Source organism: Mizuhopecten yessoensis, unplaced genomic scaffold (genome assembly GCF_002113885.1).
Source record: "Mizuhopecten yessoensis strain PY_sf001 unplaced genomic scaffold, ASM211388v2 scaffold7521, whole genome shotgun sequence".
Classification (NCBI taxonomy): Eukaryota; Metazoa; Mollusca; class Bivalvia; order Pectinida; family Pectinidae; genus Mizuhopecten; species Mizuhopecten yessoensis.
The window spans coordinates 514,551-582,551 of record NW_018407089.1 but is presented as its reverse complement, the minus strand read 5'-3'; the positions used below and the strand labels follow the sequence as shown (position 1 = coordinate 582,551).

The 68,001-nt window shown below is 35.6% G+C and overlaps 3 protein-coding genes and 1 pseudogene across 4 annotated transcripts in view; 1 reads left to right on the top strand and 3 right to left on the bottom strand.

Moving 5' to 3' along the window:
• Positions 1 to 4,281, bottom strand: part of LOC110453843 — a 14,215-nt pseudogene extending 9,934 nt beyond the window's left edge.
• Positions 4,282 to 13,377: 9,096 nt separating this feature from the next.
• Positions 13,378 to 27,844, bottom strand: LOC110453841 (heat shock 70 kDa protein 12A-like). 2 transcript variants are annotated; one of them, XM_021503014.1, is made up of 5 exons: positions 27,685 to 27,844; positions 21,872 to 22,181; positions 16,944 to 17,159; positions 16,608 to 16,767; positions 13,378 to 16,393 (listed from the first exon to the last, which is right to left on the bottom strand). In XM_021503014.1, exons 2-5 carry the CDS (start codon positions 22,178 to 22,180, stop codon positions 15,327 to 15,329), a joined length of 1,752 nt encoding a protein of 583 aa, XP_021358689.1. In that variant the 5' UTR covers position 22,181; positions 27,685 to 27,844; the 3' UTR covers positions 13,378 to 15,326. The 2 variants fall into 2 exon arrangements, with proteins under 2 accessions (XP_021358689.1, XP_021358688.1); XM_021503013.1 differs by lacking the exon at positions 27,685 to 27,844 and adding an exon at positions 25,345 to 25,376.
• A 3,006-nt stretch (positions 27,845 to 30,850) lies between these two features.
• Positions 30,851 to 33,070, bottom strand: LOC110453830 (RNA-binding protein cabeza-like). Its single transcript, XM_021503003.1, has 4 exons — positions 32,950 to 33,070; positions 32,389 to 32,580; positions 31,590 to 31,676; positions 30,851 to 31,004 (listed from the first exon to the last, which is right to left on the bottom strand). The coding sequence occupies exons 1-4, from the start codon at positions 33,068 to 33,070 to the stop codon at positions 30,967 to 30,969; spliced, it is 438 nt and encodes a 145-aa protein (XP_021358678.1). The 3' UTR covers positions 30,851 to 30,966.
• A 14,865-nt stretch (positions 33,071 to 47,935) lies between these two features.
• LOC110453829 overlaps positions 47,936 to 68,001 on the top strand; it is a 34,761-nt gene continuing 14,695 nt past the window's right edge. The window contains exons 1-14 of the mRNA XM_021503002.1: positions 47,936 to 48,158; positions 51,436 to 51,558; positions 51,873 to 52,058; positions 55,702 to 55,780; positions 57,142 to 57,224; positions 58,425 to 58,610; positions 59,100 to 59,318; positions 60,883 to 61,002; positions 61,918 to 62,079; positions 62,941 to 63,048; positions 63,579 to 63,803; positions 64,836 to 64,955; positions 66,086 to 66,250; positions 66,773 to 66,894. Of these exons, the coding sequence (XP_021358677.1) occupies positions 47,936 to 48,158; positions 51,436 to 51,558; positions 51,873 to 52,058; positions 55,702 to 55,780; positions 57,142 to 57,224; positions 58,425 to 58,610; positions 59,100 to 59,318; positions 60,883 to 61,002; positions 61,918 to 62,079; positions 62,941 to 63,048; positions 63,579 to 63,803; positions 64,836 to 64,955; positions 66,086 to 66,250; positions 66,773 to 66,894 (2,121 nt within the window). The remainder of the gene's footprint in view (positions 48,159 to 51,435; positions 51,559 to 51,872; positions 52,059 to 55,701; positions 55,781 to 57,141; positions 57,225 to 58,424; positions 58,611 to 59,099; positions 59,319 to 60,882; positions 61,003 to 61,917; positions 62,080 to 62,940; positions 63,049 to 63,578; positions 63,804 to 64,835; positions 64,956 to 66,085; positions 66,251 to 66,772; positions 66,895 to 68,001) is intronic.

Here is a 68,001-nt window from a genome sequence, read left to right as displayed (position 1 = left end):
CCCCAATTGCATGATCGTAAGAGGCGACTAAATTTGGGACCTTATCTCTTCTCTCCTTTCTAAATAACTTTCTTCTTCCTAATGTCTCCCTTGACAATGCCTCACTTTTGGCCATTTGTTGAGCGTTCGCCCCTGTGAGGAAGGCTTTGGGTTCTGTCCCCTGGCCGAGACATACCAAAGTCTTTAAAAATGGCAGTTTCTACTCCTGCTTAACGCTCAGCAAATTAGGAGTGGGACGACTGGTTCGCCCGTTGTCAGTATAATGTGACCGGGTGGGGCGTCCTGCTGGGTGTCTTCGGCAGTATGTTTCAGTGAGGTAGCACTATAAAGTCGGCATCAGTTCCGCGCTATTACAAGAAGACAAACACGAACATATCGCAGCCTCCCAGAATACATACACATACACTACACGCATGCATCTTGCACGCAGGGGAGGCCGTCCTTAAATGACCTTGGCTGTTGAAAGGACGTTAAACAAAATCAAACAAACAAACAAACAAACAAGCATACGACACATGTGAAATTGTTCATTTTATTTCGGATCTAAATAGATGTCTTTACACGGATGGAATGAACGTTTCAGTAATAAATGGAGGTAAGAACAAGGAATGTTTACTTTTTACTTTTTACTTTATTCAAAAAACACATTTCATCGGTCGTTTCTGTTCTGTTGCCTGCTAGCCTTATCAGCGGGATTTCGCTAAGGGCGAGCTTGACGCCATATTGTTTTGGTTAGAAACAGGGCGTGGCTTAAGTGCGATGGGAGGAGCTTAACACGATTGAACATGCTTCTATCGCATATTAGAACATGGTCGGTATCCAATCAAAACACGCGTTGCACACGAATCGTGTTAGAATGTATTATAGCAAATGAATTCAACTTTACTTTCCAGAGACAGACACTAAGACAGGTTATCTGATAAAACAGATAAAGATTGTTTCATTATGTTATCGAACATGACCGGACACAAATCCGGGCTTGCAGCTCTGTTGAAAAAGGAGTTGAATCCAGAGATGATTAATATCCACTGTTTCATCCACCGATTGTAATTTCAATTCAGAGATGTAATGAAAATGTACACACTATATGACAAAACAATAACATTGCTGATTGGTATTTATTACCACTATACCAAGCAGTATACAAACAAAAGTGGCCGGAAGAAGGCAATAGCATGGTTCGGTGGTGTAATGCCATGCAAAGTAACAGGAAAACGCTAGTTGGCACATCTCTCCAGAGGAATTGCAACCTTTATCAGAACTTTCAGGGCATACGAGGCTCACCCTGCCACACAGTCGCACGACAAAGCCAAGGCTGAAGGCATCCCGAAGATCATGACCAACAAGGATGTTCTCGCTTTCATTCTCTTTATTCAGGTTCATTTTTATTTTCAATTATGCTTAAAATGATAACATTATGTTATGATTTACATTACCAGGAAAGTTCAACATACCGGTAGAAATAAATATTAACCCGATACATTTCAATAAAAAACCTGTTTTGCTTAAATATATACAGCTGTATATTTAGCATGAAATATGGATTTTAATACCAAGTCGTCAAGTATAGTATTACTTTTTTCAGGAGATATTGAAACCTCTGATGCAGTTGTCGCTGAAACTCCAGACTGCAGATACAACCATAGGAGACGCCAGTGTGTGGGTGGCAGTGACAATATATGTCATTAAAGGGTACAAAGAAAGGTAATATTAGTACTCTGAACTTATGTACTTTACTTCTTTCTTAATAAGAGGATCAATTTGAATTTTCTCAACCAAAAGTTCCAAAAAATAATTCAGCAAAATGTCATATTTATATAAATATCGTGTTTTAGAAATATGGAGCAATTGGCTGATGTCTTGGCTTCATGCCTCTACCAGCGGAACTACTTAAAAGGCAGGACTCCAACTATGTCCGATAGGAAACCATTTAAAACGATTCGAGTCTGCGGTAGAGACCGTCACAAACAGTGCATCAAAAATTATTCACCTACAAAAATGGCCAATTGCAAGCAGTCCTGATGTGAAAGGTTAAAACAAAAAGATAATGTTGCGGTTTATTCTTGTTTACTTTATATTAACAAAATAATGTTTCAACTTACACCGGATATTATTAATTTTGCATTTCCGTTTTGTTTACTAATCATATTTCACTATTAGGGCTGTTCCAGTAAAACATCTACATCATCCAATGACTCCAGATTGTGTTTAGGAATTCCATAGAATTAAAATTATTTCATTTTTTTTGTCACAGAAGCTTTTGAAACCCCACCATAGATAAAGTGATTTATAGTTAGTTATACTATGATTACATGTATACATGTACCGGTTATATTTATTGCCTGGAAAAGTCCTTAAAATTCATTTCTGTTATTTGTATTTTAATTCTTCCTTTTTTTGCATTCTAGGAATTTCTTTAAGATCATTCAAAGGAGAAAAACTGCTTTTGGAGAAGGGGGCTGGGGTGTTGGAAGAGGAGAGTGCTGGGGTGAAAGAGAGTGCTAATGTGGAAGAGGAGGGTGCTAGGGTGTTGGAGAAGGCGTGTGCTGGGGTTGACGAGGACCTCATTCATAAACTTAATACTTTCTTTGAAAAATACGATAAGGAGGTTGATTTCAGTGAGGACTCCCAAAGCGAGGATGATACCTGGGACAAAGTGTTTGATAAAAATCACAGTTTTTTTTGTTTGTTTGTGATTTTTGTTCAATATTGGTGTAAAATATAGCTTATTATAGGTATGTCTTATGAACATAATTTGGAATGGTAAAATGAATTATTCTGGTAAAATTCGGTCCTGTAAATCTTTGACTTTCACCAGATCTGTCCTGTAAAAATACATATTGCATGGACTGCCTTTTGAAGGTCATTCTTTTGAACAAACTTGGTAGCCCTTCATCCCAGCATACATGTAATTAAGCCAAATATCATCAATTTGGAAAATAAATAGCACAGGAACACTGCGATTGCGGATGAAGTGATTAAAAAGGACAACTTACATGATTTTTGTACAAATCCATTTTGAAGCGACGAAAGAAATACCAGTCTCTGTTGTTATCATCCATTGCCAGCTCATTATAAAAATCTTCAGCCGCATACCCAAAGGAATGAAATGTCTCGTCTGGCTTAAACAGAACGCAGGTGGATGTTTTTTGAGACGTGAGTCCGACAGATACCGCAGTCCATGACATTACATTTATAATCAGGGGATCGGTTTTGAAATCATGTCGAGTGGAATAGGCGTAACCACTGTATGTAGTTCCAAAATCAATGGCGGCACCCAACAGGAAACTGTCCTTAAGTTCCATACTGAAATTCGTTCGGTTTAATTAGTCATGTCACCTATTATATCATGCATGGATCTTCCAGCTCGTAAAATAACAAAACAGAAGGCAAAATACCTTGTATGGTTTGCACGTTTTGGCCCCAAAATTCCAAATATTCAAAACGTTCATCTTTATAATCACCGTTTCTCTAATTTAAAAGATATCGAATATTTCATGAAAAGAAAGATGTTTTTAAATTGTTGTCTCGGTAACGACTTAAAATTTACAGAAATTTTCTAAAAAAAAAAAAATCTTATTATTATCATTATTTGACAAAATAATGAATTTATTTTTGTCATAATTGTGTATAGTTTTTCTCTTAAAAGCAATAAAACATGTTAAAAACAACTTGTTTTCAAAGTGAAGGAAAGGCTGAAGTAATACATCTTTTTTTCAAAAGAAAGATAGGTAAAACAATTGACGAAATTGTATACATATACGCAAGTGGTTATCATGGCAACCATAATTAGTTGTTTTTTTCAAAGTATTATTGAAAAAATATTTAAAACTATAAAAACAATGTATATGAATTTCAATGGAACTGTAGGGCAACAAACTCCCAAACCAGACAAAGTCATTTTTATACTGCATTAATACGTGAAAATTAACGATAATTAATCCAATAACTGTTTTCGTCCATGTTTTCGAAATACAAAAGTGATATCGTTATGTAAGTTCCAGAAACCTTATTCCCGATCTCTTTACATCAGTCGCACTGGCTTATACAAACTGTCTTGCTCTTATGGACATATATTGTCTGATGTATAGGCAATCACATGTAGCTTTTTTCTAAACTATATTTGCAACGCAATAACCGATATGATGTGATGTTCTGAACATTTTAACATATATTTACTAACCTGATCTTACCTTCAGTCTCACCGTGTGGAGGACATGTGTAGTCATATCACAGCTGATGTAGGATCTGTCCACAACGTTGTACCTGCTACGATATATATATATATATATATATGTCCATCAGTGATAAGTGCAGTGAGGTTTTCTTTAGTTTAATTTTGTTTAACGTCCTATGTACAGCTAATGTCATTTAAGTACGTGCCTCCATATGTGTAGTGTATGCGTGCTAACGTGTGTGTACGCAAGAGAAAGAGTATGTTGGTCGAGTACGGTTCATAACAAGCGTAATTTTATGTATGGTTTAAAACTACCTGAAAATCATATCATGCATACGTTAACTATGTGGAGAAATTGTTAACATTATATTTATTTATATATAGTCACAGGATCTTATCATATGTTACGAACAATAGTGCATTAAATTAGTTGGAATTTATTTTTTCATCAATTTTAAATACGATTTGACGTTGATCATATTATACCTGATTTGATATCCGAGTTTGTAGAATTGATGAACTGAAAGATACATAGCCCAAAAGTCTATTTTATAATCTAGTATGTATATATCTGGCAAATGAAGTTCATACACATAAGGGGGAAGATACGTCGTCCAGAGCAATTTATATATGAAACCCTAATTGACAGTAGCCGTTACATGTAACAGGATGTTAAAACAAAATAAAACAAACCAAAAATAAACGTCAGAGTAGCAGCTCAGGACGTAAGACGTTTGATTATTTTATTATTGTCCTATTAACAGTTGATTATCATTTAATGACGTGCCTCCATGTGTGGACAAATATGTGTGTATGGCTTAAATAGAACGCAGGTGGATGTTTTCTGAGACACAAGTCCTCCTGATCCCGCATTCCAGGTCATCATGTTAATTTTCAGAGGATCGGTCTGGAATTCTTTTAGAGTGGAATAGGCATAACCAGTGTACGTAGTTCCAAAATCAATGGCGGCAACCAACAGGAAATTGTCCTTAAGCTCCATACTGAAATAGCATTCGAGCTAATTAGCCGTACATCATGCAAATGTCAAAGTATGATTCCCCATTTTTTATCCCAAATCTACCATATTAGAGATCCTTATCTTTGAACCAAGTTTTCTTTATTTTCTAATAATTCTCTCAATACTGTAATGGAACGATTTTTTCATTATGGTTGCCATGGTAACCAGTTTAGTCAATTTGCCATATTTCTGTGTACCTCTTGAACACTACAGAGCTCATATTTAAACAAATTATATACCATAAGAGATTATAAAATAGTATCAAAGAATATTCAAAGATAAAAAATAAATAAATACTGTACATTTTAAATTCTAATGATAATGTGGGCAAAAAAGCCGTAACCTGGATTTCCTTTGTACATATTTTGGAATTAACAATAATTCACCAAACCATAAAGTTGTGCATGCTTTGGCAATTAACAGTAAATGCAAGGATTTTTTTTTAAAATCTTTCTCATTACTGCGTGACAGTCGCTACCAGAGACTAGCACCCCTGCAAGTTGGATATCGGGGAAAAGGATATAACTGCTCGTAAGTGACGGCTTATGAGGGAACCCTCTGCAGAACTTGGGATTTGTTTCAAGAATTTTATTGAATATTGCATCTTAAACAAAATTCATATAATGCCTATACAAGCCCTCTCCTATGGAATGGACAATGTATATTATAATATATTTATTATGAAATAATTTAAAAGGTTTTTTTATACAGCTAGAACAACTTGGGCTTTGCCATTTAAATGGTGTCACGAAACCGACCTAATTTATCTGCTGCAACCTTTGTTATATTGATCTGATTTCCTACAAGAGAGAGACCGGATCTGATGTCGACTTTATAGTGCTATCTCACTGAAATACCATGCCGGGGTTACCCAGCACATCATTCCGCACGATCATATTATAATGGCAATGGGTGAACCAGTTGTTGCAATTCCCCTTAAACTGAACATTGAGCAGAGAATAAACAACAGCCATTTTAAGGACTTTGGTATGTTCCGGCTTGGGATAGAACGCATTGCCTTCCTCATCTGGGTGAACGTGCCACAAGTGAGGTGTTGTCGAGCAAGGGATTAGGAAATAAAAAGTAGTTAGAAGTAGAATGAAATATTAACATCCCAAATATTGCAACGGGTGTAACTGATTTATTTTGGTCGCTTTCTTTTCGAGAAAAAAATACTGTTTCTACAATAGGATATGAGTTACCATGGCCACTTCAAATATTCAAATTGTCATGTCTTTTACCTTTAAGTTTGTTTGATGTTTTTATTTTTCATTTGGTTTTGTTGACAATTTGTTGGCCCTAATGACCTATCCTGTGTTGATTGGCCGTTAAGCATGTATTATAAAAACAACAACAATAATAATGTGTGTCCCAAAATAGAGGGCATAAAAGCAAATCCACAATTATGCAGGGGGTACCACATTTACCGCCTCTGATGATACGTGCAGTGGGCAACACCAAGCGTAATCTTGTCTTGATCCCCAACCTACAGGGGTAAAATCGCGGGGGGCAAGAAGGAGGTGTAACCTCATGGTTGGCAAAACCGGCGTCCCTGAGACTGGAGCTGGCATTCTTGTCCTAAAGGGAGAATCACCACTCTAGCGGGTGAACACACGGGCATATATTTACAATGCACGTAGCTGGTGGGATAAGTAATCGGATTGCCAAACTACTCGCAGGCTGCTTTGGTAGGGAAGAAAAACCCTGCGTGCTTGGCAGGTTCAATCCATAACGCCGGATGGATATCGTCCGACTGATCGACCACTCCGCATCCCGACGTATATGCCCGGTTCGCGGTCAGTGACAGAAATATGCAATAAAGCAGAACAGCATCAGGGTTTGGTTTGATTTTTTAAAACATATTATTAACAGCTAAGGTCACTTGAGGACGTTCCTCCATGAGAGTAATATATACGTCCTTGTATGTATGTGAGCTTGAGGCATGGTATGTTGATGTATTTGCCTTTTTACGATAGCGCGGATCTGGTACCGATATTTTGTGTGTTAAACCAGTTGTCAACATAACATACATCATAAGTGATAAAGCCTTGCCGAAAGCTCCAGACACAGTATTCCACCTGGTCACTTTAAACTGGCAACCGGTAAACCATTTGTCATCATAACCTACAGCAATAGTGAAAGACATACGGGTTAACACAGCGAACTATAAGACGAACAACTAAATAACAGAATTCTAATTAAACCGGAGTTGGTATTCACATGATATTACTTTTGTGGGATTGGAATACTTATCTTATGTAGCAGTATGTATTTTTATTACATACTTACTAATAAATACGGGTTTTTTGTATATGCGATACGATACAATTGCTCTAACCCATATCAGCCCTAGCCGTATCACACCCCAAAACCCGTATCAGCCCCCGCCGTATCACACCCCAAAACCTGTATCAGCCCGCAAAACCCATATCATTCCCCTTTTGGATTTTTTTTCGTTTTTCAATATTCCAAAAATAAAAATAAATCATAAGATAGTAGTTTTTATTAGTAAGTATGTAATAAACAGAATAAAACACGCCCTTTTCCATATCACACCCAGTATCAACCCTCGACCAATATCAGCCCTAGGGCTGATATTGCAGTCTCGGGTTGATACTGGATGTGATATGGAAAAAGGCATGTATTATTCTCTATATATGTCATACACAATATCAGTTATATTTATACATGACAATTTATAGATGGTAATAATTGATACATTGTTGGTCAACATTTCCAACACAAAATTGATAAACTTTCAGATCATGTAACCTCTTTTTTATCGACGTATTGGTAGCCAAAATGCAAGAAAACGAAAAGTAAAGAATTTATTTATATCTTTGAAGGGCGGTAATCATAACAATGTTCGTCTATCATTTGTATCTTAAAACTTCTCAATATGATGCTTTTAATTGTATTACATTTTCTTCAAATTCATGTATTTCAACATGGTATGTATTGATTAAGGTATACCTGCAATAGAAATATTTGTAAAATCTTATATGAAAACTAAGACCGTTTACTTTTTATGATATTCTAGCAATATATTAGTCAGTGCCGGAAGTTGTTACATGTAACACAAATATTATGCTTGTTTTAACAACATCTTGAACAAGATCAAGTATTGCAATGTAATCCATAATCGTAGACCGGTATTGATATCTTATTTTACGAAGCTGTACACTTATCTTGGTATATAGGTCACAGTGACATACTTTGGTCTTCACCTGCATATGAAGCAGTATGGAGGAGCAATGGTTGGTATTTTTGTACAATGAATCACCCATGTTCTACAAGTATCCAGATTAAAAGGAAACAACACCAAAATTAGCAAATACATAATGTAGAATACTGTATTGGCAAAACAAAAATTGCATTTTTATGGATCTACACAACAAAATCTAACTATTAACAAAGTCTATTGTTTGTAATCAGGACATGTGTAAATATTGTGAAAAATCCACCGAATAAAACAAGGCTAAAACGTGCGTATTTCTGTTACCATTTATGTGATATTTTATTGCAGATAGATTTTTAAAAATAAATAAAAACAGCAAAAAAACACAATAATCTTCAGGTGTCACATTTTCTGTTCAAAATCATTCGTCTTTGATCTGTTAACCATGGTAATCACAAGTCTGAAATCTGGGAACAGCACTTATTGAACAACCAGGTATATCTCAGACATGCTATTTATTTTGAATTGGTTAATCAATCAGGGCTTTTATCTGTTGAAGTGTTATTTGAGGTTTGTTTCATAGGACCTGATTATATTGTACTGAAATTCAATTTAAAACTCATCCGATAATTATTGAAAACGGCAAGACATTTCACTAGCTGTTTAAAACAGAGAAAAACCCAAATGATTGCTTCCGTCTTTGTGCCTGCGAAAGTGACTTACTTGACTTGACACCACTGTTATCTAATTATCGGATGCAAAGCATCGTTTTAAAATAACGATATTTTAATTTCGTAAACTTCGCACATCAAAGTAAATGAATGTTTCTTGTTACATATATTTACTTACCTGATCTTCCCAACAGTTTCGCCGTGTGGAGGACATGTGTAATCATATCACAGCTGATGTATAATCTATCCACAACGTTGTACCTGATGGACATATATATATATATATATGTCCATCAGTGATAAGTGAAGTGAGGTTTTGTTTGGTTAGATTTTGTATAACGTCCTATTTACAGCTAATGTCATTTAAGTACGTGCATATGTGTAGTGTATGCGTGCTAACGTGTGTGTACGCAAGAGACAGAGTATGTTGCTCTAGTGAGGTTCATAACAAGCATAGGTTTATGTATGGTTTGCTTCATGTAATAAAACGTTTGATTATTTTATTATTGTCCTATTAACAGTTGATTATCATTTAATGACGTGCCTCCATGTTTAGACAAAAATGTGTGTATGTGTGCTAATGTAGTAAGGACTAATCAAGACAATTACCTTGGGATTCATCAAACGAAGTTTTTTTTAATATTCCCTCGTTAGATAGAACATAAAAATAACCCGACCATGATTCTCCAGATACATTTCTTGCTTTAAATAAATTTAAATAGGTTAGGATATTCACTCGAGAAAAAAAACACCCAACAAATAGCTGTAAAGTCTACAGATATAAATGATACAATCATATACAGTTGTACTTGACCGACATGTTATTGTACATGATAGCAGACGCTTTTGTCGTTCGCTTATGTGTTTGACACGAGGAAAGATAAACAGCCGTTAAAGTGATGACACTGTAAACATTGTGCGATCTTGTTTATCAATGGTGTTATCATTCAGCACTGGACAACCGTAGTCACGGGTATGCCTGATTAATGGGCGAGCTTCGTTTATCTTTCAAATTATAACATTATAATTTATGGATTATGGTCCCAAAAAGGGTGACCTTATTTGGTTTGCGTTAGTTAATATGGTTTAACGTCCTATCAACAAGACAGCAATGTAGTGTATGGTTGCATGCATGCATGGAAATAACTACGTTGTTTTTGTTAAGGATTCCCCTAAGGAAAGTAAAGAAAACAAAATATAATTAACAACAGTGTTCTCATTTCAAAAAGCACTAGACTGGGATTCTTACCCAGAACATCAGGTACTTATACCGTCTCACTAACCGACTGTGATACGTAGTCAACGGAAGTGTTATACCCAACTTTGCTACAGTTTGTATCCTAACAGAAATTCAGGGAGATTACTGTATGTAGGTAAAGCCACAACTAAGTGGGACAGAGATCCTTACAGTAATATATACCGTGACATACAGTAGGACCTGTCTTATGTTTCCCTTCAAGGAGCTTAACAAATAAGGTAACATAATTTTTAACACTATACTGCGTAAATTAAAAGCTACACTAACAAATGACATCTGAATATTTTATGTAATCAATTTTCCTATATGTTGCTTTCACTTGAAATTAACGTGAAAGATCAGAGGTCAATATTATCATATGACTTAACACATATCTTGACGTTATCTTAGCACCATTCAGAGCATTTACATTACATAACCGTGTATAGTGAACGACCTCAATGCTACATTTAGTAGCCTTTTACGATACAAAGTTTAGCTCGGAATAATCATGTTTCAATTTAATGAGGCATTGCACTTGGGTGTACAGAGCCGAAAGTGGTATTCAACACCGCCTTCCCATCCTACATTTATCACTGAACCTTCATTAAGCTCTATATTAACGATTAAGAATTTATGATCCGGACAATTCATTTGACCTTTGAACTCAATGTGACCTTAAACTTTAACTGATTCAAAGTCCCCAGTTGCTACGCAACACTTCGCCTTGCCATCGTACATATTTCCCTACAATTCTATTTGGCTATCCTAAGTGTGTCAAAACATTTTGTCTTGACAAATATTTCAAAATGGTATCGATTCTATCACAGCCTGGACGGCTGGCTGAAACAATGTCGACTGTGTTCGTTTGTTTAAAGTTTAACGTGCTTGCAACTGCTTTGGTCATTTAAGGTCGGGTGGTCGACTGTGTTTTGGCATGCAGACTAAACAGGTTAACAAACAATTTGTTAACATTTTCGTGTTCGAATATATAACAACAGCGACTGAAAAAGACTATAGAAATGTTCGCAGAGTATTTAATATCGCGCAGTCTAAGATGACGAATATGGCATAAATAAATTCCCCGCGAATAATTCGAACTATACAGTACCTGTTCTCGGTATTACCAAGTGCTTATACACCTCTAACGTGTATAGCACTAGATCTATCACTGAAAGAGGTTGATTCAAGTATCATACTGTCGACGTTATTCAGAACGCATATCACGATCAATACAGACCATTTATATGGGATTATAGAAGGTGTACACGACATAAAATCAACAATGCCTTTTCCGATTTCGAGACAAGGCATGGTGTTAAATTGTACTGAAAAATGATTTTCATAAAGCTCAAATAACAGGTGTGGTTAGTAATAATGGTTTGGTGCGTTAATAGACAAAGAACGTGAAGTCATTAAAAGTTATAATATCGATTATTTTCTTTCTTTCTTTTAAATAGTTAAACATCTATGTATATTCAAGTTCAGAACAAAGTTGTATTTATTCAGGATATAACGCTAGTGAGGTAGATTGGTCTACTTACTTACCGTACGGCATACGTTAAGTGCATTCAGTTATCAATACTTGAAGTGTATTTTATACATGTTTTAACAGTTTAATTTAACTAATATATTACTTTGGTTCATTTCCCAATGTGACATGCAAGAGCAACTATAGTGCCTGCTCATACTTTATTTTCGCTTGTTGCTTTATTTTTTAGTTACAGCTTGCTGACCTATATACTTTTGTGTATTTAACGGTGTCAGATTTGGTAAAAGAAAGTCTACTCTTTTCGGTACACCTTTTTAGGACACTGGTTTTCATTGTTTCTTTGTTTTGTTTTGATGTCTACGTGGTAACTGTTGTTAAGTTATCGTGTGGTTGTTATTTTTCGCAAGTCCAGTGATTTTGATCCTATGTCGCATCACCATTCAATGAAGTGATCGAGCTCAACACCCATGAATGTGAGTTCATGAGTCTCGATGTCTTTACAGCATAACCCTCGGATGTTGTGTTACTGATCATAAAGAGGTTCCCCAACGAATGATTGTTTGGTCATCACCTTTATCTCTATTTTACTAATTTTCAAATCGTATAGAGACACAAAGTTTACAGAATGTTTTCTTTATAAAATTAGCTCATGAGAGTAAAATGAACATGATGACCGACAATCGCGAGTTTGGGAACTTCTGTTTGGCATAATATTCATACTATGCTTTCCATTGAAAATGCATTATTCCTGTTTCCGAACAAGTAAACGTATGCCATGATATCATTATTCAAAGAATGAAAAATATTATAACATTAAAAAAGTTACGCAATAGTGGGTAATCAAAACTGTTTTCCAAATACTTACGGGTATAATTAACGAGAAACAAAGAAACTATAGTAGTTCTAGGGGACATTCATGCACGTTTGCATCCTGTATACTGTGATTGATTTGATACGAAATTCAACTTTCTAAGAACACTGCCTTTGCACTGGAACTGTGAAATAAAAGTCTATCGATCTGTAACAAATAAACAAGTTTAAACATGACTTTCTTTAAATTTGTATTTTACCATGATTAATCAGTATTAGCGGCATCTTTCACTTGCAATGGATTTCTTCGGTATCGATTACTTCCTACATCCCGTGGTCTCTATCTGCTTAGTGTCGATATGATATTTGTGATATATACGACATACATGTCAATCTCTTTCAGTGATAATTCCGTATGAGAGTCCAAGAATTCCATCTGTATTGGCCTTTTAACACAATCATATTGATTCATAAGTATCTAACGATAATTGAAGCACGGTAAAACACTTGCCATTTAAACTTTCAACTTAAAGATCGTTTCAGAATCGGGGATTTCCTTTTGAATCTCTCTTCGGAGGACGTTGGAATCCTTATTTCATTCTCCTCTTTCCTTCAGGAGTGTCGTCTTTCCCGGCACTTACCTTCAAATGACCTAAGCGTTACCCCAATCAAGCAATTGTTTTCCGATATTGGCCTTCTATAATGACGAAATGATTTATTAACAATTATACTAGAGACCTTATTTCTGAAATGTTTTGCAGAGAAGGAAAATAGAAAAAGTTTGATGCTTGATCAAATTTCTAAGTTTATTAAAAGCATTCAATAAACATCATGGCGTCTACAGCTGTTTGCTAACATAACGTAATACTACTTATAAGCCTGATAGTTTTCTCTTGAAATATTGTTAAACATAAGTTATTTTCTCCCTTATTAGACTAAGATATCGATACTTCTGGTCAAGAACAGATATTTCTTTGTTACCCTAGGGCAAAAACACCGGGATTCCCCTGCCATAAAAAAATGTATAACGTCACGTCAAAATAGCAGATTACGAAAGATAATTTCGATTTGATGGAAAATATGAAATCAACGTTTGCATTTTATAAAAACAAACTCTTTTTATTCACGAGGGAAAAAAATAATTTCCCGCTTTAGGAATAGGACAGAAAAATCTCAATCCTTGGGGTAAGTTTCTTAAAAGTCTAGCTAGCCCTCATTAAAGATTTGAGCTAGACTTTTAAGAATCTTACCCCTAGGGCTGAGATTTTTCTGTCTTATCCCAAAGGTAAGGAAGGATTACATTTGTCATTTTCATCATCATAAAATATTGTTTGAGACCTTTTCTAGGCAAATGTTCTATATCTATTTGATATCAATGTCTATGATTACCAAGAAATTGTGAATGCACAGCATCAAAAGGAGAGAATGATGTCTTTACCAGGGGAATAAGTCTTACTTAATCCGTTTTATTGATTCATCTTCAATATACAAAATCCGTTTCATTGATTCATCTTCAATATACAAAATCCGTTTCATTGATTCATCTTCAATATACAAAATCCGTTTCATTGATTCATCTTCAATATACAAAATCCGTTTCATTGATTCATCTTCAATATACAAAATCCGTTTCATTGATTCATCTTCAATATACAAAATCCGTTTCATTGATTCATCTTCAATATACAAAATCCGTTTCATTGATTCATCTTCAATATACAAAATCCGTTTTCATTGATTCATCTTCGATATACATAATCTGTTTCATTGATTCATCTTGAATATACATAATCTGTTTCATTGATTCACCTTGAATATACATAATCTGTTTCATTGATTCATCTTCAATAATCAAGAGAATATCATAGCGTCAACAAAGCTATAGTTCGAACTCTAATAATATATAATTACGAAAATGATACAGAACGGCATAAGTCTTGTGCTTTATAGACGACATTTGCTATGATAATGTAGCTGAAATAATAGCATGTCCTTAAAGTAAGGACCAACATATTAACATCAAACAACAACACCCTACAAAGAAATTGAATGTTTAAAAAATATTATGCAACCGTTACCATTGGAAAATGTCTTTTTGATACTCAAGGTTGATTAAACAGCTCTCCAGAAAAGCTCTTAGCGATTACAGATGATAAAGTGGTTCATTTTACCTTAACTTTTTTATAACGACATCAATTAACAAAGCTAATTCAAATAATCATACTGAAAAGAGATCAACGTACAAATCAAATATTGGAATCATGATGATTTTACTATATGCATAACTATATACATAATTACATTTTCCCAAAACAAGCCAAACGAAGGTCCATGTTTGCCTGTCACTTCATATGTTAAATGATTTGGTTGTGCTATAACCAAAATACTACCAGGACAATATGAAAGAACAATAGTACGCGATTTGATTGTGTTATAACTAAAATACTATCAGGACGATATGATAGAAAAATAGTACGCGATTTGATTGTGTTATAAATGAAATACTATCAGGACAATATGATAGAAAAATAGTACGTGATTTGATTGTGTTATAACCAAAATACTATCAGGACAATATGATAGAAAAATAATACGTGATTTGATTGTGTTATAACAAAAATACTATCAGAACAATAGTACGTCTTTTGGAATCTTCAAACAAGTAAATAACTATGTTAAATGATAGGTTACTACTGTTAAGATGACATAAAACCCTTCCGTGCGAGTTGCAAAGAAAATTGTTTTAGCCAAGGAAGTCAACGCAAGCACTGATTTTACGTCCAGTGTGTATGTCTACAGCAGTGAGTTCAATCTCTGAGCCCCCGAAGTACATCGTTACGTTTGCTCCTCTGTATTCGCCTAACGATGTATCGGGCATTTGCAGTGTCATTTCTCCTATCTTCTGACAACTGTCGTCAGTAACATATTTAGGATTTTCAGCTGTTGAAGCATACATTATGAACGTAATATATTTAGCTCCTGAATATCCTACTGTAAATGATTTAGTTATTGAAGATATTCCAATCTTTACAGGCAATCCTTTTTTGGTCAATATGCTGAAACAATGTTCACATTGAATCTCCCCATCCTCATCAACGATCCGATATTTATCATACCCATCTTTCCTGAATGAAAAACGTGTATGTATCCCGTATGTGTATTTACATATCCGCTCTGACACTGTATCAGGACAGTGTCCGTTGATCACGGCTCCCTTCAGTACGGCCAGGCTCGCATCACTAGGGACGATCAGACGGATGTCTCCGGCGACGGTTCTGATGGCGTCCTGGAGAAGTGGACATTCGGAGTATCCACCCACCATCAGGATAGCCTCACAATCCTTAACCTCCGGTTTACTGAGGATATCGGACATGTGATCGGTGATGTGCTTTAACGATTGTTCAAACAAAGATAGTGTTTTCTTTTGAGAAAGACGCACTTTGTTCCGCTTCCATTCAACGTCTGTTGAACAGTGATTAATTTCAATAGCGTCAGCTATAGGTTTTCCTGGATTGTACGCTGTGAATGATTCAAGTAGCGAATGAGGAACAGTTAACGTTGTTTTCGTTCCAACATCCTTACCTGTATACGTCTTTTTTTTTACCTCGAAATTCCTGTGCAAGTCTATGACACTCGGTATATCATTAGCCCTGAAGTGTTCAAATGCAGCCTTGCCGACAATACTCTCCAGTAATTCCTCTAAGGCTTCGTCCACCTTGGTCCCTCCCCAGTCGCCGCCATTAGCTGCATGAATTTCTTTTAGAAATCCTCCCTCCAGCACTTCATGTACAGTGATATCAATGGTACCACCTAAGGATAAGTCAAGCAAAATATAAACTATTATGATTTAAACAGATAAAAAACTCGAAAGAAAATTAATGGTATATTATACAATCATATATCAAAGCAGGTATATGGAGAAATCTTGAAATCGAATTTTGTCACTTTTTACACCCTACTCGGTTAAGTAGGAGTTAAGAAGTATGTCATCCAATAACATTTTCTAATCTAAACTATATCTTACCCCCAGCATCGAAAACCATGTACTTTGATCCTGATCGGAATGTTTCAACTTTGTCTGTGCGGTCTCCTGAGAGAAGATGAACTGCGGGAAGGTGTTTACAAAGCATCGATGCAGTCTCGGGTTCTAACGCTAGGATTAACTGATTTCTCACAATTCCAGCCTGAATAAATACAGGAAAAGAATATCAAAATTTCAGCAAAACCACTGGAGCATCCATTCAACATTTAGTAAATGATGTAGTGTTTACAAAAGCAGTATATCGTTACGACAATTTTAGTTTTATATTTATATTTCTTTGTTTAATATACACGTGTCGCTATAAGAAACATTTTTTACCTTTTCGGCTGCCTCTCGCATCATCTGTTTGGCCGGGTCAGTCCATATAGCGGGAACAGTCACCACCCATCTGATTTCTGACTCCGGAACATCGACTGCACGATTTTTTATCGTGTCCATCAAGTGACCCTTCAGGTAGGCTATCACAGCTGATATTACCGTGACTGCAGACATTTCCTTTCCATCTGATGTTTTCAGCATCTGATCTCGGTTGATCTGAAATATATTTATATTGTAAATATTTTTCATACAAACGAAAGACATTTTCGTGTTGGCTAAAGGACAATGTAATCTAATAACAAGTGCTTTACTATAAATGGATCGTGACATGCTGCACAGTGAGATTAGCCCTCGCGTTTTTATAGATCAAAATGGGTATTGTATGAATTACCAACCGGAGAGGGCAAAGACCACCTCATCTCGGCGGTTTTCTCTACAACTTGGATACTATTCACCGATTTTGGGTTTTACAGATCTATTTTTTTTTGTCTTCGCAATGATTCAATTACTGTGCCACTTTGATCTTTGATCACCAAATTTGTTATTAACGGACTAACATCTATAAAATCAACAGGTAGTAGCAGTAAAACCGCTTTCGAGGCACGATCTGCCTTTCCATTTTCATGTATTCCCACATGTCCGGGAACCTTACATGATGTAATTTCACATTACTAACTCACTGAAATACCATACGGAAGGCAAAAATACTCCGCTCGGACACATCATACTGACAACGGGTTTACCAGGTGTTGCGATCGAATAAAATGCCAAACATAAAGCAGGTAATCGTAACTACTACATTGAATGACTGGTTTGTCCATTTCCCCAACAGCAAAACGATTTACAAATGAGAGTCATTACTAAGCAAAGAAACAAAAAATAAGACGGTAGGGTACAAAAACATATCGCTAATTCAGCAGGGATTTTTCAGTTGCATGGGTTGGATTCTCACATATGTCGCCACTTACGATTGTGCAGTGGGTGACAGCAAATCTATTTATTCTCAATCCCAGACCTGCAGGGATGATATGTTTTGCTTGACGAAAAAAATTGGTTTCATATGTAACTTCGTAATAAACAACATTTTTGCATGCGATCCATCATGGAGCTCATTAGAACAAATAATCCTACTTTGCATCTTGATTTCGTCATGCTCCCCATGATTTTGACATATGATTACAACCCTTTTTTTAAAGTCTTTGTCATAACCCTTTCCATGGCACTGGTTAAACTTATTCCCCTGGACGCTTTGTGTACACGGTAGAAGATTTTAAACTATTTTTTGTTTAAGATAAATGAAATTTCAGTAGGAAGAACTGACAGAACGCCAAAATCGTCAAAAAATTCTTCAAGATGATTTTTACAGTCACTATTTACTTGCAAGTCACAATTAATGTAAGTCAAGGTCTTTCATTTAAAATATTTTAAATGCCCTTTTGTTACAGAATGTTCCTGGCGAAATAACATGGACCTATGTATCTTGCTTATTTAAGGAGAGGTTGTTTAAATATTTCACAGCTGAATATCAATATGCAAACAAATAAAAAAAGGTCATTCATTAGAACATTAGAACTTGGTAGCCCTTCATTCCTATATGCGCCTTGACAACTGTTATCACCTTAGCCAATTTGAAGCCTTTTTGACATTTAATATAAGTCAAGGTCATTCATTTGAACAAACTTGATGGCCCTTCTTCCCAGCACGTTACAGGCCAAACATCATCAGCCTGAACATTTTAGTTGTTCAGCAGAAGTGGTTGGAATGTTTTTTTAAGACAATTGACCCCTTTGACCTTGAATATCAGTCCAAATCATTCATTTGAACAGACAGGGTACTTGTAGCACTTCACTTCAGCATGTCACAAGGCAAATAACAACATCCCAGGCCTTTTGGTTATTTAGAAGAAGTCGTGTAAGGGTTTTAAACATATTTGTCCCATGTGACCTTGAGTATATGTCTACGTCATTCATTTGAACAAACTTGTTAGCCCTTTATCCCGGCATAGTACTAACCAAATATCATCAGACTGGCAATTTCGGTCATTCATTTGAACAAAGGTGAAAGCCCTTTCTACAAGTATGCTACTGGCCAAATATCATCACTCTAGGCCTATTGGTTATTCAGAAGAGGTGGTTTGACCCATGTGACCTAGAACATGGGTCAAGGTAATCCATTTGAATAAACTTGGTAGCACTTCATTCCATCGTTCTATGATCAAATGTAAACATCCTTGGCCTTTTGGTTATACAGAAGAAGTCGTAAAGTTTTAAAACATATTTTACCCCTGTTACCTTGAATATAAGTCAAAGTAAGTCATTTGAACAAACTCTGTAGGTATATTCAAGCATGTTATTTTCAAAAGATCATAAGCCTTTGTGGCCTTTTTTGGATATTAAGAATAAGTTGTTCGATTGTTTTAGACATTTTTTTTTGATTCATTTTCAATTTTTTTACATGACATAATACAACACATATGGTACATGATTGTTGGTTAAGCTCTAAAAGCTTAAGATTTGTTGCTAATTAATTCACTATGAATAAATATTTATCAAGCATGTACCTATATACAGAGACAATAAAGAATTCACACATGGACACACCTACACAAAAGACAAAGGACAAGACATGTGGGACAAAGCAAAGACAGGGGAAACCTAGGTCAGAAAGATGTTAAATTTAATTTATTAAATTTTTAAATTTGCAACCAGTGATGTATTTGTGTGTTAATCTGTATTTTATTTTTAATGTTTATTTAAGATATTATAATTTTGTGAGCTTTTAATTCGAATTTGATAGGATTTTTTAGACCATTCAAATTGAGTTCTATTTCAAGGCATTTTGATTTATTTATGTATTGTTTTACCGTAAGTAATAACAAGTTATCTATGTTGAACTTTGTATATTTATTAATTTGCTTGCCAAAGATAAATCCTGTTTTTTTAAATCGAAGACCAAGATTTTTAGCAATAATAGTAATTCTTATATTTTCTATCATATTAGATACCTTTTCACAATCCCATAATATATGTGTTATTGTTTCTGGATGAGTTTTACAAAAAGTGCACATATTATTATCGAATTTACCAATTTGAAATGAAAATTTGGTTGTGGTTAGGATTCTATGATTTATTCTGAATCGTAACCATTGTAGTTTGGAACTGGTACAGGTATTGAAAGGATATTTGTATATATTGAAATTTTGATTCCATTTATTTTGGGCGGTGGGTTAAACTTCATTTTTTATTGATATGGTATACATTTCACGAGCTCCTTTCTCACATCTTAGGATTAACTTGAGATTTATGGGTATACTTGGTAGCATAATATTATTTTCTGAATCGAAAGCTTGGCGGTTTTTCCTTATAAACTTACCTATAGCATTTTCAGACTCTGATAACTTAAAAAATTAGAACGAATGTTCATTTTTTCACAAAATTCTTCTAAGCTGTATAAAGATCTATCTTTTTTAATAATGTTGTGGATAAAATGAACCCCCTTTTTGTACCATGTATTATTGAAGATAACTTTTCGATCTGTTTTTATTTCACTGTTAACCCATATTGGATTTTCACTAATATTTGTTTTGTATATTTTGCTTGCATTGATAGTTTTATACCAGGCATCTAAAACATCTTTCCAAAATACATTTTTACAATTTTTTGATATTTCTTTCAATTTCTCAATTTCAATATTTGCTAATTTCTGTATATCAAATAACGATTCCACAACAATACCCCAATTTCCTAGTTTACTATATATACTTCTGATCCAAGTTGCTTTAAGAAGAGTTATGAACCATTTTAGATGTATCATTTTAAGCCCCCCTTCTTCATAGTTTTTTTATAATTATATTCCGTTTTACCTGATCTGGTTTACCATTCCATAGAAAATTGTACAATGTATTGTTAATCTGTTTAATATGTAAGTCATCAGGATTGGGAAGCAATATAAACAAATGATTGAACTGAGATATTATTAGAGTTTTGATAACAACTATTTTATCTATTGGTGTAAGTATTATTTTGTTCCAGACAGATATTAAAGACTTCAGTTTTGCAAGATTTTTGTCAAAATTCAGTTTGATAATTCTGTGTAGGTCTACATCATATTCTATGCCTTATAGGGTGAAGCGTGTACTTCCCCATTTTAAGTCAAAATTTGTAATAAAAGTGTTTTCACTGTATTTTTTGCTGCCAATCCATACTACTTGGGTCTTGGAGAAGTTCATTTTTAGTCCAGAAATAATAGCAAAGTAGTTAAGAGCTTTTAATGTTTCATCTAAAGACTTGTTTGAACCGTCTAGAATAACAGATGTGTCATCAGCAAATTGTGATAAGAGGATAACCTTTTCCCTGATAAGTACTCCTTTGATATTTTTATTATTTTTCAAAATTATTGATAGAATTTCAGCACATAAAATGAAAATATATGAAGATATCGGGTCCCCCTGACGACAGCCCCGTTCTATATTGAAAAAAATTGATAGATTCCCCATAAACATGTATTTGACCCGATGACTTTGTACATGTAAATCATTCATTTGAACAAACTTGGTAGCCCTTCATCCCATCATATCATCAGCAAAATTTCAACATGCCTGGCTTTTTTGTTATTCAAAAGAAGTCACTTATAGGTTTTAAACCTATCTAACCAAAGTGACCTTGGATATGCGCGAAGGTCATCCATATAAACAAACTTAGTAGCCCTTCATCCCATCATATCAACAGCCAAATAACATCACATTAGGCCTCTTTGTTAGGTAGAAGAAGTTGTTTTAATTTAAAACTTGACACCACAACACGGAATAAAAAAAATAGACGTAGGTCCTAAAACTGTATAGTTACAAGTTAAAGACTTGTTTACTGTGGAAAATATATTTCACGGGGACACTGTGATTGCGGATGAAATGATTAAAAAGGACAACCTACATGCTTTTTGTACAAATCCATTTTGAAGCGGCGAAAGAAATACCAGCCTTTTTGGTCATCATCCAGTACCAGGTCATTATAAAAATCTTCAGCAGCATACCCAAAGGAATGAAATATCTTATCTGGCTTAAATAGAACACAGGTGGATGTTTTTTGAGACGCGAGTCCCCCAGATCCCGCATTCCATGTCATTAAATTTATAATCAAGGGATCGGTTTCGAAATCATGTCGAGTGGAGTAGGCGTAACCACTGTATGTAGTTCCGAAATCAATGGCGGCAACCAACAGGAAACTGTCCTTAAGTTCCATACTGAAATTGAATTCGGTTTAATTAGTCATGTCACCTATTATATCATGCAGGGATCTTCCAGCTCGTAAAATAACAAAACAGATTGCAAAAGACCATGTGTGGTTGGCACGGTTTGCCCCCTAAACCCACAATATTTAAAAGGTTCATATTTGCAATAACTGTTTCTCTATTTTAAAAAAAATCAATGTTTTCATGAAAAGAACGTTTTTTTTAGACATTCTCCGACGTATTGCATACTGTTTATATTTGCAAAATAATTGTTTAGTTTAAAATCGTTTATGCAAAATTCCCGGTAAATACCAATGTTTGGATAACATAGATAGTATGTCTCCCTATTTTAAAATTGAAATATATGTTGTCATATGTCGTTATGCGGTTACAATTAATGTTTCGACTTCTTCAGAACTACTGAGCTAATTGACGTGTGTTCCGTATGTTGCTCCGCCGAAGAGTTACTATGTTTCGAACTGATACAAAAAAAATAAGATGGCCTTCAGGGCCCCTGATTGACTGAGATATTTTCGATTTCTCAAGAGTGGTCAAAGTGGTTGGCTTCAGACTTTGTACAAATGTATGTAGCTACATTAATAGTTAACAGACAACAGGCTACTGATTTGAAAATGTTTGTCTATAAAGATATATTTTTTTATTATTTATATTTTAATGTAAATATATAGACAAATAGATATATTGAAACAACCATAAAACAGCTTTTATCAATTTTAACATTCATCCCAAATGATATGGGAAAACATTAGTATCTACAACATTTGTTCAAACCGTTCATCACCGAGATTGGAATCAACCTTATATAAGTAAAACAAATAAATATGCTGCATCTTTTTGCAATATTTTGTATATTTATATTTCTCTCTACTTCTAATCACCTATCGTTTCTTAGTGCCTTGCTGTGATATACCCACTTACACAGTTATGTAGGATCGTCTGTACATTTCTACAGTTTGATAAATGATTAGGTATTTTGTGCCGATCATCTTAAAAGTAGATAACTCATTGATATAACTAAAATGTACAAATCAACAGTATACACTGCACTGGTTATAAGTAGGTGATGATTGTCGTGCAATTTCGTTAAGACTTAGTATCTGGTAGTTTCATGATGTGATAAATGTGCTTATGGGTAAATTTGACACTAAAAGAGTAGAAATTATACAGAGGGGAAGTTAAGGAATCGCCCTATCAAATAAACAATACGATACATATCCGCGTGACCTCCGCTCCTAAAACACAAACAGAAACCTGCACGACGTATATATTAAATGATCTCAGACCAACCCTGGCAAAACGATTGATAGGTATGTTTAACTTTCTAGGGTTCGATATCCTATTAACAACCAAATTAATTTAAGGCCGTGCCTCTATCTGTATAATGTATGCGTGTCGTTTTGTATGTACTAGACACAGCGTATACTGTTATTGTCTTAATGTGATATATAGCAGATACACACAAATGGACAGACGCATATAACAAACATACACCAACACAGAAATGGACAGATACATATAACATACATAAATCTACACACAAATGGACAGACACATCTAACAGTCAAAACCTACACACAAAAGGACACGCATATAATAGACGTAAACCTACACACAAATAGACAGATACATATAACAGACATAAACCTACACACAAAGTGACAGATACATATAACAGACATAAACCTACACACAAAGTGACAGATACATATAACAGACATAAACCTACACACAAATGGACATATATATATAACAGACCTAAACCTGCACACAAATGGACAGACACATATAACATACATAAATCTACACACAAATGGATAAACACATATAACATACATAAACCTACACACAAATGGACAGACACATATACCATACATAAACCTACACACAAATGGACAGACACTATACAGACATAAAACTACAAACAAATAGACAGACATAAAACAGAGTTACATAAACCCAAACTAAAATTGACAGACACTTGGACAGATATAAACCTACACGCAAATGTACAGACACATATAACATACATAAACCTACACACAAATGGACAGACACATATACCATACATAAACCTACACACAAATGGACAGACACATATACCATACATAAACCTACACACAAATGGACAGACACTATACAGACATAAAACTACAAACAAATAGACAGACATAAAACAGAGTTACATAAACCCAAACTAAAATTGACAGACACTTGGACAGATATAAACCTACACGCAAATGTACAGACACATATAACATACATAAACCTACACACAAATGGACAGACACATATACCATACATAAACCTACACACAAATGGACAGACACATATACCATACATAAACCTACACACAAATGGACAGACACTATACAGACATAAAACTACAAACAAATAGACAGACATAAAACAGAGTTACATAAACCCAAACTAAAATTGACAGACACTTGGACAGATATAAACCTACACGCAAATGTACAGACACATATAACATACATAAACCTACACACAAATGGACAGACACATATACCATACATAAACCTACACACAAATGGACAGACACATATACCATACATAAACCTACACACAAATGGACAGACACTATACAGACATAAAACTACAAACAAATAGACAGACATAAAACAGAGTTACATAAACCCAAACTAAAATGGACAGACACTTGGACAGATATAAACCTACACGCAAATGTACAGACACATATAACAGACACAAACCTACGCACAAATGGACAGACCCATAGAACAGACATTAACCAGAACAAAAATGGGCACATATAACATTAAAAACAAAACACACAAATGGACATACATATATAACAGAAACAAACCTACACACAAATGGACAGATACATGTAATAGCAAAAACAAAACACACAAATGGACATACAGTACAACAGACATAAAACGACACAAACTTGGAGAAACGCATAAAACATACACAAACCTATCACATATAACAGTCGAAAACATACACACAAAATAACAGACACATAACAGACATACCCCGGCTCCTCATTTTTTACACACTTAATTAATGATAAATTTACACGTAAGTCGCTGTAATTACGGATGTTTGATAACTCCTACATTGCTTGAACAGACAGTGAATTATTCTCCTTGTCTTGTTCAAATCTTACCTTGACTTTGTTCTGGACTTTTTATGAATCATTGAAGATATGTATCCTTGTTCCAAACATTATTATACACTGTTGTATATACTGTACACATATATATCTCACAATGTGCGAGATGATAGGTGACGCTATGTTACTAACAAAACAATTGCATTATGTTATCAAAGCGGAAGAGGTCTATAAATACACCAGATTCATAGCAAACAGAACAAAAGTAGCATTACTGTTTATTGTATCATGGCATACTTCTTTTGATAAATCACATCGACTTCGAATCGGATTTTGACGACCTGGCAAGAAAAATGTGGTAAAACACGGCCAAAACGACGTATTCAGGTCGTCTTGTTTTGATTTATTTTGAGCCTTTTTTGCAAGCTTGATTTATGTATTTATTCTTTTACGAATTGACAAACAAACCGAAAGCGAAAGTAAAACGTGACAGGAATAAGTAAAAAATGTATATGTTAAGCACATATTCAACATTTGTTCAATTGAATAACACATTTCAATTATGACTCAAACAAGGGCTGTATTTCGTTGGTTTTACGTTATCCTCATTTATTTAAGCGTCCTATTAACAACTACGACAAGATGAAGACATACATCCATGTGTGTGAAGTATACGGTTTACAGGTGTATTTGACTCCTTGTGCAATTCCATTATGACGGGCACCCCTGCATGTCTGGGATAGATAAAATAATTCTGCTGCCGTTACCCGCTGTATGTATCGTAAAAAGGCGACATATGCTATACCCCTTTGCAAAATTTGTGATTTGCATTTGTGCCCACTACTTGGGAACAAAAAAGCGACCAACATAAACCTGCTGCACCGATATTTGGGATCAAACACGCATACAAAACACACATGGAGGCAATCTTATCTGTACAGTTGATACATGTGTATAAGAAGATCCGAGGTATTTAATGCTAGGCGGACGCGACGCTGGATTCGAATTTATGTAAAGGCGGCGGTGTAACAAGCGTTCGTCGGATTGGCCGGTATCGAAGGAACGGGCAATATCGGGTTATATGCGGAAAGATATGACACTTGATGTAAATATGTCCAGTAGTTTCGTCTGTACATTTATACAGTATGATAAATGCTTAAATAATGGTGAAGATTATGTTAACGGTAGATACCCCATTGATATAACTAAAATGTACAAATCAACCTTATACACTACAATGGTTATAAGGTAAGTGATAATTGTCATGTATTTTCGTTGAGACTGAGTATATGGTCAATTCATGACGTGGTCAATTTGTTTATTGGTAAATTTGGCGCTAAAAGAAGTGATTATATATTGGGCAGTTAATGAACCGCCGTATCAAATAAACCTTAAGATATAGATCCGCATGACATCCACCACTATATAACATACATAAACCTGCACACAAATTGTCACACTCATATAATAAACATAAACCTACACACATATGGAACGACACATTTAACATATATAAACCTACACACACATTGACAGATACATACTTAACAGACATCAGCCTACACACAAATGGACACACACATATAACATACATAAACATACATACAAATAGACAGAAATATAACATACTGAGACCTTAAAACAAATGGACAGACACATACAACATAAATAACCTTACACACACATGGACCGATACGTATAACATACATAAACCTACAAAAACATTGACAGACACATATAACAGACAAACACCTGCACACAAATGGACAGACACATATAACAAACATAAACCTACACACACAAATGGATAGACACATATAACATACATAAACCTGCACACAAATAGACAGATACATATAACAGACATAAACCTCTACACAAATGGACAGCCACATATAATAGACATAAACCTACACACAAATAGACAGATACATATAACAGACATACAAAAAAACGGAGTGTACTCTCATCATAAACCGCTAGAGTACACTCCGTTTTATTTGTGTTATAGCTCCATAACATGAAAAATATATTCAAGTTAATCCTGAAATAACAGACATAAACCTGCACACAAATCGACAGACATTTTCAACAGACATATACATATACACAAATGGACAGATACATATAACAGACATAAACCATACACATATAACAGACATAAATACACACACTAATGAACATATAATATATAACAGACATCAACCTTCACATAAATAAACAGAAACACAAATTTGACATACTCCGGCTACGCAGTAATTTACACATTAAACGATAAGGTTACACGCAAGGTAAATCGCTGTGCTAGTTTACTTCCTCAATGCTGATTTTCAATTTGTCTTACATAGCTTGAACAGATAGTGAATTAATCTCCTTGTCTTGTTCAAATCTTACCTTGACTTTGTTCTGGACTTTTGTTAATCCTTTGCGATTTGTACCGGTCGTCCAAACATCACTATACACTGGTGTATACACTGTACAAATGGATACCTCACAATATGCTGGTTTTCACGTGTCGCTCTGTTCCTAACAAAAGAATAACCGGTTGATGTAATCAGAGCGGAAGAAGTCTATAAATAAACAACAATCATAGCTAACAAAACGAAAGTAACTTTACTGTTTATTGTACAATGGCATTCTTTTGAAGTGTTTTGATGAATCCCATCGACTTTGAATATGATTTTGACAAAGTGACAAGAAAGATATCTGCTTAATACGGCCTTAACAACGTCTTTGAACAATTTTGACCACAAACGTTTGAAAGCTTGATTTATGTATTTTAAGTTCTACGTAGTGACAAACAAACCGAAAGCCAAAATAATACGTGACAGGAATACGTTGATATAAAGTATATCTTAAGCATGTAGTCTACATTTTTGTTTCAATTGAGTAACACATTTCAATTATGACTCAAACAAAGGCTGTGCTTCATTAATTTTAATTTGATTTCATCGTGTTAACCGTCCTGTTGACAGCTATGGTCATTTAAAGACATATGTAGGTGTAACTCCTTGTGTAATTCTATAATGATACTATAATATTATACGCATGTAATCTAAGTAAATATAGGTGCACAATCCGAGGTGTTTACATGCCTGGGACCTACTCGATTCGCGCTCACCAGGTAATGTACCAGTGTACCCACGACCGTCGGATCGACCGGTTTTACAAAAACGGACAATTGCCTAAGTGCGGCTATGGATGGTTGTTTATTTAATTATTTCACCACAAAAATAGACTTTATGCTCAATCGTAGCAACTGTAAACAAAACGCCGATAGGCCTTAACAGTCACCTGAGTTGTAATACAATTGTTATTTGTTGTTGTGATAGGACAAGACAATACAAATCAATAAAAATGAAATGTCCGTGTGAAGAGGGTGAGTGAAGCGTAGTAGGCTGTACAAACTGTACAAGTTTTTAACATAAAACCCAAAACAACACCAGAGTTTAGGTTCACCAACTATATTTTATAGTTTATAGTGTGGTTTGACAGCAATTATAAACAAAACAAACAAAAATCATTTAGCCGAGGTGTTAAGCCTGTAGAAATATGGAATATAACACAAATAGAAATGGTAATAAAATATACTCACTGAGAAAAATAAACTAAACAAAACGAGTTAAAGAAATTAAGCAAAACTGCGGAAATACATTATCATCTTGGGACGTTTCAATGGTAATTCCCCGTACAACTATTACTGACTTGTTAAAAGGCCCAATTTGACCAGTAATTACAAGAGCCTAGATTAACTGACACTGTACATACCTATTCAAATATCAATATACGAGACTGGCTTAGCTATCCACCCTCCCGCCTAAGGAAACACTACATAATAAACACTACTCTGTTTTAGTTTGACTGTGTACAGTCATGTATGTTATGAGTTCATTGCTAGTTTGTTCGATGTAAAAATCACCACATTCAGACCATGAATAACATTATGCAATAATTTGTTCAAAATGTGGTGTTTTTACATTGGTCAAACTATATGTATGCACAGTACGTCTTATATCGTTTTTTTGCAGGTAGGTTATCATTGTCATGTCTTTTCGTTAAGATTGGGTATTGTATAGCGTCATGACGTGATCAATGTGTTTATGGGTAAAGATTATGCTAGGTAAAAGCGGTATTTATATAAAGAAGTTGATTAATCTCCCCGTCGTATAAACCATGAAATATAGATCCGCGTTACCTCAAACCCTTTAAAACCAAAAGAAAGCTTCACAACTTACCTATTACATGATCTCAGATCAATTATACCAATAACTTTGGTAGGTCTGTATATTTGTTAAGGGTTAAATATCTTATGAACAACCAAGATTATTTAAGGACGTTCCTCCATGTGTATAATGTATGCGTGGCTTTTTTGTACGTGTGCTTGACATTGAGTATATTGTGTATTTGTCTTACTGTGATAGAGCGCATCTAATACCGACTTCATAGCGCTGCCATGGTGGTAAAAATCGATAGTCCATATTTTAAGTCTTTATTTAAATACATATTTATATCTGTGTAGGAAATAATGCAAGTCGAACATTAGGGTTTCCGTTGTAGTTGTTAATGTAAGATTTGTCTAATTTAAGCAAGCAGTCACACGGGTCTGTTTGAAGGACAAACATACAGGTACAACGTCCCTTATCGTGTCGTTTACAACAATTACTGGCTTGAGTAACCAAAAAACACCCACACAAAACTGACATACAGATACGTACAGAAATTCTGTAACACACCTTCAAACGGATGTCTATTGGGGGATTAAATGTCGTACTTCCTATAGGAAAATACTATAGGACATATGTTAATCAATACTCAGTTGTTTATGTCTTACCCTTTGTTGTTCCTTTGCAAATCACGGACATTTTCTATCCAAATATTTGTATTAACCGGGATTATTGCATTAACAATTTAAACTAAATTATTACTTTGCAAATATTAACAGTATGCAATACGTCGGAGAGGCGGGTCTGTCTCCCTAATTTAAAACTGAAATATCCATATTCAGTTAAACTTAAACGTTGCTACTATCTCTGTATCACTACCGTACCCCTTTATTTCGTTAGCCCACATGATTGCTCAAGTAAGCTATACATTCGACTTCACTTAAAGCTTGATACATATGTTCCTTATGAAGTCCCGACCAGAGTTCGCATTTCTCGTTTGGTCCGATAACCCAGAAGGACATCATGGCCTCGGATTGACGGAGACATTTTCAACTTCATTGCCAAATCAATTGAAATCGAACTTGGTGCAACTGTATATCTACATTTACGGCTATTTGTGAACAATCAACAGTTTTGAAAACGTTTGTGTTGATACCAGTATATTTTATTAATTGTATTTTGATACATTTTTTTATTATTTGATTTTAATATACATGTATAGATAAATAAACTTAACAATCACGTAAAGAAGTGTGTGCATTGGGTTTTGATACGGGGAAAATCAGTATAGCTTTTAATGTTTGCACAGTCTGCAGTGCTGAAAACGTATGTGTAGATGCAAATGTTTTATTATCGACATCTGAATGGACAACTTCAATTTTTGGTTCAAACCATTTGCCATGATTGGAATCAGCATTATGGAAGTTCCGCTGTTTTAAATAAAAACAATACAAACACTCTTTTATATAAAAACAACAGGCTTTATACGTATCATTTGTGCCCAATCGCACGTTTAGCCATGATACCGGGAACCACCATACTGGGGGAGAGCTGAAAAATAAATGAGATAAAATTACACTTAGTACGCGTAAGTCAAATTACAAGAAACAAGATATAATGCCGACTGTTACGGTAACGTTAAACCGGAAACAGGCAAACGAGGACTCTTAGTTATTTGACGTTTGACGGAAACGTCTGGATGCTTGCAGCAGTCGCAATTCGATGTGATAAGAATATGATGTGACGAAAATTGTATTCAGCCTCATGAATAAATATCATTTAGCGCAACTTCGCTGACAAAATAAAGAGAAAGTGAAATTGGAACAATTAATACTTCATGGACAAAGGTTGATGTCCATATGTTTTTATATAAACATCCCGACGAAACGGAGGTGACAGTCAGGTATATCATGCAAATATATACTAAATAAAATGTCCCTATTTTTCAATGTGGATACATACAATTCTCTCAGACAGTGGAGACAGTGGGGTACATAATGAAATATATACTAAACAAATGTCCCTCTGTTTCAATGTGGATTCGTACAGCTCTCACAAAGACAGCAACGACAGCGGGAAACACTATATAAATACATACTAAATTACACGTTTGTATGTTTCACTGTTCATATGTACAGTTCTCACATAGACAGCGACGACAGCGGGGTACGTCATATTTAATACAGGAGGGATCACAATCATGAGGTATCGGCGGGCACGAACCTGAAGCAATAGTAAGTTGACACAGAGATGAAATCATCCATTATTTAAACGACGATGAACGGTACTATTCTATAGGATTGCTTACATGTATGAATACACTGGCTACATAAGCAATTTGTGTATCGCAGCTTTTTATTTGGGTAAGTCGTCTTTGTATTCCTCGTACGGTATTGAATTATATAAATGTAATCGACATTTAGTTGAACCATTGACCTTTTCATATATGGCACTTATATTGAACAACATATTTAAAATCATATCATTATTATCATTATTATCATTAATGCTTAACGGCCCATCAACACAGCATAGGTTATTATGGCCAACAAATGGTCGACAAAAACGAACGCTGAATCAAATTTTAAAGGTGTGGAATAGGAGAAATAACAGAGAGGAAGAAAGGAAAGAAAAAAGAAAGGACAAAAGGAAAGGAAAAAGGACAGACACTATATCTACACTGTATACATGGGACTCTGAGGAAAGGTGCAGCGACTAGGGGTACATATTTAAAAGGAAATGTTTTTATATATAATTATACAACAACATGCAGCATGTTTTCTTAACACCAACAAGTATATACAATGAATATGTAAAGATCATGTCCAAGTTAATGTAATCAATATGATCCGCTCTAACGTTCATAACAGAATATAACTTTGGTAAATATGTTGTAGACTCTCAAATTATTTTGTTCAATAGCATCTAAATGTACCTTCCGCCATCCCTCCACTGCTGCCGCTGGAGTAATAGCCTCCTCCACCAGCCCCGTCCACTCCACCATTACTGGCGATACTCGTGTGTATCCCTCCGCCTCCATTTCCGCCACTGTAACTTCCTCCACCACCTCCGCCGGAAGAACTACCACTTGTTAAAACTCCCAACATAATGCCTCCGCTTGAATGGCCTGTAACACAAATTATGTAAATGGAATAAAACTTTTTTTATGTGTTTTTCAATATCTCAATTATGGATATAAATTGAGGATCATGTTTCTACGCTTGTTAGCATGTTAAATCGCCAAAACATCCGTAATTCTCAATGGTTTACACAAGTCCTATTACCACATTTGTTTTCTCAATTGATGTACTAAGACAGAAGCATTAATTCGAAGCTTGTTAAGTTACATGTACATACATTTCATTTAAAATGTTAAACGTAAAATATATTTGATATCCTTTCCGTAACTCCGACATTTCATGCTTTATACAGACTCTTAAAAATGCAAGAATAATGTACCAGCTTTCACTTTGTGAAAATATGATATAAGACAAACCTGTATTTGTGACTATCTGTGGACGCCCTTGGGTAACGTACACTGGTTTAGGTTTGGCTGCCACTGTACACTGGTTTAGGTTTGGCTGCCACTGTCTGTGTATAGATCGGTCTTTGTACATTTATTGGTTTAGGCTTGGCTGCCACTGTCTGTGTATAGATCGGTCTTTGTACATATATTGGTTTAGTTTGTGGTTGTGGTTTTGCAATATGCACTGGCTTATAAGTGTTAGTTTCGCATTCGTGACATACTTCTGGTAGATGTACAACAACTGTCTGAGGTTGAGGCTTGGCAACATAGACCGGTTGATAGTTGTTAGTTTCGCATTCGTGACATACTTCCGGTTGTGGTACTACTACGGTCTGATATTGTGGCTTCGGTTTCGGTCTCTGTTATTGAGAAGAAATTACAATGGAAATAATTAACTGAACCGAATTGAAACACAAAATGCTACATAAAGATTAGGATAGTTGTAAACGTACCTCAGTTTAACCGGGTAATCGGCATTAAATATGATATAAGTAACAGTGCAATTGTAATTCACGGATACGGCACGAATTACATTATGGGACAGTACATGCATGCAGTCAGCCTGACGCTTTGTGCTCTATCCATTCAAACGTATTGCAATTTCGTAAAGTGTGTGTACTTGTCATAAACGTTTGCTTATTGTGAAAGCCATATTTTTAGCGGTACTTGTAGCTGTAGTGAAGACAAAGGAATAATTTTGATATATCATTGTAGTGTTTTTTCAGGGATAAAAAGCATATCTACGGAAATTGAATTGATTTCACTATATATCACCAGAGAACATTAATTGATACAAATTCATATTGTATAACAATATTATTCCCACGCTTGGCTTACCTCTATGACGTATTGGGGTAATTCTCCACAGTTGTATTGACACTCCGTGGCAGGCTCCGTTATATATACCGGCGCGGGCTGTTGTACACATTCGTGACATTCCGTTCCCGTGTTTCCGGTGATGAAGATCGTCTCCTGGTGAGGCACTTCCCGTAATGGCTCGACTTGGATAGCTTATAAAGCAGAACTATTTATTCACTGTATGTTCAAGTAATCTGTTCGTTTACTGTTTACTACTTTAACATATTTTACTAAAATCTTCAACTGTGTGGTTAATATCAATGGATTCAGTCAAAAATGTATCGCTCATTCATTGAGAGTTGGATTCTGATTGGTTCTATGGTAAGTAAGACATTATCTGATTGGCTTACTTTGATGTACAGGGTGGAGACAGTGACATGTCGGACAACCATCTTGCCCACATTGATATCCCGTCGCACAATGACTTTGGCAATAAAACGCAGCTTCGCAGTACAGAGGGCGCTGTATCGTCACCTGCTGAGTTGCTATGCCAACAACTCAAAAGAAAAATGTTTCTATTAACTCTTGTGTTCTTTCATGTGAAATTGTTTATTTCGAAACCAGCTGGAACCCGTTTAACAGTAATTTTTAGTAAAAGGAAACTAAATTTAGATTGCTTACAAATCTTAAGACATATATATATTGTCAATTATCTTAATAAAGAAATCAAAAGACCTTTTATGTGCACAAACTTGCAAAGATTCAAATACTTTTTTATACATTGAATACCGAAAATTTAGATACAAAAACTTTTATTTAAATTTGTTTTGACAAAATATGATTGTTAATACCATAATTTCTGAGAAAGAAAGAGAAAATGATATGGGAAATAACTCTTACATTCATATGCTCGGCTAGGTTGAGTTTCTAACCCACCAAAAAATAAAAAACATGATTTGTGCTTTGACAATTTTTATAATTTTTATTATCAAATTTTAATATATCTGAATTTTAAAATAACTAATGGAATATTTGTCATTTTTATTGCAATGAAACATATCCGTCATGTTTCTCTCCAAATGCCTGATTGACTGGACGAGCATTGATTAAAAAAAAAATAAAAAAAATATATAAATATTTCCTCTGTTCAGATTGTCGTCTAGTATCAAAGGATATTTCAGGCCTCGACTTACCGGAGGGGTGAATACAGTCACACGTCGGGCATCCGTCACTGCCGCAAGTGTAACCCACGGAGCACGTGGAGGCGCATGTCATATAGGACGAGCACACAACCTCAAATACTACCTGTTGTTGTGTGTGTACCACCTGAGGACGAGGCCGCTGAACAGTGAATTATGTCGGACATCGTACATATGTTTTAGAAATTAATAAATCATATCTTTAACGTTCACGTGGCTACGACGTTTGTAGTTCTTTTTTTCAAATTAAGTATAATGAGAGCGCAGGCCCATATACATGTAGATATACCCCTCCCTCCATCGCTATTCCAGTGGCCTTTGACCAGTTAATCTTGACTGATGACCACAGGAATATAATCAGCGTAAATAATACAAATACTATGTTGTTATATATGTTGTGAGATAGAGGACGTTAGGAAAAGGAATATATCTAAAATAGATAACTAAAATATCGAAAAAATCAAAAGATGCAAAAATATTTATACAACAATTTAAAAACAAAAAGTTTACTTTTAAATCATATTAGGGCAGTTTAATAGCTTCAGGTTGCATGTTGTGAAATGCTTCAGCAGCGCTATGTACTGTCTCATTTCAAGCAATTTTAACTTGACCAAAACTCGGATCATGTGACACAACATTAGAGTCCATTTAACACAAGCGATAATGTTCCGTATGATAATATGCTAAAAGTTTCGAACTTTAATACGCTATAGCACGAACAATTCACTGCAGATAATGAGAACTTTCTCCTAATAATATAAGAATACACTGGATTAGGAAGGATAAGAATAAACGCATGCGTTGTATTGTATACATGATATGACATACCTGTTGATGTGACCGGTTGATAAACAAAATTTGACCCTCCTGAAACAGGGGTGAACGTTCCGGTACCGGAAGTACCTCCTGAGATACTTCCACTTCCGCCGCCTCCACCACTTCCGCTTCCATAATAACCTCCAGAAGACGAGGAAGAGAAGGATGACGACGACGACGATGACGAAGATAGACCACCTGCAGATCCAGATGATCCAACAGAATGCATGGATGTTGTAAAAATGAAACGGTAAATAGTGCCGAATTGTTACTTTTATGGCTAACTACAAGGTAAAACGCCCCCTTGCTCCAAATACAACATAATCCCTTTCAATTAGCAATTGTTTCGTGCGTATTATTGATAGATTATACTTGTTATTCAGTCCTGCGTCTGCTCCATATGGATCCCGTATCATTGTCAGGTTTATATAAAATAGTCAAGCAGTGGCAACACATTGGTTATTAATCAACAATGAAGTAATAAGAAAACAAGTCTTTCAATTTTAGGATTTCATCAACTTACCGCATTTCGATGCGTTTCTTAAGGTTAATTTATATAGTATACTGTATACGTGTTCATATATATCCCAATCAGTGAAATGTTTATGTGTTATGGGACGATGACTAGAATGATATAGTCATTAAAGCCCTTTTCGTTTGATGAAGGTGACAATTTGGCTGCCTTTGGGTTATTCGTCCTCGCGACATCTACGGTCACCTAAAGGCCACGTTAAAGTGAAATCTCACTAAAATGTCGTAATCTTGTCACTATATCAACGAGTAATCGGTTAGTACTTACTGCTCCCTTTTCAAAGTTCAACATCAAGAGATGTAGATACAAATCCAGGCCTTAGTTTGTCTCAGTTAGGGGACATGACTCGAAACCTTGGGACGATTAGCGTCAACGCCAAATGTGAGGTCTTGACATGTAAGCGTTAGGAAACGGGAAAATATGTAAGGAATGAGAAATATAACGATTTCAGATATTACCAAAACATCATTTTGGTCGCTTTTGTTTCCCAAAACAGAGGACACAACTTCTATATCTTCTATATTGGCGTTTACTTAATAGAAATGTAATGCATATGTATCGCGCTGGTTGTGCAATTTAAACCCGTATGTAATTATCAACTTACCGGTATGACACGTACAGGGCTGACACCCGTCTGAACCTTTCGGACCCAGATTGTATGATCCAGAGCACATGGATATACACAACGTTGTGGCTTCACACTCTTTGTGCGTTTGACCGGAAGTGAAAGAACTTTGGGAAGAGGAAGCTAAACTTAAAGCCGACATCATCCCGGACATGACCTCACTAGCTATCATACCGCCACCTAGTGGTGGAAAACATTAATCTGACTTGTATGATCTAAGCTGTGGTATGGGAAACAAACCAGTTGCTAAATGCTTACGTTCCCTATATATAAGTGTGACGTACGTCATTTTTACTTGAATAACCTTGTGTACGGAATTTATATTATGTAAGCTAGTTGCGTTCGTAATTGTTAGAAAAGGACACAAAATACCCGTTTAATCTGTATATATTTAGCTGAAAGAACTGAAAAGTTTCGATTTCCCTGTGTATTTTGTCTATTGCCGTCGAAACAATATAAACCGACAGAACTTCATTAGACGTTTGTTCGATTGATTTTAAGATTTTCACGTTTTAATTTGAAACAGACTACCTATAGCAATGTGTCTATTGACAAATATTAGCATAACGGCGTAACATTATCACAAGACTTCGTGATTGTTTCTGGCACTGTGGATATGATTTGTTCATACAGTGAGCATTTAATGCAGATGAAAATAAGATAAATATTCATGAAAAATTCATGGATAAACTATTTGGTGGCAGCATCGGGTTGAAACGAGCTCCATAAAAAAGACAACGGCAATAGTGCAAGCACGCCTTCACACACAGGTAACATACATGAATAAATTATTAAAACCATCTGAGAGGCATACGTGATTCACTGCTTCCTTTGATTATCGCAATCATGAATAAATCATTGGTTGAGCCAAGGGTTCCATTATGTTTCAAGAAGGCACACGTCAGACCATTGTTAAAAAAAGCCTGGAATGGACAAGGAGGAGTTGAAAAACTACCGCCCAGTTTCAAATCTGCCTTTTCTGTCTAAGATCTTGGAGAAGGTTGTGTCCCGGCGTTTAGAGGTTCATCTCCATGCAAACAGTCTCCATGACAACATGCAATCGGCCTACCGCATGGGACACTCTACTGAGACGGCCCTCCTACGTGTACATAGTGATATAGCTTCTGCATTGGATAACAAGTGCAGAGCGGTGCTTGTCATGCTGGACTTGTCAGCTGCATTTGACGTCATCGACCATGGCATACTTTATAAACGTCTGGAATACTCTTATGGAGTGACTGATACCGCACTATGCTGGATACAGTCATACCTGAGTGAACGACGACAGTGTGTTGCCATCGGATCTGCCACCTCACATGACAAAGTACTAGATTTCGGGGTTCCTCAAGGGTCGGTGTTAGGACCACGAAAATATTGTATGTACTCCAAACCGATTGGAGAGATTTGTCGTCGCCATAGCCTTCGCTATCATTGCTATGCTGATGACACACAAATTTACATGGTCATAAAACCACAGGACAGTTGGAATACAGTCTCAGAAAGTCTGGAAGCTTGTCTGACAGATATCAGTATCTGGATGAACGCCAACATGCTTAAACTTAATCAGGAAAAGACGGAACTAATCGTCTTTTCCCCAAAGTGTCAGCAAACAATGGCTCTCCAGCTCAAGGTTGGTGCCAGAACTATTGAGACTGTTCCAGCTGTTAAAAACCTAGGGGTATACTTTGACAGTTCTCTGAACATGGAGAAACAAGTGAACGCTATTGCCAAATCCTGTTACTACCAGATCAGGAACATCGGCTGTATTCGGCAGTTTCTAACTGCAGATGCATGCAAGATTTTGGTGCATTCACTTGTTACCTCTCGGTTGGATTATGGTAACGCCCTGCTCTGTGGTATATCTGACAAACTAACTAGTCGTCTGCAGAGGGTTCAGAACACTGCAGCACGGCTAGTTACTCGTACTCGAAAGAGAGAGCACATCACACCTGCGCTTTATTCGTTGCACTGGTTACCTGTACGATACAGGTCGCAGTACAAAATTCTGGTATACACATACAAGGCACTGAATGGAACAGCTCCTCAGTACCTACAGGAACTTGTTACCCTGTATCAGCCGTCAAGATCACTGCGGTCGGAGTCAGAATCTTTGTTGTGTGTCCCAAAATCTCGTACTGTGACCTACGGAAACAGATGCTTTGGGAGGGTTTCGGCTACGTTGTGGAATAGCTTACCATCTGCTATTAGGAAGTCGAATACCCTGGCCAAGTTCAAGAGGGACAAAAAAACTCACCTCTTCACGTCTGCATTTTAGAATCTTTGCAAAGACGTCATGTAAATACCACCCTTTTATTTGTTCAATTATGTGCACATTGCTTGTTAAATGTATGAAAGTGATTGCAAGCCTTTGTTGTTTGTTTTCACAATTATAACCATTACTATTATCCATATGTTGTAAAGCGCCTTAGAGTAATTTTACAAATTATATAGGGCGCTATATAAATGCTGTATATTATTATTATTATTATCGTATCTAAATGATGACCAAATTGAAACAGACAAAAAATATATTGTTGTTCAAAATGTTCACTCTATTTTACTAGACGGTCTCTCCACTCGTCCTGTAGCCCCCCGTATTCATATTCCTCGTTCAAGTAACTGTTTCTGTAGCTAGAATTGATAATATCGGTCATATTAAGGTAACCCATTTACATAAAGTGTTTACCCACTTGCTTCTGTTTCCTACGATTGCATTCCTTGTGTAGTGAAAAAAACAAGTTTTTTATATATTTTTATGTTTTATTTCGGTCCTGTGAGAGGATAATTCTCGTATTCAATTTTTCAAATGTTAGGTTTACAGATATATTCTCATATATATTCTTTTAGTCAATTAAACAAAGAAGCTTCAGTAAACAATGCTATTGTTACGTGTTGTTCCGTTTATATATCCTTTAAATATTCCCCCAAAATGATATATTGTGTGAAATTTACCAACTTATGTTGCTTATCTTATATCCTTCCTGACCGAGTTTGTAATAAAGATTAAACAGATATCCACAGCTGTTTGTTACCTGGCCCACAAGGACATGAGTGACATCCATTAGCATCCAAAACTCGGCACCAAGAGGGGCACATCATTCGATGACGTATACACTGCAACCCCATGGGATTGAACATCCCATGTCCTGGAGACGCGAGTCTTCCAATTGCCGGGTTCCCCGGGGCATTTGGTCCCTGCATAGGTCCTAATGACGGTCCTCCGTGAGCTGACCCCATGCCCGTAGGACCTCCCACGAAAGCTCCGCCATTCATTGGGCCCCCTTTGGATGGCATACCGCCCATAACTCTACCAACATGAAATGGACTTCCGCCTCCACCGCCTTGGCCTCCTCTACCGAATCCTCCATTTCCAAAACCTCCACCGCCTCATGGACTTCCCATTCCGAAACCTCCGCTTCCTCCTGGACTTCCACCTCCGAACGACATCCCGCTTGGTCCAAATCGCTTAAACTTTGACCTTACTCGCTCCTGTCGTTGATTTTCATCGTTGTCGGAAGCTGAATTAATATAAGAAAGGACATCTTACTTTGGTATTGTATTTCAGTGGGATAGCACTACAAGTCGGCATCAGATCCATGCTATCTCAAAAGGCACATACACTAACAAACCATTCTTCCGGCAATCACACGCATGCTCGCATACATTACACACATGGAGGGACGTTTTAAAATTACCTTAGCTGTTGGTAGGACGTTAATCCCTATTAAGCGAAAAAAAGCACTTGCTCATTTTTTGTGCATACTTTTTATTTTAAAAAGATAGTGTGTTTTTTTTATGTCGATTAAATAAATATTTTATTTATAAAGAACGTTATATAATAAGTCTTTAGCAGTAAATCGGCACAAACGTGGTACCTTATTGTTCTTCATGCCATAAAAACATTAAAAACAATTATATTAATTGAACGGGATGAATTAGAGATACATTTCCATTTCAACTGGTGTTTGTCAAACAGCGCCATTTTACCTATAAATGTCAAAATCGACGAAAGAAATCTTACAATGCTTTTGCTTTGATATGAAACGAGTCTTAGACGTTTTTGTTTTTGCGAGCCTTGCGCCATTCACAATTTATGACGTCACGTCATTGTCCATATTATGACGTCACGATCGATTTCTGTAAAAATATTACACGGGCGAATTCACTGGATAACAGGCCAATTATATGATAAAGTAAAGTTGCCATCAAGTTCAAATTATTTATTACCTTGATTATTTCGACCCATCGGTTCCAAAATGAGATATTTACAATATTTACAGACAATACAATACAATACAATACAATACCGACAATGCACAACGATATGGAGGGTGTTACAAATTACCATAATGTATTTTTTTTAAATCTTTACTGAGTATATTCGCAATACATCAGATTTGGTCGATTTCGTTTGCTTATATATTTTAATAATAAAATACCTGCTGTTACCGACAGCATTTAAGTGTTTTTAAAGTACATTAAATGTTCAATTAATTTAATTTTGTTACTTTCAAGTCATGGGTAGCTGGAATCAGTTTTCCCTACCCTTCACAGGTGTCTCTCCCGTTTTAGCCGGGAAAGATCAGCTTGTCACCCCCCGATTAGCACTTAAAAATGCGTCATCGGTTTTTGTGACGTCATCAATGAGGGGATATTTTACAAATAAAAGATTATAACGTTTTTATATACTGATATATTTAGAATGCGTTGGTAAACATAGTGTATTTTCCATACTTTCACCCCCTAGGGGGCGACAAGCTGATCTTTTCCGGTTGAAAAAGATATCTTCTATTTATAAATATTGGTTATATTGGTTTCACGTCAGAACTTCCAATTAAATGTCATATCTATGTTAATTTGAAACAAGTGTGAATAGAAGTTCCCGAAAAGTGGAGGTTGAATAAACTCTAGCATGTTTATTTAACTTGAATAGTTTTGTATAGAACAAAGATCATAGTAATACTAATTCGAGGTTCTTGTACACTGCTTTTTCAGAACCTAGTTCGTAGGTCGTCTCAAAGAGGCTCACAAATTATTATCCGTGGTAATAAGGCATTTGCAACCAACCGATATCTTTCCCAACTCCCTGTGGAGCATACAGCCGGTGCTGCCATTTCGGCGCTCACAGCTAGCATTCAACAATTCTAGCTCTGCCCAACCACGTACTCATTTACAGCTGAGTAGACTGGACCAATCGGAGTAAAGTATCTTGCTTTAAGATACAACCCAGTATCGTGCCGTGATTCGAACCCGCAACCCTTCGGTATCGACGGCGTCCTACCACTAGACTACCGTGCCTCCTAATAGACATGAAAAACAACCATCAAGAAGTCGAATTTGAAAGCCTTTTCCCCCGATTCAACTCTACTGCAGACAGAAAGCCATATGCACTCTTGTACATATATGATTCCTGTTTCTGATTGGGGAAAACTACTATCATTCTTGACGTCACAATGGCAGATATTGATATAAGCATTGATATAACGTCATTATTAAAAGTCAAGTTTGGGAAATGAAATCACCCCCAAAGTGTTTACCACTGGCGTGGAACATCGTAGATACAGGGACAACTTAGATAAGTACAATAAAAATAATAAATATTGATAGACTCTCAGCAAAATAAGTAAAAATGTAAAAAGTGGTGAAATATTCTTTGTTCAAATGCTTGTAAACTAAAACTGTGCCTTAAACGCAGAGAGCTGTGCTGTACTTTGCATATTGCTAAACAATTTGATAAACTACTAAACTATCCCCCCGTCTGTGCCTCTTTCTGTAATGATATCAAGATAACGCTTAAGGTTATCATTCCAATTATAATGTTGACATGCACGAAGTGGGGCTCACAAAGGGTGAGTTATTACCCGGCCCACACACCAGGTGTTTTATCATCGCAGGGAGAGTGCTACACCTGTCCATGGCGATACATCTACACAATAGGGGGCGCTCTTACATTAAATACGTCATAAGATATCCACCGATATCCGCGCACTGTGTCTGTTAGTAACCCACCATTCAGCAATACTGGGCATCAAGTAACACGGGGAACGACTGAAAATAGGACACTTCATCTACGTTTCTTTACATCTAAACATATCAAATTATGTTTAATATTTAATGCTTTTTGAATTAATTTGTACGCTGCCCATACTTTGTATATACTAATTTTTGTGAATATCTTTGCGTGCCATTTACGCTGATTATAATAATATTTTCCTGTATATGAATTTCTTATGCATTACTTATTCTGCATGTGCTGCTTGACCAATGATTGTGTGAACTTTCGCAGAAAAATTCACATTACACAAAATCTTTGCAACGGACATTTAAAAAGGATTGTGGATAACTGGAGTAATGGAAAAGATAAGCACAGTAAAGAAAATAAATTAACGATGGTGAGTATGGGATAGACAAGTGAAAGTACAGAAGAAAGAGGGAAACACTATCGAAAAGAGAAGAAACATGAGAAAAGAGGAACGAAAAACCTTATTTATTCCACTTCTGTTAACTGTTTTAAACGAGTTCATCAACTTCCATTAATAACTGTTGTTGGCGCGGGGAAATACCCACGTGGTCGGGCAAGTGATTCCATATCGTCAATTTGGGAATAGAACACCGTTCGTCATGGTAAAATGCGCTCTCCACTTGGAAAAAATCGATCATACTATTTTGATGTCAACTCTTGTTCAAACTTACTAATCAATTTAAAGCTACTAATTGAAGAATTAAGTTAGTCATTTCGTTTAACCGATAATGAAAACGATCAATTTGTTTTGCTTATACATGTATATCTGATAGAATAAAATGGACACAATCTAGTTTAGTTTAAACATATTTATTGCCAAAATTAGACAAGGGATGAGGCACAAGTTATAGCAACTTATCAACGCCTTCTCCCAATACACATTTTAAATGACATTACAATAATGACAATATATATATATATACAATTGTTGTTACAATTTGAAATCAAAATATCTTGCTGGATCTCGTAGTTTTGCACAGATCTAAAAATGTTTGAGTTAAGGTCCACGGAACTTTGTGAATTGCCAAACAAAAGAATTTCTAAATTTAACGCAACATTCAATTTAATCAAATTTTGAACCAAAATACGTCTTTCGTTTGTAAAAAGGTGACATTCCATAAAATAGTGAAAGATATTCTCGCAAGGATGAAGATGCACTCTCTATAAACTAGTACAAACTTCCGATAGTTTATTGTGTGATTCAATATTTACATATCTTTATAATTAAATTTTCTTTGATGTCATATCAAATACTCAAATCTGATTGTTCGAATAATTCTTTTCATTGTTCTATGAAAGAAGAAAGGACAAGCTTCTCCCCTCGGAAATACTTTCACTATGTCTTATTGGTTAATATTTACATATTTGAATATACAATGTACAATGAAATACCACAATTAATAATATTCTGTTCAATCTCTAATTAATTTGTAGGGTTGAATCGCGAACGGAGAAGCTGACCTCGACTAATGAAGAAACTACAAAAATCCCGTCCATGAACACACATAAAAATTATATAAACAATGCTTAATTAGGTATAACAGTAGACAATGATAAACAATACTTAATTAGGTATAACAGTAGACAATAATAAACGATACTTAATTAAGTATAACAGTAGACAATGAGAAACAATACTTAATTAGGTATAACCGTAGACAATGATAAACGATGCTTAATTAGGTATAACGGTAGACAATGATAAACGATGCTTAATTAGGTATAACAGTGGACAATGATAAACGATACTAAATTAGGTATAACAGTAGACAATGTTAAACGATACTTAATTAGGCATAACAGTAGACAATGATACTAGAGTTTGTCATATACTGAGTACTATATACTGCATATTCACGTGACCCATATCAGACCGGGGGATGGGACATGCATATCACATATCAGACAGGAAAGGCATACAAATGGATATAACGACTTTGAGACAATGATAAACGATACGTAATTAGGTATAACAGTAGACAATGATACTAGCGTGTGTCATATACTGAGTACTATATGCTGCATATTCACGTGACCCATATCAGACCGGCGGATGGGACATGCATATCACATATCAGACAGGAAATGCATACAAATGGATATAACGACTTTGGGAACTCTTCGAGTTCGGAAAACCTCTAGAGTTGCGCACAGACTACAACTGTTCTGTTTACTGTTGACAGAAAGCACGATATTGATTTTATTTTATTTTTTTGTCTGCCTCCCCAAAACACATAATTCAGTGACATTAGGTCTGAAGCGTAATTGAGTTATGACATAATCTATAAGGAATTAGAGCTAATGAAAAAGATGAAATTGAACAATGTTGTCATAACTCTTTCGTACGTTTAAGTATGTGATTTATAGGTGTGGTATATACAGTCGCGAGAGAACACCTCGTTATCGGTGGCTTTCTGTACTTGCTGAGCATGAACCCACATTGGTTAAATTGCATTTCTCCACATACCACTGTAGATGTCCTCACTCCCCCTTGTGTGAACCACCCTGAACGTGTGTCGGCGATGATCCAATTATTATGTCGATTACAAATACTTGGCGACGGACGTCATCTTCCATGTTCATCATAGTCCATGGAAATTTATTTGTACTGAAAACCATTTCTGATATTTTTATGTATCGTAGACTACATGTTAAATTGTTGCCCTGATCGAAAACAGGAATTATGTGTTCCCAAGAGGCACATAGTGGTTTCTAGATTTAATATCTGAACGTAGTTGGAGATTTTTTTTTTCTCCCAAACTCGTGATAGTTTATTATCAAGATTATTTAACTCGTGTTATTTAACTTTTAAATTGTAAAAGCACATACACATTACACACATATGTGCATGCCCTATAATGAACTAAGCTGTTAGTTGGACGTTAAACAAAATAAAACAAAACTCAAACCAAACCCTTCAATGACCTTTAGCTGTTTATACAGTAGAACGTGCAACAAAATAAAATCAAACTACACCAGACGACCATGACACAATAATAAAAACAGCTTGTGAATAGAATTCAGAATTGTACATCTCGATCAATGGCAAAATAAAATGGGAGATCTATGAAAATAACCTTTCCACTAATAAAAGGTTATTATAGATTTGTTATGCATAAATCTCACCTCTGCCCTGATATAAAAAAGTGTATCCTGGTCATAAACCGTCTGTTTTGTCCTTCTAAATGTCTCGTATTTGTTTAATCAATCAATGTAACAGGGAAATCAAACCGTATGTTGCTATAGGCACGTAATCAACGTAATACGATATACCACAGCGACATAACCACTTGTACCTAGATTCGTCAATTCGGTGTATATTAAGGCCATAAAACAGTATTAAGTCTCAATCATGAACAAGAGAATCTGTAGTGTTAAACTGAGAAAAGCGTACGTATGTTTCTTGGGGGTTAACGTTTTCTAAACAGTCAGGGTCACATGACGACGGGCACCTAGGGAGACGCCGCCTTAAAACAGATAGAAGATAGAAAAGAAAGAAGACAGGAAAGATAGGAAACGAAAATGATCCCAAGTGTTACAATGGAGGCGCCAGATCATTTTTTTTTATCTTTTCTATGTTTTCTTCGTAGACTGAAGAAATCCGCAATCTCGTAAGGTGCCCCTTTTATGTTGTACTATTTTCTTTGGATTTCGTTTCATTCGTCCAATAAAGTGCTAAGGTCATATAAGTACGTGTTTACTTGTGTGTGATAAATACTTAGTAAGGGATATCACGGACAATTGGTGTTTTTTTTTGTAAAATAAAATATTCTATAGAAAAAAAAGAAGTTAATATGGCCAAGTAACGGAAAAGTCATATCGGGCTTGACAAAAAAAATATTCAAGGACAATTACAAAATTAAATACACCAAACGAGCCGAATGGCAAAAGTATAAATTTTGTAATACATATGTTAACAGTCAAATGGTCAAATCTTATTATATAATTTCACATACGAAATTATAGACATTTCTTTTTTTTTATTTTTTTTATTAATCAATTGTACAGAGCAATGTTATTGTATCAGGCACCATATAAAATCTGCCTCGAATCTGCTTAATTCGACACATTCGATCAATATGAGGCAAAACATGTTCGTTACAAACGACTATTTGATAAAAGTATGTCGATGCAAAGATATAAACAAATGAGACAATGTTACTGCGCCACATGACCATTTCATTCATTTAAGAACTCTAGGCTAACCAATTAGTTGGTATTGCACAAAGGTAGTTGTTCTCTGCTTAACGTTCAGCATTTAGTGCAATGGCAACAACTGGTTCACTCGTTGTCAGTATAATGTGACTAGGCGGAATGTTGTGCTGGGTGCCGTCGTCATAGTACTTTAGTGAGATAGCACTATAAACAAAGGTCACAGACAATTACATTGTAAGTGATAATATAAGGCGACCTTCTCTGTCCCGTTACAAAACGTCACTCGTATGTATATCATTTTTTGACCAATGAATTGAACAGGGAAGTACAAAGATGTTACCTGGCACACAAAACACATGGAGGCACAGACTTAAATGACGTGAGCTGTTGAAAGAGTGTTAATCCCTATACAACTAAAACCAAAAAACAAAGGTCGCAGATATTTTTATTGTTAGTGATAAGGCAACCTTCCCTGTCCGGTAACAAAACGTCACTCGTATGAGTATCAAGTTTTGACAAATGAATTGCACGAGGAAGTACATTGATCTGTTACTTGGCACACTATCTTCTTCGATGTTTACACATGATCAGCTGTCAATGAGGCTAAAAATAATATTATATTCGATCGATTATACAGCACACATATTTTTTTAAACCTACGACAAAACCACTTGACGATGGTAGCACGAAGAGTGCGCAGCTACTAAATCGGATAACGTGGCATGAAAAATAACCACAAATTATTTAATCATTTCTTGCATTAGTATATGATTTGTTATAGAAAAATAGAAGAAAAAAACCAAACAAACATGGCGGTGTATTTGTTGCTTTGCGTGTGGTCAGTGTTGGCTGTGGAGACTGTGGCGTTTAAGCCGACCACTGGTCAAGGAGATGACCCATCGATGTACACCCATGAAAGTATAACACTGGAAGGGGTCGACAGAGCGGCTGCACATTTTCTTACATCCAATGGCATTCTGAACACCACAACGACAAACCATAACGAAATTGTCAAAGAATATTTCGGATCAGGTAAGTTATTTACAAGTTATAAATCGATACACTGATAGTAATTGCAAAGTTTGTTTTTATATATTGTGAAGAAAACAATATACTGATCCTTCTGCTAACACTTGATTTCTTCAGGCATATACAACAGGATACGGTCTATTTCAATTACGTCTGAAATTTAATGTCTATTGATATAATTTGTGTGGACATAAACCCCCAAAACATAATATCTTATTTTCCGTTAGTTAATAACTGTAATAGAAAAGGGCGATACGTTTTAAAAAAGAACTGAAATAAGATATTATTTAGCGAATGATAACATGTTTTAACAATATTCAAAAATTAAACAATTTTGTTTCCAGCAAGTGGGGAAATATTTGGTTTTGTGTTTTGGCATATATTTCAAATATTCCTATATAAATAATTTCTTTATTGCATTTTCTTTTACACACTGTATCAGTGAATTGGAATCTAACGAGATTCTAAAATACAGAAAAGAAACTGTTTGTACTGAAACGATGAATTAATCTTCTTTGAAATATTTAAGTAAAAACGAGAGGCATGACCTATTTTCTGTCATTTTTTTTTTTATTATACACAGCAACTGACGTATGCATAACTAGAATTGGATGTGCAAACTTCTTGAAAAGTTTCTACTATTAAAACAAATGTTAAATTGAATTGAAACACAGAAATATTGAAAGGATATGAAATGTATGTAATATCAGTGAGATGACAATTACAATAAGGAGATGATCGATTGATCAGTTTTAAAATAATATCTTAGATATAAACATGGAAGCCTGCGTCCATCAGATTATTTTATTAACAATCTAACAAGCAGTTTATCAAATTCATTTATTCTTTGAATAAATTCGCGGTGCCGTTAAATATTTTAAAGAGCTCCAATATCAATATATGTATATATCATTTACCTTATAAGTGATTCTGAAATCCTTACTCTTGTTTTGCAAAATGAATGTTTTTGATGTGCCTTTTTTAATAGGATCTGATAGACATGCGCTTTCATTGTTTTTAAACAAGTGGATCAAATTTTAATAATAAAGTTTAGTTAGAAATAATGCATAATTTCTACACTGTACATTAGTTCGGCAAAATGAGTGGCACCTTTATGTTTAGTTTAAATGTTTGTCAAGTATACGTAGATTAATCACTTAATATTTCTCGCAAATTAACAGAACTCAGTGATAAATCTAGTTGTGAAAGCTAATCCATAATAAGCGGAGATATTTAAAACATTTAGTTTTGTATACAGTATAAACAACACTTTCCACGAGCATGACACACATTCTAGAACATACAATCGACACGAATAGCTCATAAAACGTATCTGTCAGCTTATGATCCTGGCTGTTACGAGGACGTTAAACCCCAAACAAACAAACCTAACCAAAGCCGTGTTTCGCACTGTCTATTTTCCCCTGTGTAAATATTCCGTCAGGTTCTTGTCCTGATAGGATGTTTTATACTGGGTCAGTTTTCTGGGCACTGAAACATCCAAAACTCATCTGCTCCGCGCAAATTATACACATATCATTATATCTATATCTAATCTTTTATAAAACCTTTCAGTTCTATAGCGTAACACTAGGTGTGTAATTAGTATTATTGTTTATATATTTAAAGCAGTAATTAATTATTATTTACATTTCGTAACACTCAGCTGAGAGTAGGGCATTCTTCGCAATGTTTTCCAAATTCAAATTTGGTAGTTTAGACTAATGACGTGTAGATATTCGAAAATGTTTGACAAATTCATTCGATGTACTTCTTCATACACTGCCATCCATGAATAACTCTACACATGCTTTTGTTTGTTTGTTATAAGACTATTTTGTTGTTGTACTGTTTAACGGTCAATCTAGAATGCGAGTCATCTAGGATCGTAAAAAGAGACAAACTCAAAAAATAAACACACCAAACTGAAACTAAATAGGTTAAAATATGTCAAGGTTATAACAAAAATATCATTGTTTGAAATCAGTGCATTAAATCCTAAAGGGTTTGACTGTAAATGGTTGATCACATACATGACAACAGGGCTGGTGTTCCCAACGTAAAATGTAACAATGTGTGATGTAATTATGACTTGCGCAGATGCGAGAGGACTACTTCCCCTCTGCGGTCTGCTGTGCTTGTTACACACGAACCCACTCTAGGTTGATTTGTAAATTACCTAATGTTAATTTATTATTTATTTGGCCAATTCGTTTTAACAGGATTTGTTATGGAAGGTTTATAATCAGAATATGGCAGTTTGGTATCTTTCGCCTACCAACCTTCTCATTTCTATTTATTCCGACATGACCTGATTTCCTGTTAATCATGTTAATTCGAGGGGCGATGTTTTGTATGAGAATGTTGTTAAAATAGTAGTGAAACTGTTTTATTTGTATGATGTCGGTTGATTAAAGAAACACCTCCTGAAATAGAAAAAGATAGAAAGAAAGAGGACAGGAAAGACAGGAAAAAACAAAATATCTCAAGTGTTGTAATGGGTGCATCAGAGCTATACAAACACATATTTTGTAGATTTTGGAGAATTTTACGTCAGTAATCGAATTGAATAATGCCGAGATAATTAAGACGTCAATATTTCATTCTATTTAGCAGTCATTTATAATCATTGGCACTAACTACAAAGAAATATCACAATATGTAGATGGTTCACAAACAGCAGAACATCATGTCAATGTTTTGTGTTGCCACTTTGTGCACGTAAATTAATAACCGCTTGATTTTTGTCTAATCGTAAAACTGACGATTTGTCGACATCTTCGGACGGGAATCCAGGCCTATTTAGCGTTGAGTGTCTGTTGCAAAAAGAACTATTCTCACATTTTGAATTAGTTTGTTTATCAATAAAATAAATATCGTCATATGTTAGTTTCCAATATAACGATCTTTTTGGTTTTATATTATCATCTTACGCCAAGAGTTATTTATCCCTAATGTAGAAAAAATATGGAAAAAAATATGTGAATCTCCAATTTTTAGATGTCTAGTGAGTTATGAATGGCGGTGTAGTTGCTTATTTCTCATAAATGTCAACGTATCGGTATTGATGTGGGGTCCTCCTGCAGAATAAGGAATTTCTGTTGTGGTTTGATGACCAAGGGACACTAAAGAAACCACAATTTAGCTGCTTCCCTAATTGCAACGCCAGTGTAGTCGCCAGTGTAACCTGTCTGCATATGACGTTTGCTATTGGGAGAACTTTAAATGTGAGGAAGTATATTTCTTAACAGCTTGTACGTCTAAATCTTGAATGTTCCAGATACCAAAAGCTACAAGGATTACAAACAAAGAGGTCTGGAGTTTTCAAAAGCCGTAATGGATGTCTATAGAAAATTTCATACCAATCCGGATTACACTGTCAACTCTGAGCGAATACGTGAAGGTTGGTGGATGTGTTTACATTTAAATCAGTCTGCATTTGATTGCGTTTTATATTCCTCGTGTTTTTTTATCAAAATAACTGACTGAGGTACAATTGTATACAAAACGTAGTCTGGTTGCTAAAAATGGTTATCTGTCATAAATAACAAAATAATTAAATCAATAAATAGATCAATACAATAAATTATAGGCTATATTTTAAGATTGTTATGGAAATTTACAGTTAAACATCTCGTTGATAGAATCAGGTGACAGTCAATTGCTGACAATAGTAACTCTCATGATTCGGTGTTTTGTTTTCTTCTGCATATACAGCTGAAATTCTTGTAACTACCACAAGGCTAGAGATTGCTTCCATTCTGTCTCGGACGTTGGACGATGCATCGTTAGAATTGGTGGTGAATAAAGTTGGGAAATGTCTGATGATTATACAGTCATTCTACAGCAACACAAACTGGATTGAGATGATGGTGAATGGTGGAGAGTCTTTCTTAAGTTTCGGTGAGCTAATTATTTATGAGAACAATGGTAATATTCCTTGCAAATGTTCTCCCCTCAACAGCACTCAAAAGTACATCAAGTTTTTGTTATATGTCATTTAAAACAAATAATAATCTATTGTGAATATGTATAACTTGCCTAAAATTGTCAAAATACATATTACTTTAGGAATTCCACGAAAAAGGGAAAGGATGGCATGTATCGTATGATTTAAGATACACACATTCAGTATGCGTTTTAAATTGGCATTTAAACGTGTGTTTATTTTTAGTTTAAGTTTTCAATATTTGCGTTTGATGAAAGTAAAATGATTTGGATTCAAGTCATCGTAGGTACGCTTGAACCATTAAGGATTTAAAAATCCGTGCTGCACAATAATGTACGTAGTAAAAATAAAATAGATATTCTTCATAAAATCTATACTGGGATGATAGAATCGTAAGTGAGATAAACATAATTTTATTTAATATAGCTTAATCTTAAACATACTTGAACACATCTTCCCCCTAGGATTCGTATTTATCTCAATACCATTGTATCATAATTTAGCGCCAACAAACTTAACAAATATATATAAAAAAAAGTATAATTCATTTAAGGGACAACAATGGGTTGAGTGGCCTTCCTTACATTAACCTTAAGTCTCTCCACACCAATAGGCGCATACAGCCTCTATGGTTCTCACCAACCCAATCGATCTTGCGCTGCCATGTTTGCGGTGTTCCAGCTACTCCATCCTATATGGTTGCGTTCGTTATCAACCGTTCCTCGCAACCGTTCCTCTCGTCTGTGGTGTTCATCCAAAAGCCTTTGTACAGTCATTTACTCGTTCTCACTTCAAGGTGTTACCAATCCAGTTCCATCTTCTTCTTCTAATCTCACAGCTGACGTCATTTATGTTGGCTAGCTCTTTCATTTTAGTATGTGGTGTTCGTTACTGCCACATTACTCTCAATATCCTTCTGAGAGACTGGTGTTGGAAGGTGTTAAATTTCTTTTCTTCTGCTTTTGTAAGTTTCCATGTCTCGCTGCCATACACTGATACAGGTCTAGCAAGCGACTTGAACATATGTATCTTTGTCTTTCTACCAATAGTTTGTGCTCCCCAAATATTTCGGAGTCGGTGGAATGCTCCTATTACCTTCTGTAGCCTGTTCCTGATATCGCTACTACCTCCTCAATCTCTTCTCTGTCCTTTACAGTACCAAAATATATAGAGCTGTCACCATCGAATATTATCTCGTGTTGATCGGCCTTATATGACCTTAAATGTGATTTTACTTATTCATCATACATTTAATTTGTGTTACACTCAAGGATGCTTTCTACGATGTGCATCATGCGCGTGGTTTGTGTTATATTTAAGGATTTATGCTACTCTACACATTACAGATGCGTTTAAGAAAACATAAGATTCCCATGTTTTAGTATTGCAACCAGCAGCAGTCGATTTTGGTTTCCTCAGCTCTTTAGTCGCCTTCTCCGATAACAATCCAGTTGGTTTATTCTTTCCTGCTCGAGTCTTGTTGTAGTTACGTACGCTACGTGGTACATGTTAAGTGTTTACGTGTATGTGCTATCTTATACATTCTGCTTTGTGTTAGAGTTAAGGGTTTATGTTTTCTTGCATATTTTAAATGTGATGAGCGTACTCTTTCATAAAAATTGTTAAATAGCATTACCTTATGAACCTCAGGGGAAAAATATTAATAACCCTTTCCTAGTGTATACATCTCTGTCATCCCTTCGGGTATGACAGATTGCACGAAAAAAGAAACAAAGCTTTGACGTTACGCGAACAATACGATTTAACGTCATACTAAGCACTTGACGGGAGAGATCATCAAAATAACAAACATATTACGAATGCTAAAAACTGTAGTTTTTAATCAAATTACTAGGAGGATAGGAGAAAAATAATCATCCCCTACCTACAATGAGGGTGTGACAGAAACAACCAACCCCCAGGGTGATTATTTGATTTTCAAACCATTGGCAGAGACATTGGTTGGATATTTTTGTCACACCCTCAACGTAAGTTTGGTATGGTTTGGTCTAGCATTGTTTAACGTAATATCTACAGCTATGGTCATTAAAGGACGGTCTACCCTGTGTGCAAGATGCATGCATATAGTGTATGCAAGTGTGTTTTGGGAAAATGCGATATATTCGTGTTTGTCTCCTTGTGATAGCGGGGAACTTATGCCGACTTTATAGTGCTACCTCGCTGAAACATACTGCCGAAGACACCAAGCAGGACACCCTAGCCGGCCACATTATACTGACAACGGGCGAACCAGTCGTCCCACTCATAAATTGCTGAGCGTTAAGCGGGAGTAAATAATAGCATTTTTATAGACTCTGGTATGTCTCGGCCAAAAGTGAGGCATTGTCAAGAGAGACATTAGGAAGGAGAAAGTTGTTTAGAAAGACGAGAAAATATAAGTTGCCAAATTAAGACACCTCTTACGATCATGCAATGGGGGCAGTAAGTGCAATCCTTACGCCCTACGTGCAGGACCTCAAGGTAGGTGAAATGTTCACAGAAAAAAATCGATAGAAAATTATTAACTTTTATTCCTCAATAATTGTTTTAAAATCACTTTATGGTTTTTATAGTTATTTTTTTTCAAGCAAGAGGGACATCCGAAACACATTCCTTACACATACATTTTTCAATATTTCTAGTGAATCTGTTCAATTCCTTTTTAAAATTTTGACATTAATATAATGTAAGTTATTATTACTCCTTCATACAATAATGCTGAAAGTGTTTATTTTAATGTGAAACAATATTCTATTTTATCATGAGAAACATACTGTTTCTTTTCTATTATATAAAAAAAAATCCAAACTTCATCAATTTTGAGTATACATTTTGTATCTGTGGAAAGTTTCGTAAGATATGGATTTCACTTCGGTAATGCATATTTATCGACAGTGGGACGGGAGTCCTTAAGTTGCACTGGTTCGAGGTTACCTTGTGATAGAGATAATATGTCATCGACCCACCAGTATAAATGTACTGGTACGTCGAATGAGGTGCTTGCATTTAATTAAATTATTATTGTATATTGTGTGTTGTGGCATTTCTAATCGTTTTCTTTTCATCGAACAACATCAAATCTATACTCTGATGTTTTGTGTCGGACAGGTGTCATACGGTTTAAATATTGCCATACGTTTGAATTAATGTCATACGTTTAAATATTGCCATACGTTTGAATAAATGTTGTAAGTTTAAATATTGCCATACGTTTGAATTAATGGCATACGTTTGAATAAATGTCATTGGTTTGAACTAAGTAACTGTTGAACGGTGAACGGAACATTGTTAGGATTTAATGGTGTTGGGACTAGGCAACATAATCAAGTTAAAAAGGCATTCATCTCACCAATATTCCACACATTCGGGTTAAAAATAAAGGGGAAGGCCTTAATTGGACGACCTACTTAATTACAGGGGTGTATTTGACATATGGTAGTATGTTTCACAAGATGACACTATTTAAGCAATGAATGTTTTATCAAATGTTGTTATGGTCATATAGCACAAATTGCTATTGATGACAAACTTGATAAAGACCGGTAAGCAAATGAAAATATTAACATGAATATATCTTTCTCTTCTTTCTTTGTCAAGGAACTTTCACCTCCACCAGTATGGTGGTTGCCGCATCAGGAACAGACACATGTCGCAACTGTGACGACAGCATCACTCAGTAAGTTTTGTGTAAATGATTTTACTTCTCTTGTGTCTTAATTTCAAAGACCTCACCATACTTTTATAAACTGTATTCATACGTGTCGCAAAATGTACATCGGCTTTCATTACTCCATGATCGACCATACAGCTTTGCTTAAGTCTCTTGTGACGTGGTCCTCCCGGTTTCCTTTTCATGATTGCAGACTCGGTAAATTCTGTCATAGGGATAAACACTATTTTCTGTCTTGCACCCAAGTGACAAACAACTCTTGTGATAGCGGTGCTGATTTTCAACTAGAAGCCCCCAACTCTTTAGCGTTTGAAAAGCCTTTTTACTCGGATTTAAACTTTAAAAGAATAACAGAATAACAAACATCAATCGCCACCAGTATCGATTTCTACCTGACGGTATATCAGTTAAAGTCCTTTTCACAAATGTTATACGGGAAAAAAGAGCTGTTGTTGAAAAACAGTTTGTAAAATCTGCATAAATCAAAATTCCTGGAATGAGAGACAGGCAAATATGTTTTAACAGTGCCACGCCAAAAAACCGGTGCATCATAGGCACAAGAAACATCTATCCTTCCTGAGTATCCGGATCAGTTTTGGTTTATAATGCTCTTCGATGTTTTTGATGTCCTTTTTCTGCCTTCTGTATCTCACAACATGTCGTAAAAAGCGACTCATGACGGCCCCCTGCATACCCGGGGGCTTTCTTCAATGTCTTCTGATGAGGGTAATTTCAGCATTTAGAATTATCTCGCAACAATTAGTTTCCCCGTTGTCAATATAAAGTAACCGGATTGAAGTCTTTGCAAAGGTGCATTTGGTCTTTGGCATGGTGTTTAGGTGAGGTAGCACTTTAAAATCCGTATCAGAGCCGTGCTATAGCAAGAGTAAATCAACAGCCTACTACATCGAAAATAAGCACACATGCAATACACACACACAGAGGGACGTCTCAAATGACATTACCTGTTAATAGGACGTTAAACTAAATACAAACCGAACCGAACCAATCACAAGTCTAGAAATTTGGAATTACTGTATTATGGGAAGCGTTATCCAAATAATAATTGTTCGAAATTTACGACAACAAGTAAAGTTATGAGATGTAATTATTTTCCTTTCATTCAATACTGACCTTTAAGATAGTATTGTTATTGTAATTACAACACACGTTGATAACCTAACTCCTTAATTAAAACATAGTTCAATATAACTATATAAAACACTATGTAGAGCATAAATCTAAACTATGTTTCACGATTTAGAATCGAAACAATTGACATTTATGACGCGGTAGAAAAACACTAAAACTTGACAACTGAGATAATTTAAAGTTAAATCAGACTTTCTATTTCACTATCTTTGAAGTCGCTGTAGCCAAAACCTGTTGGTCCATGATCGTTTGACAAGTGGATACCTGTCTGGTCAGCAGTTCTACCCGAAACCATCAGGTGAGTTCGAGTATTGTGCATTTATTTATTACCGATAAACGCAAAACAAACATCTTTCATGTGTTATTAATATATATCATGTAAAACAATATTGTAACCAAGCTTAACGATCACTTAACACAGGAGAGGTCATTAGTGCCAATAAATTATCGCGAATGACAAACGTAAAATGAAGGTGATACAAAAAAAGCGTTAAGATAAAAAACAAACCTTGATTTGAATACTTAAAGAACTGCGGGCGTTAAGAGTCATTTCTGCCCTCATCGGAGATTTTGAATTAGTTGTTATATTCGTAGTCTTAAATAAATGAAGTATGCAAATGTGAAATATCAAATTCAATCGACAAGTGGTTTCGGAGATTTGGCATTGCAAAGAGTGACATAAACCCGCATTTTCATATTGAAATGCGTGAATATCGTCTGTTGTGCAGTATTTGGTTGAAACTTGGCCTTTTTGAAGGAAACTAACGAAACACTTTTATCTTTAAAAGCCTCCACACGCAACAAACAAATGAATATTTGACATCTTTAAACATTTTCATATCAGTGTTCATTCGTAGAAAGGAATCTTTTTTTGTCACATACGGAGGCGGGTGGTGCAATGGATAGTTTCACCAAGGCGGCCGGGTTTCGATTCCCCGATCGGACGTGAGAAGGTTGGGGTCACCTGCCCGACCGCGTGGGCTTTCTCCGGGTACTTCGGTTTTCTCCCACACTAAGACCACCACGCGCTAACATACGGGCCAACAAGAGAGATTAATATAAGTTGAAATAACTTGTTTCATAATTGCTGTAAAATAAATAAAGTTTATATATATATATATATATACGGAGGCTTTTATTTCTGCTATTTTTTCGAAAAGAAATTTGGGACATGGAATCTTATTTTAGAAATGTTCTTGAGTTGAATGAAGATAAACGCAGTCTAATAACAGGTGTTTAACTGTAAATTGTTCTCGACGCATTGAGGCTGGTCTTGCCGTTTCAGTAAAAAAACAATGGGTAATGCATGAATGTCTCATCTGTAGATAAAATGCAGTTCACTGATTTCAGGTTAAATAGCCATTTCTTGTCACAAACATTAATATGACAAATCACCAAGGCACTGTTTCTTAAAAAATGAAATGTTAACAACTGGCTTTAGATTTATATTGCACTATAGAGTTATTATCGCCTTTGTTTTTTTATATTAAACGTGCAGCTCATCAAGGCGCTACGGAGGGCAAATGCAGTCACGGGGGAGTGAACGACCACGGAAGGAACACTACGGCAACTGGTGGGATCAACAAGGAAACACTTGATTGGAATTGGTCCCCACATGCGCATCTGCATAACATATCCGGTCAGACAGCGGTCAGAGCGACGGAAGCATTCTTCATGGACGCAAGTATGTGATGTTTGCTAATTCTTTTTCTAAAGCAAAGACATGCTTTCTCTATCAATGGCTGTCTCTATCTCTGTCTCTCTCCTTCTGCTTATTTAATATAATTATTCTATTTGTTTCATTTCTTTTGTTGTTTTCTTGAGATAAAAAAAATCAAACTAATCAGATACGATTTTTTGATTATGTGCGAGAAACCGCGCATGTCGTTAGCTGTTTTTCAGTTGATGTTCCAGCTAATGGCATGCCCTCGGTGATCACAAGGAGTAGTTTGCATTGTTGGGAAAACATCAATCCCAAACACAATTTGATATAATAAACAGAAACATAAACAATAACTTGTGTCGCCGACAAAGTAATCGTGGTTTACTATCGCGCGCTATTCAGTTTTTTCTGAATGTATTGCTTAAGTAATCATATTCTTGAGTTGTCGCTGATATCTGGTTTTACAGGTCAAATGCGATGCCATTTATACATTTTTGTTTGTTTTCAAAGCATCGGGTTTACTCGGAGGTATTGACCAGGCAAAGGTGAAGAATATATTTAATCTGAAGAAGAAACAAACAGTTTCAATGGGATTTGTTGTCGATGTCACCGGATCAATGGCTAACGATATCAGGTCCGTGAAAAATTCTATGATCGGCAAGGTGTCCGCAGTTATCGGGACTGACAACGAACCAACCAAATATGTTTTGTCAACTTTCAACGACCCTGGTAGGTTTATTTTTAACCAACAATCGCCATGTGGTGGGCTGTTCAAATCGCCGTTTATCCGTGGTCTGTCCGTCTTTAAATCATTCTTGTTGGCGCTATTGCTAAAATAAACAGTCAACAAAGCCAACGGAAACACTAATTGTAGGTTTCCCATGGTCCGTAGTTGTGCATTTTTTTGAGATAGATAGGGAAACTGAGGTGGCCGATAGGCGGCCATTTTTAATCATAAGATCACCGTTTGCAGAGAAAAAAATTAAAGTTACTCACAGTATCCAAGTAAAAAAACATATGACCATATATGTTCTATTCAAACAATGTACGTATTAAACGTGTCGCAAGGATTCAAGACCGACTGGTCCATTTGTCAAGCAATGGCAAGATATGCTAGCTTGACAAAGGAACCAGTCGGTCTTTAAACATTGCGACAAGCTTAGATAGTTTGACAAAGGGACCAGACGGACTTGAAACATTGCGACACGTTTAATACGTACATTGTTCTATCAACAGATAGCGTCATTTAAGAACGTCCCTCAACGTGTGTTGTGTATGTGTACTTCCGTGTGCAGGAGACGGTGTATGTTGGTACATTTGCCTCCTTGTGATTGCGCAGATCTGATGCCGAAGTTAAAGTGCTGCCTCACTGAAATATCATGCCGAGAGCACCACGCACAGCATTTCACTCAGTCACATTATGCTGACAACGGGTGAATCATTTGTTGCCTTTCCCCAAAATTTTGTACGTTTAGCAGGGAATAACAATTACCATTTTTAAGGACTTTTGGTATGTCCCGCCCTGGGAATAGAACCTATTGCCTTCCTCACATTGGCGAACGTTCACCATTAAAGTCAAAAGTGAGGTATTGTTAAGGAAGGCGCTAGCAAACGGAAGGAAATTAGAAGAGGAAAGAAACTTAAGATTCCAAATATTACAATGGGAGAAAGTAAAGAAAGAAGATATGGAAGGTAGGGAATGAAAAAGATATGGAAGGTAGGGAATGAAAAAGATCGCAAGTGCTTCAATTAGGAAAGCTTATCAATTTTGATCTCTTCTATGTGACCTCCATAGAAGACACAGTAGGAGGCACATTAGTTTTGTGGTAGGACGCCGGGTTCGTGACCGAAGGGTCACGGTACGGCACTGTGTTGTATCTTTGAAGAAGATACTTTAATCCGCTTGTTCCAGTATACTCAAATGTAAATGAATACGTGGTTGGAAGGGCTAGAATTGTAGAATGCTAGCTGTGAGCGTCGAAATGGCAGCACCGGCTGTATGCTCCTCAGAGAGTTGAGAAAGATATTGACTGGTTGCAAAGGCCTTATAACCACGGAAAAAGAATTGGTGAACCGCTTAAAACGACCTACAAACTAGATTGTGATAAAGCGGTATAGAAGAGCCTCGAATTATTATTATTATAATTATAGAAAAAAAAACTGAATCTGCGGAGGCCCACATAAGTCGTTTTTTACGATACACATGCAGTGGGATGTATACAAGGGCCATCGCAAATAAAACCAATATCACGGTTACACTGCGTTCAGTTACAATGGCACATGTATCTTTCAGGAAGCCTGACCACAGTTGCCGCAACAGCGGATGGAAATGAGATGATACGATGGATAGAGAAATTGACTGTGGGTGGAGGAGATGACTGTCCAGAATATGCAATCTCCGGACTACTGGCTGGTATGTTTAAACACATCAAAACGCTTATTCTGATATTTCATGATTTCAAATTACTTAGATTCTACGACATTAATTGACAATTTTGCAGAAATCAATTGTTCCTCAACGTTCAGTGTAACACTTTGTTTTAATACGATGCATACCCAAAACAGATTATTATCAAGTGGTAACTTATATCAACGTCTGGTGCACAATGTTCGTTTTTAAAAAAAAATGTCAATTATGATTTGCAAATATTATTATACCCCACGCAACGTAGTAGATGGGGGTGGGGGTGTTAATTGAATCACCCCTGTCCGGAAAACTCCATCTTCATTGACTTGCAGATTTTATTGAAACTTCACTTGAATCATCAGTATATAACGTAATTGTGCACCGGCATTTAAGGGAGTTACGGCCCTTTATGCGAAATAACTTGTTCGGAAAACTCTTTCTCAACTAATAGGCAGATTTTATTAAAACTTTGCATGAATTATCAGTATATTATGTTGCTGGGCACCGGCATTTATATAACAGATTTCAACATTTGTTAAGGGAGTTTCGGCTCTTTATGAGAAAGTACTTGTCCGGAAAACATTGTCTCAACTAACAGGCATATTTTATTGAATCTTCGTTTGAGGTGTAAGTGTTTTATGTAGTTGCGCATCGGCATTTCAGTTTTTGATTTCAACACTTCGTTATAGAGTAATGCCCCTTTGTCCTGAAAACTTGTCCGCACACCTCCTTCAGCATCTGCGGGGATATTAATTATCATCTGGATGACAGTTCTAGTTTTCCTCCTTTTCAATGGCTAACAAATATTCACTTAGGTATATCCGTGTGATTCTATTTTAATTCATATAAGTTATTGCTTTCATTCAAAAGACATTGTTATACAATATTTTCTCTGTTTTATTTTTTTATTTTTTCCCCCAGCTATTGATGCGTGTGCTCCATATTCAGTTATCTTCCTTGCCACCGATGCAGATCCTAAGGATGAAAATATGACCAACATCGCAATACGAGAGGCGAATGCAAAACATATCACACTGGAATTTATTTTGACAGGAAATTGTAGTTTAAGTCGACGTCGCAGAGGTAAAATTAAACAAAAACGAAAAGAGAATACCAAGAAGCCAACAAAACCATAATTCGAACTCAAAATCAATCAAACAAGGGCGAAATATGATCAAAGGGAAGATTTACATGGATACCCCTGAAAAAGTAAAGGGACATACGATTAGGTGTTCCGGAAGGGTAAGCGTCATCTGCTTCAACGATGACACCCACCATGTAAATCTAAGTCGACTCCAAATAATATCGCATCCTAACATCGAAGCGCGGATAGTACCAACAAATCTGCATGGTACTCGCATGACTAAAATATTTGCTCTATTACATTACATAATCAATCGAAAGAGAAAACAAACACTGAACCCCCTCTTTTTTTTCTCATCTCCGGTACATGAGAATTGAACATCAATTAAATTACAGCACTTGGTTTATCTTTCTTTTTCATATATTATTAGTGTTTCCCTTTGTCATGTTTATCCCATTGTCAGAATAGCACAGAAATATATTTTTTGGCAGATTATGACGATCTTTGTCAGTGCGACGGCCAGTGACACATTGGCAACAGATAGTCTTGATTTTACCTGAGCTATGACGACGATTTTTCTTAACCCGGATCCTGTCTATTATCAAATTCCTCCTATTTGTAACATACCACCCTTACAACTCCATCCTAAAATATGACATATACGAGGAAGAGTTAATTCGTTTCTTTGATTTCCTTCTGTACTGTCGTAGTAATTATCGTCTGTATTGCTGAATTGACCTCGGTCTTTGGACGACATGTAACTAGTTATGAACTAAATAAAGAACTCACGAATTAAACCATAATAAGATTTAATCCCAATTATTTGACAATTTATTTCAAAATTTTAATTTTCGTTTCAGAAATAAAACTACGACAAAAGAGAGGTCTCTCAGCCTTTGAAAATATTGCTGCAGGCACCGGAGGGAGTGTGTATCACATCGACCATAGTGAAGTCACCGCAGACACTGGTGATTTGCACTCTTTGATTTACAAAAAGGAAAACCGGCGTTACAAAAGCTCGGAAAATAAGTTTCTAATTATTACTTGTTTTCCAAACAAACTTACCATTTATAAATTTGTTCATATTATTGTGGAGACGGGCTTGGACAACCACGTCTCTAGCTAAAAGTTTGTGTTAGCATTACTGTTATTGTCTTTCAGTGATGTTCTTATGTTTTTACCGGAAGCATATAAGAAAGTCATCCATTTATAGGTTATTGTCTACTATAAAGACAGGTTTTGACAATGTTATTTATTTCGGACCGAAAAGTGTTTGTTTGTTTGTTTGTTTGATTTTGTTTAACGTCCTATTAACAGCTAAGGTCATTTAAGGACGGCCTCCCCTGTGTGCAAGATGCATGCGTGTAGTGGATGTGTGTGTATTTTGGGAGGCTGCGATTGAATATTTTCCTTTGGTACGACCGGACAAATGAATACGTATTTATAGGTCTTATTCAAGGTCATTGATTCACAATATATTTTTGTTTTGTATTTAAAGCATCGGGTTCGCTTAGAGATATTGATCAAGCAACTGAGAAGAACATATTCAAATTGAAGAAAACTGTAAGGCGACAAGTATCTTCCGGATATGTCATCGACGTTTCAGCATATATGGCTAATGATATCAGGAGTATGAAGAATGCGTTCATCGCCAAAGTGTCTGCAGTTATAGGGACTGTCAACGAACCAACCAACTATGTATTGTCGACTTTCAGCGATCCTGGTGGGTTTTCCTTTTCATTACAAGATAATACGAAATCAACATATAAACGTTAACATGTACACAGTATCAGTCTCGGTTTGAAACATGCGTCACCAACGTTTTTCACTGGTTCGCAAATACACTAGAACACGTTTTGATGTGATTAATTGTTAAAAAAAAAAAAAAAAAAAATAATCTTACAATGCATATAGCATACCGCGGTAATAAGGCTGTAGTCATTTGTTATGGAACCAATTTGAATCGGAGCCATAAACTGTAAGGTGTTAAACTGTAAAACGGTTGTGTTTAAGGCGCTCACAACAAAACTGAATTAGAAGCCAAGAGGGCCAATATTACTCATATTAAGTTACATTTGTATGTGTATAATTATGTTTATAGTACAATTGTTATCGCATCATCCCAAAACACACACGTATACACTACACGCATTCATCTTGCACACAGGGAAGGCCGTCCCTAAATGACCATAGCTGTTGGTAGGACGTTAAACAATACAAAAACAAACCAAACTTACAGTGTTATGATCTAGAGTATTGTGATGTATGTCAAGAGACTAAATTCCGAGGAAAAGAACAACACCCCAGGGGTAATCGTGATAGCAAATTAGTATTGGTTTCTTCATGCCATGGAAGCATTTATATGGTTACATAATAGGAATATAAACTATTTTTAGTTATGATGCAAGGACTATGAAAAGCTATGCGTTATTCGTCGTCTATAAATCACGACTCGGGGCTTTATGGATTAAAGGATTAGGTTCGTAAAAATCTGTTTACCATTAAGGCCCCTGCTAACTTAGGATCCTAAGTTGAAGTCAAAATTGACTTTTTACTGTTTATTTGAGAAAATGAACCACAGTGCTGATCTTTATAACATATCAAAGTTTCATTTTGTAGTAATCTATCCATGGTATCTCATTGTCAAGTATCAGGACACTTGACCTTTCAGTATTGAAGAAATTGAAGAAGAATAAAGTTGACCTCATGACAGGTAGTGTAAGCTTGAGATGAAGTTTTCCACAACATCTTTCAGCAAACCTCACCAAAGTTGTCACTACAACAGATGGAAATGAGATGGTACGGATGGTATCTCAACTGACTCCGGAAGGGGGAGGAGACTGTCCAGACTATGTCATGTCCGGAATACAGGCTGGTCTGTTAACACTAAAATTATTAATGTTTAATTTGTGTATTGTCTATCAACAGAAATAGATAATTATTAAATATTTCTATAAATTATAGCATCATTTAAGATCAGCAAGGCAATGCCTTGTAAGGCAATGCGAATTCCCCAAACGGTAACGATTTCTTCATATAAATTAAATGGTGCCGTTCAGCTCCAATAATAATAATGAATTCATCTTCTTATAATAATAATTATTCATCAAAAATAGTCAGTAAATCTGCCTTATATGTAGCTGAGCTATATGTTACGTACAAAATGTAGTTAATTGAGGGATTGGTCAAGCGGAACACCGCCCACTCACTGATCAATATTGCAGGTACAGGTAACAGCGGTGTATAAATGGTGCAAACATTTAGACTTAAGAACAAATGCTAACCCCAAAACGTTCACACCGCGGTTAGTTTGAGGAGCCACAGCGCGAATATTTCAGCATTTATTTCATGTTAAAATCAATTTGCATCTTGGAAATTCAGCTAGTTTGCGTTTATTTTGTCTCGATTTCTTATTACATTTTTAGATATAATTTATGATTGAACGTGACATAAAATAATCAAATAATCATATTTGTATATCTCAGTTTTTTCAACGAAACGTTGCCCCCTGCAATCTGGAGAAAATGTAGGCATGCTGACTCCCAAGCATGTAATTGTAAGAGGCTTCAAAATGCATAATCAGATGTTTTCTTGTGTATCCACTGGAGAGAATAATATGGTTAGCTGCCCCCATCGGAACGCTGTGGATACGTGTTTTCTTTTGACGTTTCTCTCTTTTGTTTGTGACCATTCTTAAAGCATGCGAGGACGATGAACTCCAAATAATTTAATTAATTGTAAGAGGACGAGTACTATAGGGAAATGAGAAAGTAAACAATAGATTCTACGGAAATGTTGCAATTTGGGTAGCATATCTTTTTTGGTTATCTCAGTGAAACAGACAAAAAACTCCCTCCCAAATCTGCAGGGTAACGCATTTCGGTTGCCTCTTACGACAAGCAGATGTTAAGCAGATCTATATACCAAAAAACGGGTAGTGGTATGTTGTTTTGATTTAAATTTATTTATTATTTATTTATTATATTGCTGCTTAATATTTTCCAGCTATTAAGGCATGTTATCCATACTCAGTTATTTACGTTGCCACGGATGGCGATGCCAAAGATGAAAATATGACCGATATTGTACTACGCGAGGCGATTGCAAAACACATCCAAGTGGAATTCATTCTGACAGCAACTTGTAGTAGTCTGAGTCAACGTCGAAGAGGTAAATATAATGACCTATTACATCACATTTAAATGTTACTCGTAAAAGGCTACCAATATACGAACTCCCTGTTTAATATAAATTCTTTGACATTAATTCAGATTAAAGCTGACATCTTCTTCATTAGCTGCAAGTTATATATTTTTGTTACCTATTCATACTCATTGTTTTCCCGTTGTCAGAATAATGTGACCGGGTGGAGGGATTTTGTGCCAGTTTTTGACAAACTGTATTAGCGAGACGACCTTTGAATATGTTATCGTCTAGATCTCGTTTTGAGTTGAGTTATTGCGGCGATTTTGTTTTGCAAGTCTCCTAAAACGTAAACACTAACTCCCTAACCCTTAACCAAAGATGAATTTTAAGAGTCATAGTTCTTCATTTCCTAGTAAATAGATATCTTGATTGCTGAATTGACTTCAAACTGATAGTCGTCTATTGACTTATATCAAGGTAGATACAGAATATGGATTTGATGAATAAGATGTCATATTTCTTCTCTTTTTCCTGCTTTAATATCAGAAATACAGATGCGACATAAAAGAGGTATTTTAGCCTTCGAAAGTCTTGCTGCAGGCACCGGTGGGAGTGTGTATCGCATAGACCATAGTGAGGTTACCGCAGTTCTTGATCACGTCCTGGAAGTAAGTTTTTTCGAAGATATGTTCGAATAATAAATTACATTGTTTTGATATTTGTGGTTTGAAGTTTTACGTGCTCGCAACAGCTAAGGTCAAGGGAAAATTCGCCTTAATGACTGAGCTGTAGGCAAGAAAGTTAAAGACGGATATCAAGTATTCAGATTTGGGCAGCATATTTTGTTTTCTTCGATGTCCCCTAATCAGAAGTGGTAAAAGGAACAAAATCATCATTGGTGTCTCTCTGCGCACTCGTCTTCATATGACCCTAGCTTTTGTAAGAACGTGAAACTAACATTTAATAATCATGTTTTTTGACACTACTATGTATGCTTTGTTTTGTCTATGAGTGTATTATTTACTACTTTCTCAATGCCAATGCTTATCACTTTCAATGTGGTTTGTTTCAACCTTATGAGTCGAAGGACCTAAAAGTATTGCTTTGTTTTCATATTCCCATACATATACCTTCCTGCATTTAATTTGTTTACGAAACATCACAGTTTAAACAAGAAGTAAAACGTTATCCGAAAGAATACTTGTATACGTTATTGTGGTTATCAGTCGACCAAAGGATATTTATATAAGCGTTAAATTGTATTGCGTTTAAATATTGTTATGCTACCTGGTACGGGATCGGCTCTGTGTGTGAGAGAAGGGGTGATGAATGTCGAACCTATACGGTTGATATGACATTAGTAATACAGATATTGTTGACTTCGGTGTTGCATTAAATCAAATATACGTTGTTGTCGTCTTCAAATTTACTATTTGTTACAAGTTTGTTTGGAAAATAATATAATGTTATGGTATTGTTAATTGGGTTTAGCATATTAGAAGCTAAGATCCTTTAAGGAATAATATAATGTTATGGTATTGTTAATTGGGTTTAGCATATTAGAAGCTAAGATCCTTTAAGGAATAATATAATGTTATGGTATTGTTAATTGGGTTTAGCATATTAGAAGCTAAGATCCTTTAAGGAATAATATAATGTTATGGTATTGTTAATTGGGTTTAGCATATTAGAAGCTAAGATCCTTTAAGGAATAATATAATGTTATGGTATTGTTAATTGGGTTTAGCATATTAGAAGCTAAGATCCTTTAAGGA

What these genes read in the sequence shown, in the direction of transcription:
- LOC110453841 (XM_021503013.1), bottom strand. Translation starts at nt 25,376, where the DNA reads ATGATTCATAAAAAGTCCAGAACAAAGTCAAG. An exon ending in AAGTCCAGAACAAAGTCAAG is followed by an intron (nt 22,182 to 25,344) that starts GTAAGATTTGAA and finishes ATTCAATTTCAG; the next exon opens with TATGGAACTTAAGGACAGTT. An exon ending in TGCGAGAGGCAGCCGAAAAG is followed by an intron (nt 16,768 to 16,943) that starts GTAAAAAATGTT and finishes GTATTTATTCAG; the next exon opens with GCTGGAATTGTGAGAAATCA.
- LOC110453830 (XM_021503003.1), bottom strand. Translation starts at nt 33,070, where the DNA reads ATGTACAAAGACCGATCTATACACAGACAGTGGCAGCCAAACCTAAAC. An exon ending in CAGTGGAGGGATGGCGGAAG is followed by an intron (nt 31,677 to 32,388) that starts GTACATTTAGAT and finishes CTATTGCTTCAG; the next exon opens with GTTCGTGCCCGCCGATACCT. An exon ending in TCGCTGTCTATGTGAGAACT is followed by an intron (nt 31,005 to 31,589) that starts GTACATATGAAC and finishes TTTATTTTTCAG; the next exon opens with CTCTCCCCCAGTATGGTGGT.